The 72,089-nt window shown below is 41.7% G+C and overlaps 1 protein-coding gene across 2 annotated transcripts; it reads right to left on the bottom strand.

Moving 5' to 3' along the window:
• Positions 1-35,723: 35,723 nt before the first annotated feature.
• On the bottom strand, positions 35,724-60,236 carry LOC142151164 (uncharacterized). 2 transcript variants are annotated; one of them, XM_075206522.1, is made up of 4 exons: positions 60,158-60,236; positions 46,529-46,640; positions 38,499-38,578; positions 35,724-38,168 (listed from the first exon to the last, which is right to left on the bottom strand). In XM_075206522.1, exon 4 carries the CDS (start codon positions 37,966-37,968, stop codon positions 36,763-36,765), a length of 1,206 nt encoding a protein of 401 aa, XP_075062623.1. In that variant the 5' UTR covers positions 37,969-38,168; positions 38,499-38,578; positions 46,529-46,640; positions 60,158-60,236; the 3' UTR covers positions 35,724-36,762. The 2 variants fall into 2 exon arrangements, with proteins under 2 accessions (XP_075062623.1, XP_075062624.1); XM_075206523.1 differs by having other exon boundaries at positions 46,529-46,609.
• Positions 60,237-72,089: the final 11,853 nt, after the last annotated feature.

Genomic DNA, 72,089 nt, shown 5'->3' with positions numbered 1-72,089 from the left:
GCTACTGTTGGTGGTTTCCATTTTCTCTTCAGATCTCTGACAATGATACCATCTACAAAGTCAAAACCCATGAAGAGGGCCTTTCTGCTCTTAAGAAACTAGGAGTGCCTCTAACTCCCCCCAACTCTACGAATGATGCCTCTTCTTCTACTCAGAAAGCTCCCTCACCTTCCTGGACTCAAGCCTAAACTTCAAAGTGGGCCCAATGTCAGCCGATCCATGTTGTAATGCATATATGTTTTCTCTTGTTATTTGCTATTCCTGGTACTTCAATTTTTCTCAATACCTCCACAAATGCGGCTGAAAAAGACTTGGGGATAGATTTACTAAGCTGCGGGTTTGAAAAAGTGGGGATGTTGCCTATAGCAACCAATCAGATTCTAGCTTTCATTTATTTAGTACCTTCTACAAAAAGATAGCTAGAATCTGATTGGTTGCTATAGGCAACATCCCCTCTTTTTCAAACCCGCAGCTTAGTAAATCTAGCCCTTGGTCTTACACAAGAATTTCCTTCTGAGCTGTTTCATCTACAAAGTAACTAATGATGGTTTATATAACTTTTTTTATTGTATATTTACAATAGATTATGTAAAAAGTTATTCTCATCCAGTTCTTCTGTTTTCACCCTGACATGGGCCCACCATTTGGTTCTTCTATTCAAATGTTCAAATGTTCCATTGTTTAAATGTTAACACATTGTTCACTTTTAACAATTTACTTGGTTAGAAGGGATAAACAGAAAGTTATTTGTTTGACTAGTTTAAATAGAATTATAGGTGTCCTGTTGTCCACTGTTAGCATTCTACACGGTAAGATATGACTATCAGGAAATACGCTTTTACCCTTTGTGAAGAAAACCTTCACTTGTTGTCGCAAATTTATTATATAGTGTTTTATCTGCCCGATGCTGAGATGGCCTCCCAATATGTTTATGTATTAGTGTTTATCTAATTGCCACATCTATATTTTTTACCACTCCTTCATTTTCTCGATACTTACACAAAAATCTCGCAAATTTGTTTTCTTTTCTTCCCCAGTAAGCCCCCCCCAGCTCAATATCTCTCACATATTCATTTATGTGTTCTCACTTCCTCCTCTTTGGCTTTCAGTCACAGCCCCCACTACCCCCTTGACACACAGGATGTGTCCTAATATCTACAACAGACTGGTGGTTGTTCATTCGACTGCTGGTCCCAACCCGACTTTCCACCTTCTCCCCCCTCGCTGCGCTCCTCAAGAGTATCTTGTCAATTAAATTCCCTGAGTAAATTGCATGACTTGTACGACACATGGCGAGTTTTGAATTCATCAGCACGAGTTTATACACATTTTTCAGTCCCACACAACATTCATACTTCCATAGACATGATCCTCACTGACAGATCCACCAGTCCCCTGTTCCGCTCCTCGGATGTAATCCCTATTACTTAGACAGATCATTTAGCGGTCTCACTTTACTTTGACTTTTGTCCTTCTGTTCACCCCTGCCGATTTTGCCGTCTACATAATGACCTCCTTTCCAAAAAAGAAAATAAAAACAAAAAGTCATGCAGGCGATCGTGGAATTCAGGGAATTTAACTCCTCTACAGAGATTCCACACTCTATAACATGGGAGGCTTATAAGGCTACATACAATTCGAGGCTTGCTGATTAGTATGTCTTCATCCCCGAAAAAAGTTCAATTATCTCGTTTACACGACCTTGAAGCCGAGATAACTTCTCTCACTGTGAATCATCAATGTCGCCCTAAACGTAAAACCTATCTACAAATCTTGGCTCTCAAATGTCAACTACATCAAATTTTATCAACTACAGTTACCAACACTCTAAAATGGCTACGCCAAAGATATTATGAAAAAGGAAACAAGACCGAATCTTCATCATCACCATATATTTATATAGCACCACTAATTCCACAGAGCTGTACTGAGAACTCATTCACATCAGTCCCTGTCCCATTGGGGCTTAGAGTTTATATTCCCTAACACACATGCACACACAGACAGACACACAGACTATGTTCAATTTGTTAGCAGCCAATTAACCTACCAGTATGTTTTTGGAGTGTGGGAGGAAACCAGAGCACCCGGAGGAAACCCATGCAAACACAAGGAGAACATGCAAACTCCACACAGATAAGGCCATGGTCGGGAATTGAACTCATGACCCCAGTGATGTAAGGCAGGAGTGCTAACTACTTAGCCACTGTGCTGCCCAAATCTCTTTTAGCTCATATCCTGCGCTCCAAGAGAACCAATAATAGATTTATCTATATTCAAGATGCTTCAGCTAACAAGCTATACGATCCGCAAAAGATTGCCAATCTTTTTCAAGAATTTTATTCAAAACTGAATGACTTACAGACAGATAACCCCCCTCCTAAGGATCTCAGATCTAGAATTACATTTTTTTTGAATCTTGTAATCTCCCCGTGTTGAGTGATGCACAATTAACCTCTCTAAATCAAGTGATAATGCCCAAGGAACTTAAACTTACTATCAAATCCCTCAGAAACATGTCTGCCCCAGGCCCTGATGGTTCCATAGCTGCATATTATAAAAAGATGCTTCCTGTCCTTTCTCTCTATGCTATTAGATCTTTTTAATTCTATTCTACTCAGAAGGAAGTTTGATGGAGCCACCACCAGAGCAAACATAGTTGCAATCCCAAAAGAGGGAAAAGACCAGAGTCAATGTGCAAGCTGCTGTCCAATTTCTTTATTAAATGTCGATGTAGAACTTTTTGCAAAAATTTTAGCTAACCGATTTACTCGTGTGATTTCCTTCCTGGTCCACCGAGACCAAGTGGGTTTCATCACTAACACGATAAAAGTCATCAACTTAATCCATGCTTCTAATAAATGTAAGACCCCTGTCCTGGTGGTGGCTCTTGAAGCAGAGAAAATTCTTGACCGCATCTCGTGGCCCTTTATGCGATAAGTTCTTAATGCAGCCAATATTCAGGGCCCTTTCCATAATGGATTGCATCATTATATCACAATCCCTCAGCAGTAGTTCTGGCTAATGGATCTGCCTCTCCGGCCTTTACAATTCGTAATGGTACTAGACAAGGATGTCCTCCTTCTCCCCTCCTCTTCGCATTAATGATGAAACCGCTTGCCGCTAGAATTTGACTTAATCATAACATTTCTGGAATTTCAACTGGCTCAATAATGTATCATACCACTCCCTTTTCTTCCTATTTTGGCACATGGGATCAAGAGGGAATGTGATATTGAAAGTGTGCTGGGTTGCATATTTCCTAGTACCTATATTTCTGCAAGTAGAGGGCACCTTGATTAGAGTATCATTAATGACTCTTGGCTTGGGGTCTAATATGTATAGTCTTTTCATGAGTACATACTCCCCTGGTATCTCAGTACTGTTGGTACACATCATCATCAAATCCCCTATTCCCATCCACGCCCTTCCTATAGGTACTGTATTATTATTGGAGCCATTTACACACTTGAGGGCTTCTATCCAGGCTTGGGTATACCCTTTTAATTTGATAAATGGTTCAGTGCAGCATATGATGGGAGTACTATTAGTCATGGTCATAGTATCATTTTCCCCTGGTGCCCAAAAATGATGGGGTTCATTCCTCCCTGCTGTTTCTACAAACCCATGGCCACCAGTAAATGTAAAGTTTAACTTACAACAGGGATATGGAATCATTCTTCTACTACTTCCTGTTCCTACATCTACCATCACACATTCTTCTTGATTACTTGATTTATTCCATATCATACCTGCACATTTGGTCAAGTCTACCTTCTTAACTTTATTTCCTGGCGTATACATCTGTATATACATTAGCTGTACTGTTACTAGTGCTATGCACATTATCACACAAAAAGGATTCATGGTGCTTCAATTTTCACTGTCAGCTTTTTGCAGTGAGATGCGTGGACCCAGGTGTCTCGTCCTCCTTACTTAACAGAAGTGGGAGTAGTCAAGACCACTTGATATGGACCATCAAATCTGGGTTCCAAAGTTTTCCTCATGTGCTTTTTTAGGTAGACCCAATCTCCTGGTTGCAAGGCATGTGTTCCTGTATCGTTATTTGGATCTGGAATGGAGGAGAAAACTTGAGAGTGCACATTAGTCATTATCTTTGTAAGCTGTATTAAATAATCAGTTAGATCTGCATGATTATGTTGCAATTGCTGAGGAAAATAACACCCTGTCTTGGGGGCTCCCCCAAACAATATTTCATAAGGGGACAACTTATGCTTCTTTCCTGGTGTTGTTCTAACTGAATATAGAGCTAAAGGTAGACAATCTACCCAGGTTTTTCCTGTTTCTGCAATCATTTTCTGAATTTTTAACTTTATGTGCCATTCAATCTTTCCACTTTTCCACTTGTCTGAGGCCTATACGGGGTATGAAAGGATTGCTGTATCCCCATATCCTTCATTATATTTTGCATTACTTCCCCCGTAAAATGCGATCCTCGGTCTGATTCTATTGTTTCAGGTATTCCATACCTGCAAATTACCTCACTTATCAGTTTCTTGGCAGTGCTTTTAGCTGTTGCCTTAGCCACTGCCCAGGCCTCTGGCCAATTTGAGAATAGATCTGTACACACAAGGACATACTCATATGTTCCTACCCTAGGTAGCTGTATATAGTCAATCTGCAATCTCTGAAATGGGTACAATGGCTTTGGTGTGTTCTTCTGTGGTGCTTTCACTACCTGACCTGGATTGTATTTTCCGCATATCACACAGGCTGCTGCATATGCCGTAGCAGCTGCATTGAAGTTTTTGGGCTTATTTTCACTCCTACGCTATTATTAACCTCAATAACATTCAATAACAAGCATTTCCACTAATTTACAGTGTATTCTGACCACCTCACAATATAGTTATTAGTCCAAAACGTTGCAACGAGGTATCTTTCTGGACTGCGTAGTGGAGTGGTCCCCACAATATAATAAGAAAACCATCAACTTGTATGATTCGCACCAATAAATGTATCTTAACTGCGTAGAGGAGTAGTCACCACAATATAAATTAAAAACCCTGAACTTGTATGAATCGCACCAATAAATGTATCTGGACTGCGTAGAGGAGTGGTCCCCACAATATAATAAGAAAACCATCAACTTGTATGATTCGCACCAATAAATGTATCTGGACTGCGTAGAGGAGTGGTCACCACAATATAATTTAAAAACCCTGAACTTGTATGATTCGCACCAATAAATGTATCTGGACTGCGTAGAGGAGTGGTCACCACAATATAATAAGAAAACCATCAACTGGTCTAAATCGCACCGAACAATGTACCTGGACTGCGTAGAGGAGTGGTCACCACAATATAATAAGAAAACCATCAACTTGTATGATTCGCACCAATAAATGTATCTGGACTGCGTAGAGGAGTGGTCACCACAATATAATTTAAAAACCCTGAACTTGTATGATTCGCACCAATAAATGTATCTGGACTGCGTAGAGGAGTGGTCACCACAATATAATAAGAAAACCATCAACTGGTCTAAATCGCACTGAATAATGTACCTGGACTGCGTAGAGGAGTGGTCACCACAATATAATAAGAAAACCATCAACTTGTATGATTCACACCAATAAATGTATCTGGACTGCGTAGAGGAGTGGTCACCACAATATAATTTAAAAACCCTGAACTTGTATGATTCGCACCAATAAATGTACCTGGACTGCGTAGAGGAGTGGTCACCACAATATAAATTAAAAACCCTGAACTTGTATGAATCGCACCAATAAATGTATCTGGACTGCGTAGAGGAGTGGTCCCCACAATATAATAAGAAAACCATCAACTTGTATGATTCACACCAATAAATGTATCTGGACTGCGTAGAGGAGTGGTCACCACAATATAATTTAAAAACCCTGAACTTATATGATTCGCACCAATAAATGTATCTGGACTGCGTAGAGGAGTGGTCACCACAATATAATAAGAAAACCATCAACTGGTCTAAATCGCACCGAATAATGTACCTGGACTGCGTAGAGGAGTGGTCACCACAATATAATAAGAAAACCATCAACTTGTATGATTCACACCAATAAATGTATCTGGACTGCGTAGAGGAGTGGTCACCACAATATAATTTAAAAACCCTGAACTTGTATGATTCGCACCAATAAATGTACCTGGACTGCGTAGAGGAGTGGTCACCACAATATAAATTAAAAACCCTGAACTTGTATGAATCGCACCAATAAATGTATCTGGACTGCGTAGAGGAGTGGTCCCCACAATATAATAAGAAAACCATCAACTTGTATGATTCACACCAATAAATGTATCTGGACTGCGTAGAGGAGTGGTCACCACAATATAATTTAAAAACCCTGAACTTATATGATTCGCACCAATAAATGTATCTGGACTGCGTAGAGGAGTGGTCACCACAATATAATAAGAAAACCATCAACTGGTCTAAATCGCACCGAATAATGTACCTGGACTGCGTAGAGGAGTGGTCACCACAATATAATAAGAAAACCATCAACTTGTATGATTCACACCAATAAATGTATCTGGACTGCGTAGAGGAGTGGTCACCACAATATAATTTAAAAACCCTGAACTTGTATGATTCGCACCAATAAATGTACCTGGACTGCGTAGAGGAGTGGTCACCACAATATAAATTAAAAACCCTGAACTTGTATGAATCGCACCAATAAATGTATCTGGACTGCGTAGAGGAGTAGTCCCCACAATATAATAAGAAAACCCTGAACTGGTCTTAATCGCACCAATAAATGTATCTGGACTGCGTAGAGGAGTGGTCACCACAATATAATTTAAAAACCCTGAACTTGTATGATTCGCACCAATAAATGTATCTGGACTGCGTAGAGGAGTGGTCACCACAATATAATAAGAAAACCATCAACTGGTCTGAATTGCACCGAATAATGTACCTGGACTGCGTAGAGGAGTGGTCACCACAATATAATAAGAAAACCATCAACTTGTATGATTCGCACCAATAAATGTATCTGGACTGCGTAGAGGAGTGGTCACCACAATATAATTTAAAAACCCTGAACTTGTATGATTCGCACCAATAAATGTATCTGGACTGCGTAGAGGAGTGGTCACCCCAATATAATAAGAAAACCATCAACTGGTCTGAATCGCACCGAATAATGTACCTGGACTGCGTAGAGGAGTGGTCACCACAATATAAATTTAAAACCCTGAACTTGTATGAATCGAACTAATAAATGTATCTGGACTGCGTAGAAGAGTGGTCCCCACAATATAATAAGAAAACCATCAACTTGTATGATTCGCACCAATAAATGTATCTGGACTGCGTAGAGGAGTGGTCACCACAATATAAATTAAAAACCCTAAACTTGTATGATTCGCACCAATAAATGTATCTGGACTGCGTAGAGGAGTGGTCACCACAATATAATAAGAAAACCATCAACTTGTATGATTCGCACCAATAAATGTATCTGGACTGCGTAGAGGAGTGGTCACCACAATATAATTTAAAAACCCTGAACTTGTATGATTCGCACCAATAAATGTATCTGGACTGCGTAGAGGAGTGGTCACCACAATATAATAAGAAAACCATCAACTGGTCTAAATCGCACTGAATAATGTACCTGGACTGCGTAGAGGAGTGGTCACCACAATATAATAAGAAAACCATCAACTTGTATGATTCACACCAATAAATGTATCTGGACTGCGTAGAGGAGTGGTCACCACAATATAATTTAAAAACCCTGAACTTGTATGATTCGCACCAATAAATGTACCTGGACTGCGTAGAGGAGTGGTCACCACAATATAAATTAAAAACCCTGAACTTGTATGAATCGCACCAATAAATGTATCTGGACTGCGTAGAGGAGTTGTCCCCACAATATAATAAGAAAACCATCAACTTGTATGATTCACACCAATAAATGTATCTGGACTGCGTAGAGGAGTGGTCACCACAATATAATTTAAAAACCCTGAACTTATATGATTCGCACCAATAAATGTATCTGGACTGCGTAGAGGAGTGGTCACCACAATATAATAAGAAATCCATCAACTGGTCTAAATCGCACCGAATAATGTACCTGGACTGCGTAGAGGAGTGGTCACCACAATATAATAAGAAAACCATCAACTTGTATGATTCACACCAATAAATGTATCTGGACTGCGTAGAGGAGTGGTCACCACAATATAATTTAAAAACCCTGAACTTGTATGATTCGCACCAATAAATGTACCTGGACTGCGTAGAGGAGTGGTCACCACAATATAAATTAAAAACCCTGAACTTGTATGAATCGCACCAATAAATGTATCTGGACTGCGTAGAGGAGTAGTCCCCACAATATAATAAGAAAACCCTGAACTGGTCTTAATCGCACCAATAAATGTATCTGGACTGCGTAGAGGAGTGGTCACCACAATATAATTTAAAAACCCTGAACTTGTATGATTCGCACCAATAAATGTATCTGGACTGCGTAGAGGAGTGGTCACCACAATATAATAAGAAAACCATCAACTGGTCTGAATTGCACCGAATAATGTACCTGGACTGCGTAGAGGAGTGGTCACCACAATATAATAAGAAAACCATCAACTTGTATGATTCGCACCAATAAATGTATCTGGACTGCGTAGAGGAGTGGTCACCACAATATAATTTAAAAACCCTGAACTTGTATGATTCGCACCAATAAATGTATCTGGACTGCGTAGAGGAGTGGTCACCCCAATATAATAAGAAAACCATCAACTGGTCTGAATCGCACCGAATAATGTACCTGGACTGCGTAGAGGAGTGGTCACCACAATATAAATTTAAAACCCTGAACTTGTATGAATCGAACTAATAAATGTATCTGGACTGCGTAGAAGAGTGGTCCCCACAATATAATAAGAAAACCATCAACTTGTATGATTCGCACCAATAAATGTATCTGGACTGCGTAGAGGAGTGGTCACCACAATATAAATTAAAAACCCTAAACTTGTATGATTCGCACCAATAAATGTATCTGGACTGCGTAGAGGAGTGGTCACCACAATATAATAAGAAAACCATCAACTTGTATGATTCGCACCAATAAATGTATCTGGACTGCGTAGAGGAGTGGTCACCACAATATAATTTAAAAACCCTGAACTTGTATGATTCGCACCAATAAATGTATCTGGACTGCGTAGAGGAGTGGTCACCACAATATAATAAGAAAACCATCAACTGGTCTAAATCGCACTGAATAATGTACCTGGACTGCGTAGAGGAGTGGTCACCACAATATAATAAGAAAACCATCAACTTGTATGATTCACACCAATAAATGTATCTGGACTGCGTAGAGGAGTGGTCACCACAATATAATTTAAAAACCCTGAACTTGTATGATTCGCACCAATAAATGTACCTGGACTGCGTAGAGGAGTGGTCACCACAATATAAATTAAAAACCCTGAACTTGTATGAATCGCACCAATAAATGTATCTGGACTGCGTAGAGGAGTGGTCCCCACAATATAATAAGAAAACCATCAACTTGTATGATTCACACCAATAAATGTATCTGGACTGCGTAGAGGAGTGGTCACCACAATATAATTTAAAAACCCTGAACTTGTATGATTCGCACCAATAAATGTATCTGGACTGCGTAGAGGAGTGGTCACCACAATATAATAAGAAAACCATCAACTGGTCTAAATCGCACCGAATAATGTACCTGGACTGCGTAGAGGAGTGGTCACCACAATATAATAAGAAAACCATCAACTTGTATGATTCACACCAATAAATGTATCTGGACTGCGTAGAGGAGTGGTCACCACAATATAATTTAAAAACCCTGAACTTGTATGATTCGCACCAATAAATGTACCTGGACTGCGTAGAGGAGTGGTCACCACAATATAAATTAAAAACCCTGAACTTGTATGAATCGCACCAATAAATGTATCTGGACTGCGTAGAGGAGTAGTCCCCACAATATAATAAGAAAACCCTGAACTGGTCTTAATCGCACCAATAAATGTATCTGGACTGCGTAGAGGAGTGGTCACCACAATATAATTTAAAAACCCTGAACTTGTATGATTCGCACCAATAAATGTATCTGGACTGCGTAGAGGAGTGGTCACCACAATATAATAAGAAAACCATCAACTGGTCTGAATTGCACCGAATAATGTACCTGGACTGCGTAGAGGAGTGGTCACCACAATATAATAAGAAAACCATCAACTTGTATGATTCGCACCAATAAATGTATCTGGACTGCGTAGAGGAGTGGTCACCACAATATAATTTAAAAACCCTGAACTTGTATGATTCGCACCAATAAATGTATCTGGACTGCGTAGAGGAGTGGTCACCCCAATATAATAAGAAAACCATCAACTGGTCTGAATCGCACCGAATAATGTACCTGGACTGCGTAGAGGAGTGGTCACCACAATATAAATTTAAAACCCTGAACTTGTATGAATCGAACTAATAAATGTATCTGGACTGCGTAGAAGAGTGGTCCCCACAATATAATAAGAAAACCATCAACTTGTATGATTCGCACCAATAAATGTATCTGGACTGCGTAGAGGAGTGGTCACCACAATATAAATTAAAAACCCTAAACTTGTATGATTCGCACCAATAAATGTATCTGGACTGCGTAGAGGAGTGGTCACCACAATATAAATTAAAAACCCTGAACTTGTATGATTCGCACCAATAAATGTATTTGGACTGCGTAGAGGAGTGGTCACCACAATATAATATGAAAACCATCAACTGGTCTGAATCGCACCGAACAATGTACCTGGACTGCGTAGAGGAGTGGTCACCATAATATAATTAATAAAAAACCCTCCACGGTTCTTAATTCCCCCCAAAAAAATTCTGGACTGCGTAGTGGGGTGGACCCGGTACCCAATTTGATCTCGGGGCCACAATATAATAAATAAACCCTCAACTGCTCAGAATTCCACCAAACAAGTATCTGGACTGCGTAGTGGGGTGGCCCCGGTACTAAATTTGGTACCGGGGCCACAATACCTCCTCCAAGTTCCAAGTGTAGTGTTTATAACATTAAAAACAATTCATCTCTCCCTGTACAAACTAAACAGGCTCTACTTAGGAAAGATGTCGTCCTCATCCTCAACCTCTGATTCCTCTCCCCCTACAGTGTGTACTTCCTCCTCCTCACACATTATCATTTCGTCCCCGCTGGACTCCACAACCACAGGTCCCTCTGTACTATCTGGAGGGCAGTGCTGTACTTCATTGAGGAATTGATTATTCATTTTTATAAACATCATTTTTTCAACAATGTGAGGAAGCAACCTCCTTCGCCGCTCACTGACCAGGTTCCCCGCTGCACTAAAAACTCTTTCCGAGTACACACTGGAGGGGGGAAAACTCAGGTAAAATAGAGCCAGTTTGTACAGGGGCTTCCAAACTGCCTTTTTTTCCTGCCAGTAACAATATGGACTGTCTGACATGTCTATTTGGATGGTGTCAGCAAAATAATCCTCCACCATTTTTTCAATTATGACAGCATCCAATGCAGCGACAGTAGACATGTCTGCAATGGTTGGCAGGTCCTTCAGTCCGGACCAGATGTTATCAGCATCCCCGCCAGCGGCTCTTTTAGGAAAACTGAGCTTTTTCCTCGCAGCCATAGATGTGGAAGAAAATGAGGGTGGAGCTGTTGGCATGTCACGGTCCTCTTCAGAGGACAATCTCCTGACCAGAACGTCTTTGCACCGCTGTAGACTTGTGTCCGCTGGAAACAGAGACACAACATACGCTTTAAACCGAGGATCGAGCACGGTGGCCAGAATGTATTCCTCTGACTTTAAAAGAGTGACCACCCTCGGATCCTGGCAAAGCGTACGAAGGGCTTCATCCACAAGAGCTACATGCTTTGTTGGATCGCAATGGTTTACCAGCTCCTCCCTTACTTTCTCCAGCTGCTTCTGCAACAGCCTGATCAGGGGAATGACCTGACTCAAGCTGGCAGTGTCGGAACTGACTTCTCGTGTGGCAAGTTCAAACGGCTGGAGAACCTTGCACAACACGGAAATCTGTCTCCACTGCGCTTGACTGAGGCGTATCCCCACTCCTTTGCCTATGTCGTAGGTGGCTGTGTAGGCCTGAATGGCTGCTCCTCCATCCTCTGCAGCAAATAGAGGGTGGAGTTCCAGCGCGTCACAACCTCTTGTTTGAGGTGATGGCAGGGCAGGTTCATGCTTTTTTGATGTGCCTCTAGTCTGCGGTAGGCACTGGCTAAATGCCGAAAGTGTCCAGCAATTTTGCGCGCCACCGCAAGCATCTCCTGCACACCCCTGTCACTCTTGAGGTAATGCTGCACCACCAAATTAATGGTGTGGGCAAAACATGGGACGTGCTGGAAATTGCTCATATTTAATGCCCGCACAATGTTACTGGCATTGTCTGACACCACAAATCCCCATAAGAGTCTGAGTGGGGTAAGCCACTGGGAGATAATTTCCCTCAGTTTCTCTAATATGTTGTCAGCGTTGTGCCTCTTATTAAAGCCTGTAATACACAATGTTGCCTGCCTTTGCACGAGCAGCCATTTTGTAGATGCTGCTACTGATGCAGCTGTTTCTGTTGCTGCGGAAGGGGATGCATCTACCCAGTGGGCTGTCACAGTCATATAGTCCTTCGTTTGCCCAGAACCACTTGTCCATATGTCCGTGGTTAAGTGGACAGTGGGTACAACCGCATTTTTTAGAGCGCTGAGGACACTTGATCGTACTTCTCTGTACATTTTTGGTATCGACTGCCTAGTGAAGTGGAATTACGACGGGATTTGGTACCGGGGACACAATACCTCCATCAACCCTCTAAATCCCACTCCACTGATGGCGGACACCGGGCGCACGTCTAACACCAACATTGCAGTTACAGCTGCAGTTATACGCTTTGCAATAGGGTGACTACTATCGTATTTTGTGGTCATGGCAAACGACTGTTGGACGGTCAATTGTTTTGTGAAAGACTTAGCGGTCTTACGACTTCCCTTCTAGGAAGATGACCGACTAACAGCAGCAACAGCAGCAGTGGCAGTAGTAGGCGTACCGCTGCAGGATTCCTCGGATGAATTCCGTATTGGAGAGGACTCAGTCTGGCTGCTGACTTGGGCTGCAGGACTGAATCTGATGGAGATCGTGGAAGAAGTTGACGAGGAGGGTGTTGCTGGTGTGTATCCAACTGGACCACGGGATTTAGGTGTCCCTGTACCGATGACGGTCCTAGCCCCAGTTCCTGAACTAACCACTGAACTATGAAGGTTATTCAGGTGACGTATAAGGGAGGATGTCCCTAGGTGGGCAAGATCCTTACCCCTGCTTATTTGAGCTTTACATAAGCTACATATGGCCATACATTGGTTGTCCGGATTTGGATAAAAATAACTCCAGACCGAAGAGGTGCATTTTTTGGTCTTCTGACCAGGCATGCTTTTTCATCCCATGGACATCAGCTGTTTCCCCCCCTGGTGCCTCATTTTCAATAACCACATCACCATCCTCATCATCAAGTTCCTCCACAGCGCCAGCTACATCATCAATAGCCTCCTCCCGAGCCACCTCTTCCCGTACAGTGATGGGAAGGTCAGGCTTGACAACCACCAACACCCTTGGACTCGTCTTGGGGATTTGTGATAATTTCTCTTTAGAAGGCAGAGTTGTTTGCTGTTTTGTTCCTGACAGCATAACTCTCTTCAATTTTTTGTAGGGGGGGGAGGAGGAGGAGGGCTAAGATCCTTGGGTGAAGCTGGACCACTAGGTATGAACATGGGCCAGGGCCTAAGCCGTCCCTTGCCACTACGTGTCGTAAATGGCATATTGCCAACTTTACGTTTCTCCTCAGATGATTTTAAGTTTCTCTTTTTGCTATTTTTAGAGAACTTGGACTTTTTGGATTTTACATGCCCTGTACTAGGAGATTTGGCATCGGGCTTGGAAGACGACGTTGATGGCATTTCATCGTCTATGTCATGACTAGTGGCAGCAGCTTCAGCATTAGGAGGAAGTGGGTCTTGATCTTTCCCTACTTTATCCTCCAAATTTTTGCTCTCCATTATATGTAGCACAAGATACTGCTGAATGTGTGAACTTGGTAATACTGCAGTACCAATGGGCTTATACTGCAGGATTGGTTTGGCAAATTTTGTTGTAATTAAAAAAAAAATTCATTATTTTTTTGTATTTTTTTTATAACTTTTTTTTAATTTTTTAAACACTTGGGAATATTGGGGAAATAACTATGCCCTTAGAAGCACAGAGCACAGGACACAGGACCACTGGACTGAACAGGACACAGCACACAGGACCCAGCAGCACCACTGAACTCAAAATTGACAGAGCACAGCACACAGCACCACTGGACTAATAGTGCAGAATGTGTGAACTTTGTAATATTGCAGCAGTACCACTGGACTTTTACTGCTGAATGTGTGAACTTGGTAATATTGCAGTACCAATGGGCTTATACTGCAGGATTGGTTTGGCAAATTTTGTTGTAATTAAAAAAAAAATTAATTAGTTTTTTGTATATTTTTTTTATTAACTTTTTTTTAATTTATTAAACACTTGGGAATATTGGGGAAATAACTATGCCCTTAGAAGCACAGAGCACAGGACACAGGACCACTGGACTGAACAGGACACAGCACACAGGACCCAGCAGCACCACTGAACTCAAAATTGACAGAGCACAGCACACAGCACCACTGGACTGATACTGCAGAACACAGCACAGCACAGCACAGAACTAAACAGCACAGCACGAGATCTACCAGGACAGAGGACCACCTAACACACCCTCCCTTTACCCTGATCAATGCCCGAGTGAAGATGGCGGCGACTAGCGGGGAATTTATAGGATCCGAGTATCGCGAGATCCGACAGCGGGATTATGACTCAGAGCCTCGGTTTCAATTTTTCATTTGGCGCCAATATCTGTCTCGGATCCGACTCGGATCGGCAACGTTCGGGTGGGCTCAGATTCAGGAAATCCGAGTGCATTCATCTCTAACAGAAACATAGCAAAAAACTAAAAAAAATATGCACAATGTGTAATTTGTCTTTTCTTTTTCCTAATTCATTTTGTACAACCAATACAAAAAGTATTATATCTGGCGCAAAAGAGAATATATGAAAAAATAAGACTGCAGCTAAAAATAGTCCAGTGCAATTCTCAAGTTCCAATAGACAAAAAGAATGACCCTCTGAATTTAAAAGGCTTTCTCGAATTTCTACCAGCACAAATACTATTAACTCTAAATCCTTCAGTGGTTAATTTAAATATTATTGTACACCTTTCTTCAACAACAGACATATAAAGCAATATGTCAAAATATAACAAATACAAACAATGAATCTTATCAGAACCAGAAGGGTGAGTATTCTTGAACCTTCACATCAAACTGATGAATCTTAGGAGACACAGAAATAACAATGACCTTTTTAGAGCAGAATAAAACTTCTACCCACCGCGGTTTTGTCGTTCCTAGTTCTGCCTCTCCCCGACTCCTTCACAGTTTTTCAGGAAGATTTTCGAAGCTCACTGTGGCCTCTAAGTATGTTAAAGGCAATAGACCTTTTGCCACCAGTAAAATCCATTCTAATTCAGGTGTACGGTGTACACTGGAGAATTGATCTGAGACTCACACTGTTGTCTAGATTAATCAGTTCTGTTTTACTGAAACTGGTATACTAATATTTATACATAAAACATGGCATACCCTCTTATGGTTACATACTATAATAATAAACAAAATCCTTTAAATTGTAGCTATGACCTGCAACCAATTGAACAAAGACATCTGTAAATCTTTCTCACTTAGAGCAGGACAGACAGCTTATCTTGCTTATCTTTACTGAAAGTGAGTTATATCCAAATTTTTGAAGCATAACCGCTCATCCTTTAAATCTGTTAATCTAATTGGAATTTCTTTACCTACAAAGGTCTGTAGTTAGTCATTTTTAACTAATTGACTTCTACATTATCTATGAAAGCTATATATTGCTTTTATTATTATTATTATTATTAATATTTATTTATAAGGCGCTACAAGGCATCCGCAGCGCCGTACAGAGACAAACAAAATCACAATACAATGGGAGACAGCACAGTACAGTAAACACAGCAACTCAGTACGCTCAATGCACAGCTAGAGAGGGCGGGGAAGGGGGAGGGAGGATCCGAAAATGACGGGGCCCAAGAAGGGGGGCGTGGAAGACAGGGAGACCCCCAGGGGGGAGGAGGGAGCGAAAGTGGATGTGGGGTGGAGGACCTTTGAGGAGGAGGGCTAAGTAGCTGGAGAGCAGAGTTAGAAGTGGTGGAAACAGGAGGAGAGATGGCCCTGCTCAGAGGAGCGTACAATCTAAGGGGAGGGGTGGACAGACAGAGAGACGCAGGGGAGAGAGGGAGAGTAGGGGGACAGATGCAGAAGATAAGGTAGGAAGTTAAGTGGGAGACAGAAAGGCTTTAAGAAAAAGGTGGGTTTTTAGGGCCTGTTTGAAGCTGGATAGATTAGGGGAAGTTCTGATGGAGGGAGGGAGCTTGTTCCAGTGGAGGGGGGCAGCGCGGGCGAAGTCTTGGATACGCGCGTGGGAGGAGGTTATAAGGGGGGAAGAGAGGCGACGGTCAGAGGCAGAACGGAGAGGGCGGGATGGAGCATGAATAGAGAGGAGGGTGGAGATGTAGGGCGCAGTGGAGTTGGCGAGGGCCTTGTAGGTGAGTGTGAGGAGCTTAAAGAGGATTCTGAAGGGGAATGGGAGCCAGTGAAGGGCTAGGTAGAGGGGGGAGACAAAAGAGGAGCGGCGAGAGAGGAAAATAAGCCTAGCTGCAGCGTTAAGGACGGATCGAAGGGGATCGAGATGAGAGTGGGGGAGGCCAGTGAGGAGGAGGTTGCAGTAGTCCAGGCGGGAGATGATCAGAGAGTGGATAAGGCATTTGGTGGCATCTTGGGAGAGGAAGGGCCGGATGCGAGCGATGTTGCGCAGCTGGAAGCGGCAGGATTTAGCAAGAGAGAGGATGTGGGGGCCAAAGGAGAGAGAGGAGTCGAGGATGACACCAAGGCAGCGAAGTTGGGGGACAGGGGAGATAGAGGTGTTGTCGACAGTGATGGAGAGGTCAGAAGGGGATGGGGTATGAGAGGGAGGAAAAACTATGAGCTCAGTTTTGGCAAGGTTAAGTTTGAGGAATCGAGAGGACATCCAGGAGGAGATGGCAGAGAGGCAGGCGGACACCCTAGAGAGGAGGGAGGGAGAGAGATTAGGAGAGGAGAGGTATAGTTGAGTGTCGTCAGCGTAAAGGTGGTAGCTGAAGCCGAAGGAGCTGATGAGTTCACCCAGGGAGGAGGTGTATAGAGAGAAGAGTAAGGGTCCCAGAACAGAGCCCTGAGGGACCCCGACTGGAAGGGTGGATGGGGGGGAGAGAGACCCAGAGGTGGTGACAGAGAAGGAACGGTGAGTAAGGTAAGAGGTGAACCAGGACAGGACTGGGCCAGAGAGGCCGAAAGACTGGAGGGTGTGAAGGAGGAGGGGGTGGTCAACGGTGTCAAAGGCTACAGAGAGGTCAAGGAGGATGAGAAGGGAGAAGTGGCCCCTGGCTTTTGCAGAGAGGAGGTCATTGGTGACTTTAGCCAGGGCAGTTTCAGTGGAGTGGAGGGGGCGGAAACCAGACTGGAGAGGATCAAGGAGGGAGTATTCAGAAAGGTAGGAAGTGAGACGGCTGCAGACGAGCCTCTCAAGAATTTTGGAGGCAAATGGGAGAAGAGATATGGGGCGATAGTTCGAGAGAGAAGTGGAATTTTTTAATTGCTTAATTAAAAATATCATAATTTCCTTTACAGGGGGTAGTTGTCCTGACGTCCCTTCTAATGGGTGACTATGTGGGTCTGATGGTGCACTTGGGGGTGGCTGAGTAGGAGACAAGTTTACAGCTGTATGTCCCTGGATGTCTTCTAACATCTCCTCCTTTACCATTTGTTCTTGTTCTATTTGTCTACATGCCCTTACCCATGCTGATACTTGGTGTTCTTTATTATTCCTAGTAATCCATATACTATATTCTTTCTGAACATCTGGCAATCCCGCCTTCCTAAAGATGATATAGATTTCTCTAACAGCCACAATACTTTCTCTTTCCTTAACTAGATCCGCAGGAGTGTATGATGTCTGTACCATCATACCTTTACTGCCCTGGGCCCCCATTACTGCAGTTATGGGAATACCGGCCCCTAGTGTGCCTGAGAAGTGACTGTTATTCTAATTTTATACACCTTTACAATTAAATCCTGTTATGGATTGCTTGATCAACTTGGGTACATACTTTACTGATATTTTATTAATTAATGGACATGTAGGTGGCCTTATCCTTCTAAAAAATGATATATTAGCCACCATCCCAATCCTATTTGGGTTTTTAGATAGTCTGGACAAACATGACTTCCAACTATTGCTCTATATATCGTTGGATTAAAAATTCCCTCCTTATGCTTACCATATGTTACTGAACAATCAGTGTCAGTTCATATCACCGCTATCAATTTACTAGTTTGTATTGTCAATGCCTTTTGAATTATAACAACACATTTACAGTCTGGACAACTAAGATTATTTTCTGACATTTATACTCCCCACAGCATGTCTCTGATTCCCTCAGCTCCCTTTGATGTTTTTATGAAACAATATATTAATACTAGTACAATTATTACTATTAAAATAATTCCACTAATACACTCAGCTATTTTTTCTGAAGGTGTCATCTAATCTTTTTTAAGAAATTAGATAAAAGACAGTAGACAGTAGACAGTCCTATCCTCCGACATCAGGCGCCTCTTAGCAGAGGTACCAACAAGGAAATGCGGAAGACCCTTACCAGAATCAGTGAGCAACCTTTCTGCACTTTTACCGTGTTACTCGGTTGTTACTTTTTTAAACCTCTAAGAGAGCTGAGGACCCTTGTAGACTGACAGCTGGCCCAGTGGTCGCACGTTACACAAAACAAGGTCAAGCCTCAGTTGCATATGCAAGGTACAGTCTTTGATCAGATCAGTCTTTTCAAGGTTATGTTGTCCCCTTATACATCTCTTATCAGTACAATATCACTCAATCTTTACAGGAGCGAAGGATTCTTATAATGACCTCTCAAACCCAAGGACAATCATCTACACAAAACAAGGCAAGGTCTCAGCAACAAGTATAGAGGAATGCTTTTGATTATCGAGGTCAATTAATACGTTATGTATTTGCATCCTTTTATATATATCCTGTATCGACACAAACACATACATTCACTTATCTATTTTTCACAAAAAAACAAATATATCAGGAAAACAGGTTATTCAGTAATTTGTTCAAATACCCGTTATATCATCCCCTACTGAACCACACATTATATCTTACAGGAAGAGCAGATGGAGTAGGGAGTTGCAAATGCACCACACTTAACTACTCACCGCACGGATTTGTCTGCTGTTCCTGAAGATTGAGGAGGTCTCTGGTGAGTCCTGGGCTGGTATGTTGAGTATCCCAGACGAAGTCCCCAGAAAATGTCGGGGTACCGAGGCTTGGTGCCCCTACTATCAATCTCTGATAACCTGATTACCTATGTGGTATTTTGCCGTCGACAGCAAAGTGGAGAAATGATACACAAACAAGGTGTTGCAGTTTCAAAATCAGCTCTTAGGGTCTATGCAAGCTGATCCTTTATTTATACATAGAGTACAGCATTAACTGGTTAACGACAATGACATATAAGGAAATCTCTTTAGCTCAGCAAATATACATATAAGGCCACATCCTCTGTTCAGCATTACATGCTTTTCCTGCCAGCTGTTTCCTTCAGTCTGGCGTCCTGCTACTGTCTGTTCCATAGGAAGCATTTGTTTTTTTTCTTCAAAGCGTAGTCCTGTATAGTTTTTAAGGCATTTCACATATATTTGTACATCTTAATAACTATCAATTATTTTATACCCTCACAAAAGAAAGGAAAAAATAATAATCCTGCCTCATGCATAAAATCTGCAGCTTCAACCACAGCGCTGTCATCAGCGCTAACATTAAGTAAACGGTTTCACACATTATACATACATAAACCAATTAATTGTTTATGGACATCACAAAATTCAAATCAGCGGTATTTATCACAATTTCCAGTGCCAACACTACTCAATTTCAGCACCCCGTCCAGTGCCAACATTAAATATAGCGCCAATAACTGCGCTAATCCAGCACCATTTCAAGTGCCAATTACTGCTCAATTTCAGCACCCCTTCCAGTGCCAACATTACACTTCAAATCTATGTTGCAAGGCCCTCCTACAACATAGGTTAACAAAAAATATTTCCTACACTATTCTTACATTCCCTATTATTTGATACTAGCTACAGCGCAGCTTCTCTGCGCCATAACAAAACTCATTGTTACCTGTAATCCGTGTTACTTCTCACGAATCCTCATTGTTGCCTCTAGAAAGATCCTCTTCTTTTAGGACGTCTTTCTCCTTGCTGCAGGACTTTACCAAAGGACTGCCGCACTATCTCGGAAAGTGAAAATGCGTTTCCAACTGCCCAATTTCAAGCCAAATTCCTCACATTATGACTTAAAGAAACAATAAAACAACAAGTATCCAAGAAATTATAATTTTTAAAAAATTTCTGTTATAGACTTGTGTGTTAGTGATTTGTATGAATATCTCCCTGCCTACTGAGTGGAAATGCTGTTCTCAATCGTATAACGATTGGTAAATTCGTCTTGCAGATCTGGTTGCACCCAGGCAGAATAGCTAATAATGGTTTTACCGAGTAAACATTGGCCATGAACCGCTCATAATTTAAGTGTCGCCAAAGCCGTACCCACTAAACAACTGTCAAAGGCGTGTTTCTACAGAATTTACATATTGGAGTACCTCTATGGATTAACTTGTATACTTAATCTACAAGTGACAAGCAACTTGAACTATCCATATAACATAAAATATTGTATCAACCCAAAGTAACTTTCAGCTTATAATACAATTTGCGCCTTTTTCCGCTATTTTCGTCACGTCGAATAATACGCACCTGTGACATCTCCGATGTACTTTAGAGGCATCTTTCTACACAATCTTCAAAACAATCACCTCCTACCACTACAATACAGGACAGGGTGTCCCAGCTTTCACGCTTATGCGTTCCTGCTAAGAATCTGTGAGCGCTACTCCCGCGATTCTTTTGTTTGACAGGGTTCTATAATACCCAGATATCACACACCCCTTGACAAAAACTGCCAAGTACCCAAGAGTAACCATCATAATCTAGATTTGCTGTAATTAATTATTTATCTTCCAGGCCTCAAGTAAAACAATGCTATCTGTCCAAACCTCTTTCCAGAGAAAGCGTACACTAATAACACATAAGTATCACCTCCTTTGTGTACCTATGCTATTCGTCCCCGCCCCTCTATGAATTAGATTAACAATATAACAATTTTCACTACTATTTCCTAGTATATTACAATTAAAACAGTCAGGGCTCTGGCTCGCCATTGTTAAAGGACCCGTATTTACGCCATAATTGCGCACGCTATCTTCTTCTATTTCTGGATACGCTCGTTATCTTACCATATGCATTTACGCTTTCCCACATATGACACGTCTACTTCAAACCTTTAAACCTGATTTACTGTATCACACAAATTTATATATATAATATCTCCTATATCAAGACATTATAAATTCATAACCACAACGCAGATATATATGAATGAAATAGAATCTTTACTTGTACAATAATGTAATATAATTTCGATAACCTAATCTTATACAAGGTACATATAATAGATGGCATTCTGTGTATAGGTACAATAACTTATTAATTTCTTGTTAATTATGCATACGTATGTGCATGTGTCTGTGTGTATGTATCTCAGACCATAATAAAACTTCTTACAATGTAGTCACCATCCAAAATGGCTGACTTGCCATGCTTTGTTACAAACTCATGTTGGCTCACAAGGCCTCACTTACTAGCAATGTAATGTCAGGACAGACCCATAACTCATTACAACCAGTATTAGCCAGTCCACCACAAATAGCTCTCTATTCAGCAGTTATCACACAATGTCTACTAACATTTCTTGTCTAACAGGAGGGGAGATCTCTACAAAACTTCCCAGCAACATCCAAAGAAGTCTTTTCATCTTATCACATATCTGTTTAACTAGTAGCAATTACACACATAGGGGGAAGGGGATGAGAGCACACACCCGCCAGACAAGTTACCAAATACAGTCAGTATTAAAATCAACAACCAGAACTTCAATATATATTTATACAGTATGCATCTTTATCTAGTAGATATTCACAGAGAAGCCACACTATTGCTACATCAAATGCAATACTATTCAAGTATGAAGTCTATTGTATTGATACAATCAAACTCATTACTAATTTCAAACCCTTAAACGGCATCACTTCTTTAGCAAACTAACATTTAATACAATGACAACATCTAATTCTATAACTATCCCATGCAACTTCACTTTCTATGCTTACAGTGTTACCCTAAACAAAACCCTTCTTAACAGCTACACCACATGGTCTGTGACTCTATAACAAAGCTTACAACACAGCCTATTGTAGCTCCTATAGTCTATAGATCACTAACAATGCACAGAGTACATTTTACTCATATTTACAATGTCAGCAGAGCCCCATTAAAGGGCTCATATATACTTTACTATTTTTCAGTCCAAACAGGGAGAGAATCCTTGGTGTGTGTCTACGTAATCAGTCTGATCCCAAAAAAGGCAGTTTTGTCTTCAGAAGGTAATTACAAAACTTCTGTGGGATGGGCTGATGTATCTGATTGGAAGCCAATTCTTTTGATATGTAAATGTACCGAGCCTCACAGTTCACTTCAGACAAAAGCTATGTACTTTTGTATAGAGACAATAGTTATTTAAGGAAGGAAAACTATATATATATAATATTCAATTATATATATCTTCTTCACTATCCAATAACGATTGGCGAATCTCGATTTGTGGTTCCAACGCACAAATATTTATTCTCAAAAAGTAGCAGAATAATTCAAAAGAAATAATAAGAACAGACGTTACTTATGGCAGGCGCTCTGGATCCAGTGGACAGTCATTCAGGTCTGAAGTCTGTGGTCAAGATGACTGTCCACTAGATGAAAAGCTCCTGCTTATATGCAGACAGAAATACAGTAAAACAATGCAGGTGGTGTGGCTTGCTTCTATTGGTCCATGTTTCAGGAAGGTCCAGGAGGTAGCAGATCATAGGCTAGTTAAAACTAAAGAATCCAAAGGTGGGGGCCATCTCTCCAGGGGATGTGCTCCGATCTTCCCGCCAAGACTCCAGTTTCAACTAGTCCATTAGCAATTTATAGTCAGTATTACATTAAAGGTTTATTTCCTAACATCAATAACTAGAGTATGCAATGTGTGATCTCTTTGGGGGATTAAAATGATACCAGACATGACACATTTCTTTTAACCTGTACCATATATTTTACTAGTATGCATATAACTTATAATATTACACATAAACACTACTATATTTCGACATAAATAACTATGTGTGTCAACTACAATTAATGTGTACTAATTACAAATGTGAGTGTTCGTGCAAATGTATATAAAAGTGTAAAAACTGTTTATTGCCACGTGTTGCGGCTGGATACGCCCTTCCACGCCGTAGCGTGCTCTACGCATCTTTTCAGACAAAGACAATCAAGTTTGCTCGATATTAATTGAAATGACTTTATCCAATTTGCTGACTTCGACACCAGGTGTAGATTATTTGAGGGCTATGTCATTTGGGTTCAGAGATCAGTACATTAAGGGGAAAATTTATGTAGGAACTTAGTTTTAGTCCATAAAGTAGCATCTCTTATCGCCGCTGATCTCACCGATAAGGGATGTATTTTTTTATACTAATCATACCGGGACATCCCCTCTGGTAAGATGCTTTCCCAGCGAAGACAATTCCAATGAGAAAGCAAAAGTTTTCTCATTCTGTCCCCTGCTGACCTAACTGAGCATACGTCAATAACTTGACAAGGGGAGGGATGAGAACCCTCTACCGATCGCCTTTGCAGTACCCATAGAATTCAGCTGCTGATGCCATCTGTAGATAAGCTTTTTGGAGCTTGATAAATTGACTCCAGTTTGCAGTCCTCATAGAAAATGATAGGACACTGAGCGTTAATTTGGTTAAAGCTGGAGATATCAAAGAACACCTATGTTAAAATAGCGATGCTGAAACAGCCATTTCTGCATAAGTTAAGGAATATATATATCCTTGATCAATAGGCCTCATGGATGTCAACTGTAAATTAATTTAGAGTGAGCAAAAATGCATCTCATTGCAAGGAAGATTATCCTTAATTTAACCAATGCTTCTAACATAACATTAAGCAAGGCTGTTCTTCATCAACATTTCAGTCTATAGTTTTAAAAAGAGCCCTGTTAATAGCAAGGAAACTTTAAAGTCAGAGATCAAGTAATTATTAATGTGTAATGATATATACTTACATTTTTTTTCTCCCTGATGTCTTTGCCAAGAGGTCAATCAACCCCCTAGTCTGCACAATGAAAGAGCATGCCCTCTACTGGCTGAGTGGAGTAGTGCTTACTCAGTAATATTGCAAATACATAATGCATTTGTCGGCTTTGTTTTCAATTGTCTGTATATGCGAGGGGGCATCATAAAGCCTGATGCACACATGTTTTTGCTGTTTTATACAACCTTAGACAATTTAGCCTTAGGAGCCTAAGGTAATTCGATCGGTATCATATGAACATTCTTTTTTTTAAATCCCAGGCCTGCAGCTCTTATATCACCACGTTGGACAACCGTGAATCAGTGTGGATATGCTCTTACCCTGAGTTACCAGCAGGTGGCACTGTTTATTACATTATGTTGTAACATCTCCTTACGCATGGAATTTACATAACCATAAATGAGATGTAATAGCAGTTTACAGCCTTAAAGAGGAAATAATACTCTATGGATTCCTAGGTTGTCCCTAAACTTTTTCATGCATTATTCTGTACAGATAATTTTTTTTCTATGCATGTTTGCATTTAGGAAGCTGACATAGTTTGAAGTTTGCTCTGAAAAGCAATTTTTTTTCCATTAAATGTTATCCATTGCAGCAGTGCCCCGAGTGGTATGTTTTCTTGTTGCTATTGCAGTTATTTAACTCAATTTGTTGGGATTATTGTCGTAAAAGTTAATTCATAAAACCACATTTACTCATTATAACATTTGTCAATTCATTATCTAGCTTCCCTTTAGGGATCTTTGCTTCTCATATGTTTTAGGTTTTGAGGTGCTACCATCCAGCTAAAATATACATAAATAAAAAAGAGAACAAAAAGATGGATCTAATTGTGGTGCACTATGTGGTTTATGTATTACATATATTTTTCTTATACATTGAACCACAACATTGATTAAAACATAACTTTTATTGTTTAATAAACTATTGTTTTCTGGAAAAGCATCGAAATATAAACTGAAAAAGTGCAATAAAGTGATTTAAAAATCACTTTATTGTGTATGGTTATTTATCTATTAATTATATAGAAGGTGGTGTTTATGGATTCATGTACCTACTTTCTACACTAGAATACCTGGTTGGTCTCTAGGCAAAAGAGAGAAGAAAGCTTACCAAAGAAACGCACGTTTGCTTTAGTGCTGTGTATGTTAATAACTATTTAAATTTAACATGATTTAATTTAGAGGAATACCTTTATGATAGCTACCTAATCTATCACTGTGCAATTCCAAGCTACATTCTGAAAGGTAGTTAGCAATTCACCTGTCACTGCAATCAACTTATTTGGCTGAATTTTATAACCAGCCTACATACTCATATATTGGGGACGGAGTGCTAGATACCAAGAATAGCAATTGTTTGATGGAAAGGGACATTTTTAATCCACTAGGGACAATATAGATAAAACAGAGATTTTGCCACTAACAAATTACCATAAAAATAAGTGACACTCTAAAATGTATATGGAAATAGCTATCTTGAGTTTTTATTGGAGTACTATAGCTTTATAAAATATTAAGAAACAAACCAGGTATTCTATTGTAGAAAGTGGGGAAAGTTGGGACATAAATCCATAATTACTGCCTTCTATATAATTAATAGATAAATAACTATACACAGGACTTTTGAAATCACTTTATTGCACTTTTTCACTTTATATTTCAATGCTTTTGTTTTAGAATTCAATATTTTATTCAACAATAAAAGTTATGTTTTAATCAATTTTGTGGTTTAATGTATAAGGAAAATATATGTAATACATAAATCACATAGTGCACTACAAATAGATCCAGCACTTTATTCTCTTTTTGAGTTATTTAATTAAATGAGAAAAATCCTATGAACATGTATATAATCATATATGTGTGTTCCAGTTACAAGAAAAACTACCAAATCAGTTTGTGATTTGGTATATGATCTTATTTCCAAACAAATAGTGCCCCTCTTACAGCGTATATATATATATATATATATATATATATATATATATATATATATATATATATAAAATATGAGAAGAAAAAGAGCTCTCTGGAGGTCATTTATGAAGTGTAAATTGCAATATTACTGTTCGTACCAGTACCAGTAATGCTCATTAAGTTTCCAGCAATACCAGTAAAATTCCAGCAGTACCAGTAATGGCAGAAATATTCCAGGAGTACCAGTAATGCTCAATAAAATGTCAGCAGTACCAGTAAAGTGCTGGCAGTATTAGTATTGCTCAGTAAGATTTCAGGAGTAACACTAATGCTCAGTAGAATTACAGCAGTACCAGTAATACTCTGTAGCCAGCAGTGCCTGTAATGTTCAGTAAGATTCCAGGAGTACCAATAAAGCTCAATACAGTTTAAAAACAGAAATTTGATGAACAAAATGCATGGGGTGCCCCCCTAATTATATTAACCCTAGTGCTGCCAGCCTAGTGCTGTTTGCAGCAAAATCAGGGGAGAAAAAGAATGGGATCAGCCTGATTTCAAGAAAACCAGCACTAGGCAAGCCAACCAGGGCTGGTGGCACTATAGCAGCGGTACCTGCAGCATGTGGTCCCCCTGGCATAATAGCAAAACAACCCCAGGCTGTTCAGAAGAAGGCTGAATTCCCCAGGGAGTGTGGTCCACAAAAAAATGTGCGGACTTCCTCTAAGAATACCCAGCCCAGTGCTGAAAGCACTATGGCTCTTCCCACAACCCTCGGTGGTGGGTGTGGAGTAATAAAATGTGTAAAAATAGTGTAAACATCATTTTTGTTTATGGAATTATAAGTCCCAAGCAGTCTTGGCTACCAATAATGTTCTGCTCATGCTGGTGCCTGACACCCAGGGCCCGCTGAGCCATGTAGTCCCACAAAGTAATGTTTAAATAAATCACACCCCTCATTGTCACCACATTAAAAAAAAAACTAAAAAAAATCCTAACTAAAACGTCAATAAATCACACATCTCATTCTAACCACATATTTTTATTAAAAATAATAAATCCCCATATACTTACCATCTGATGTCTTCATCTGCAATGGATCCAATCTTGCAAACATTTAATCCAGATTGCTTGGAAACCATATTCAAAAACAAAATAATCTACAGGTCCTGTAGTTGGTCAAAAAAAATCCCATCCAAGGTCCTGGAGTTGTCCATAAAGCAGCCCAAAAAATATCCCAAAAATTGTTGAAAATAATCTTCTTTTCATCCTTATTGTAGCCAAAATAATATATAGGATCCTCCTTGGCAAAACAATAAACCAATAAACAGGACAACTCTAAACTATGACCTTCTATGGAAGATGTCCCTCCGCAGAATGTAATATGAACAGACAGGAGGTCTATTTATAGACCTAGGGCGTTTCCCTGTGCACAGGGAAAACAGGGGAAAGTAATGTTCTAATTTATTCTCAATTTGGAGATAAAACAATAATTTCTCGGGCTGATTTCACATCTGTGTTTTGGATTCAGCATTTTGTTTATCAGCAAATAGCAGCAAATATCTGCTGAAAATTTGTCTTACTAAAATCTATGGGATCTGTCATTTGCTGACAGCTATTTACAAAGATTCATACACTCATGATCACTAAATAATATCAGCTGAATTTCAGCCAAACTGATATGAATGTAAATTGCACTAGGCTGCCAGACACACACTGTAAACGTGAAGTACCAAAACAGTCATATTGTATGCAGATGAAAATGCTCAGAAAGGCTCCTTAAAATGCTTCTAAAATGTTTCTGCTCATACAAATGCGCTTCTGTGCCGAAGTGAAACACGGAGGTTCAAAATGTGTAAATTGTAGAGCAAAGTACCCAATCTACACCAACTGGGGTGAAAGACCTACTGTCGGAGTTGAAGGAAAATAAGAAGTCCTTTTGCAGAGCTAAAATGATCAAACACCATTATGCATAGCTAAGAACATCCCTAAAAACATTCCTTCTCCAACCCTTTATTTAATTTCAAAAGTCTTATTTTGCAAAATGAAATCTAATTTGAAATAAAATGTTTGGGTAAGTAGCTGTGCACTTTGCCAACTAGCTACCCTAAGTAATATTTCTTACTTCGATCTTAAGTAACGCTTGCTCACTTCCATTATTTAGCAACCTATCATCATCATCCTGTTACCTTTATTTTATTTTTGATATATTTATTCATTCAGCATGTCTGATCTTTGTATTTTGCTCATCATGTATTATGTTGTGTCATGGATCACTGTTTTTTGTATGTCATGTACGACGCTGCAAACCCTTTGTGGCTCCTTATAAATAAAATATAATAACAACAACAACAACAACAACAAAAACAACAACAACAATAATAATAAAAAAAATAATAATAATAATAAAATATGGAAAGAATGCTAGTTTAACAGTGTCCAAAGCATTTTGATAGGTGTGGTAGATTGATAGGAGAGGTAGATTGCATTGTAGATTGCATTATATGTTAGGGAAATCATTAGAGGTACAAGGTTTATGCAAGTGATCTATGAGAAAGTTTTTGGATATTTTGTGCCAGGGCTGATATCGGAGTTGATATGGAGTATGAAGAGTACCTGGACCCACCTTATCAAGGGCTATTGCTAGGATTTGGTTAAAGAGAGGTTCTGCCATATCAGGGGAGGAGAATGTAAATATTGGGGAGACAAGGTAATGGACAGAAGTGGAAAACTGTTGAGAATTATTAGAGTTAAGATTTCTGCTGGTATGAGGAGACGTTGACAGCAGATATGTTAAAGTGCTGGGGCAGAGCTTGTAACTGATAAGAGAATGTTAAGGAAATCAGAAACTGAGCTTAGTGTACAGAAAACAAGATCAAGACAGTGGCCATAGCGACGAGTAGAGGATTCAAACAAGTGGGAGAAGCAGAGGGAAGAAGTTAGGGAGAGTCATTGGGAAGCAGAATTGGGATGTTTAAATCACCCATGATGATGGTGGAGATGTCGGAAGATAAGTAGTGAGGGAGCCGTGGAGAGAAATGTCTAAGTAATTGTTGGTGTGGTCCAGGGGGAGGATAGATCACAGCAACACACATAGAGAATGGATTAAAAATCCAAATAGCATGTACTTCAACAGATGTGAACGTGAGTGATGGGAAATGTGGTAGAATTGTGAATGTGCAATGTGGGGAGAGATGTTGTCCAACCCCACCTTCTTGTCTGCCTCTAGGGCTGGGGGTGTGTGTAGGTGAAATGGAGACCACTGTGTGACAGGGCTGCAGGTGTGGCATTGTCTGTTTGCGTGAGCCATGTTTCTGTTATTGCTAGAACTTTGAGGTTGTTCGAGAGGAAGAGTAAAGTTTGTTACAAACAGAGCGTGCATTCCAAAGAGCACATTTAAAGGACTTTGGAAGAGATGGAAGACATGTGATATGTTTGAGTTTTGATGGGTTTCAGTAGTGTTCTGATATATGTGTATGGGAGAAGTGAAGGGGACCTGAATTAGGGGATATATCACCAGCTAATAGAAGCAGAGAGTGAGAGAAAGATAGGAAAGATGATTGTAAGAAGTGTGATCTTTTATTTTATAGTGAGTGACAGGGCGAGGATGTTACTGTTAGTGAATATAAATAGGAAAAAGTTCCTGGATTAAATGTATCAAGCTGCGACTTTCCGTCAGGTATAAAAAGTGGAGATGTTGACTATAGCACCCAATCAGATTCTATTTATCCTTTATTTAAATTCTGCAAAATGAAAGCTAGAATCTGATAGGTTGCTATAGGCAACATCTGCACTTTTCAAAATCACCAGAAACTGATGCATTTTCCCCTTTGAGTGTTAAACTGAGGTGAGTGGAGTAATGAAGTAGCAATGTGGACAAATATAAAGCCATGAAAGAAGAGTACGAAAAACAAGTTGCTAAACATTGGGATTTAAGAAAAAAGAGCAAGAAAGGTAAATAAAAAAGAAATACCTAGTTGTAATGTCCACTGCAGTTAGAGAGGAAGTGCAGAGTCAGGTTGTAGGAGATGTATCTTATTCCTGGCACTTTGAGGCTACATAAAGATTAAAATGTTGTGTATTGTGGTTTTATTATGTTTTTAATGGTAATATTATGCAGTACTTTTATTATTATGCAATAAAAAAATAAATATGAAGTTTATATGCCCTTAAATTTAATATTTTGTTCTACATTTCCTCAATAAAATAATGTTCTCACGTCATTTTACCATGTGCTTCAGTATTTATCTCATAAACAAGACAAACGATTGCTAAGTATAAAAAAAATACAGAATAGATGATAAAATATGCGATATAGAATATAAAGGATCTGAGTTAGAGTTCAATCACCTTGACCTAAAATAATAATAAAATGTAAAGAGGGCTAAACTCCAACACTAAGGGGTATATTTACTAAACTGCGGATTTGAAAAGTGGAGATGCTGCCTATAGCAACCTATCAGATTCTAGTTATCATTTATTTAGTACATTCTACAAAATGACAACTAGAATCTGATTGGTTGCTATAGGCAACATCTCCACTTTTTCAAAAACACAGTTTAGTAAATATACCCCTAAATATAATTTAAGAAAATCTTAGCAAAAAAAATAAAAAATAAGCCAAGGACCATCCGATATATCAAATAAGGGTTTAAAGAAAGAGAGAATATAAAATGTATATTTAGACAGCGATGGCTTCTTGTATATATTCTTCATATCACCTATTTTATGTAATGTAGAGATGTGCGCAGACCCTTGTGTTTGGTTTGGTTATAAAACCTTTGTCGTGTTGTGGTTTTTGGTTTGGCCAAAAATCATCTTTGTTTTGGTTTTGGATGTAGATTTAATTAAAAATTGTGAAAAAAAGGTAAAATCATGCGATTTTTAGCAATTTTTGTTCCTACATTTCATCTACAGTCATTCACAATCTATTTTATAATGATCTCTTCATAACTGTCAAAATTTTAACCAATTTTTGCCAAAGGCTGCAGCGAGCTGGCTGGTTAAAGTTAATGACAGCAAATACATGGCTGTTTAATAAAAGAGACAGTCTTTATGAAACAAAGTTGCACAGTAATGTGCATAATGTAGGCACATGTGGTCACCGAATGCCAAAAATCCCACACATTTTATGGGCAACAAACAGCATCTCTTTCACTGACCTTTTTTAAGATATTCTGAACCCCCAAGTTTATAGTGTGTGCAAAGTATGATACATGTTGAAATTCATCCAGTAGAAATGCACATACAATGTTCGCCCCTTAATCGACAATGAGGAGAGTCTTATCGGAGTGAGTCATTTTGCAATGACATTCCTGAGTTTTTCCTATAGGATGACGTTGAGTTTTTCCAATAGGATGACATTGATTTTTTAGTGAAACCAACGATACAATGAAGAGCTTGCTTGAAATTGGTGCTAGCACTACTTTGCTGAAAAAATTAGGAAGATGATGATAACCAACCAAGTTTTGTGTACACAATCCTTATGAAACATAGTTGCATAACACTGGCTGATAGGATCGTCATTTTAGACAAGTAGATAGATGAAGGTGAGTTGCTCCCAGAATAAATAATTTTAAAATGTTTTCATTTTGTACCAAACCTACATATAAAATATTTCCTTAAAAATATAAAATATAAAACTTATTTAAACGGAATACCTACAAATTACAAAACTCTGTGAAATTGTGGATATTGCGGATCCGAGATGTCAGTGGTTTCATCAAGAGAGCAAAAAGGAGAGGAGACAAAAGGCAGCCTAGTTTGGTGCCATTCTCAATAGGGAGAGGAACCAAAGTGGTACTGTAAGCAAGGAAGGATGACAGCACAAGGGTTATGGCACAATGCAGCAACTTTGCATAAGAATTGACCTTGAAAGGCCTTTTGCTTAATAATACCTCTCATAAAGGGCCAGGAAACCCTATCAAAGGCCTTTTCAGCATCTAGGGACACCACCAGAGTGAGGGTAAAATGTCTGTTAGCTGTAGAAATCAAGTCTATTGCCCACCTTGTGATATCAGTGGCCTGAACGCCTGGGATAGAGCCCACTTGATCGAGATGGGGATCAGGCTGGCTCTGCGGCAGAGACTAGAGGAGATATGTGTTACGATCTTGATGCCTTAGTCAGTATTAGCACAGGCTTACCTAGGGCGCGGAGTCTAACGGTCTTCCGGTCTTCACCATGAACCAACGCAAGGTAGTGTGGGCTTAGCTGCCGAAGAAGCGCAGGTCGCGGCCCCCAGATTAGCCTACTGACGTAAGGGAGAAAGTTCTAAGTGATGGCAGGCAGACAAGAAAATAGACAATGCGGTGCAAGTACAGGCACTAACCGTGAATTCCAGGCGTAGTAGGTCTGGAACAGTAACCGGTAGATGCACGGAGGCAATGGTGCGTGGCAGGATCCAGAGAATAGTCGGTAACACAGCCGGGTCGGTACACAGAAGGTATCAGGTATACGGTGCCAGAGGGAGATCCAGAGAATAGTCGGTAACACAGCCGGGTCGGTACACAGAAGGTATCAGGTATACGGTGCCAGAGGGAGATCCAGAGAATAGTCGATAACACAGCCGGGTCGGTACACAGAAGGTATCAGGTATACGGTGCCAGACGGAGATCCAGAGAATAGTCGGTCACAGCCAGGTAGGTACACAGGAGTAGGAGGAATAGAGGGGTAAACAGGGAGCAGGATCACAGGAGTCAGGACACAGGAACTGTAGCCAGGAACAGGAAACACATTGCTCTGACACAGGCAGCGTGTCAGAGCAGGGAAGATATAGTAGTTTGAATTCCCCGCCCAGGAGTCACATGATCAGCAGCAGAGAGAAGCAGGAAGTGCGGCAGCGCTAACAGAAGCAGCGCTGAAGATATGGACACCGCTGTCAGCTCCCGCTGACAGCGCAGCGGAACGGGGACAAGGTAAGTTCCTAACAATATGTACCCTGATGGCTTTAATATAAGACCAGTAATGTGTCATTTTTATGGCATGTTCACAAAGGCATTAATTTCTTTATATCATGATGTGGTTACCTTCTGTATAACTCCAAATATTCAATGTTTTAAGCACACAACATAAAAACCATGTGGGTTATGTGAAAGTCAAATAATTGGATGAAGTAAACCAAATTAATCAATATTGTTTAACCATGCAATTGCGATTAGTATGCCACATGTTATGAAGCAATCGCACGGATTAATAACACACACATTTACATTCGCACTTACACTTGTTAAATAATACACATTTATTAAGGTTCCAATCCACAGTTATTTATTAGTAAAATGTATTAGATATTATTTTTACTTGCTAAATCTATAGTAAAGGTATCTAAGGCTCAGGATATAGGAAATGTATCATGTTTAGTGTCATTTTGATCTGCACATTACCATCAGGTATCTAATACTTTCTGCGAAGCGATCGCTTCCTGCAATCGCTAGTTATTGAAGATAAAGTATTTATGCTCAAAATAACATTATGTTTGGAATGCAAATAGGTTGGTAAAAACTGAATTAGGTCAGTTCTCTTAGGCACAACATGTGCTCGGCTGTTGGAGTGAGCTGGCCACACCTTATCAGAGGAATGCTTAGAACTGACCTATGATTTGCATTATACTGGACTGACCTGAACCCTGAACCAATGAAGACCTCTCTAAGAGCTAGATTTACTAAGTTGCGGGTTTGAAAAAGTGGGGATGTTGCCTATAGCAACCAATCAGATTCTAGCAGTCATTTTGTAGAAGGTACTAAATAAATGAAAGCTAGAATCTGATTGGTTGCTATAGGCAACATCCCCACTTTTTCAAACCCGCAGCTCAGTAAATCTAGCCCTAAGTGTTGTCTGTGTACATAGTGACATCACCAGTGTTTTTTTGCAAACTGAAGCTGCATATAAGCAAGCTTCCCTGGGCCATTTGCTCTTTACCTTCCTGACTGAGGCCCAAGTGAAGCGCTTGCAAAAATTTTATGTATTCGGGATTTAATACTTTTCTGCTTTATTGTAATATCTTTTATGCGTTATGATGGCATTCTGTAAATCATGTTATATTTTGCAATTAAATATCTTTGTGCGGTGAAACCACAATAATCGCATTAGACAATGTTTATTGGTAAGTGACAAAATGACATTAACTGTTCTTCATCAGGGACTGGCTGGCAAATTTTAGCCTAGAGGAGTGAGAATCTGCTCAACAGCTTATTAGGGGATAGGCCCAGGGGGACATATACCCCCCTGACCTCCAGCCCAGTCAACCCCTGTTCTGTTAAGATGTACCCTTTTTCCATCCACAGCTGCAAGGCCACCATCTCCTTGGCTGGTTATAAGGTTTGTGGGAATGAGCTTTTAACAAGGAGCCAGGAATAGCCACTGAACAGATTTCATTTTGTATTGAGAAGCCTATCAAAGGCATTTTCAGCATCTAGAGCCGCCACCAGAGCAGGGGAAGACTGTTTGTTAGCTGTCATGGGCTGATTGGCAAAATTTTGCCTGGGGCGTAACTGTGCTCAGCAGCCTATAAGGTATCTGGCATGGGGGGCGCATGCCCCCTCTACCCCCAAGTCCAGCCAGCCAGTCCTTGTTCTTCATAAGAGCTCACTATTCATAATGTATTCTTATTCGATTAACTACCTCACAGCCAACATCTCCTTGGCTTGGTCAATTTTCAGTTGGTATGAGGAAGTCACCAAGCAGCCAGAAATACCAAGTGAATGGAACACAAGGATGTCTCTTTGGAATCATGAATTGCATTAGGGGAGTCAGTTTGAATAGCAAAATTGAATTCTGGACTATGTCCAGAATGAGGAGAATGATGATGAAAGAGTTGACAATGAAGATTGCATGGGGACAATGAAGATTGATAGCTGATGTTCCTCTGGAGGACAGGAGACAAGTACAGACAGCAGCTTGCAGGGAATACTATGTATCTGTCCTACTCAGCAATCACTGATTGGCAGTAAGACCCTGTGTTTATATTTCAGTACAGGTAAAACAGACATAACTGATACATTTGTTGTATATAATAATGATAACTGGTCTTTACAGTGTTTTTAATATTGGTTATCATATCGTCAGTATAGCATGACCCCTTAAATATCACCTCTGGTTCCATCTTCTAAAAAATAGAAGAGTTTATTTATTTTTTATTACTAAACAAATATATTAGTTCTACACCCAAAAACAGAATCTCCACAGTTATCAACATCAGTTTTTATTCAACATCAACTGTTATAAAAACAGCTGCCAGTAACATACATGGTAATTACAGATATTGTGTGGTCCTTCAGTCTACAGACAGGTCAGTGCTGATTTGGATCACTATCAAATATAAAATAAATACTTATGCAGGACCTTTGCATACTTCTTTAAAAACATGGTGTGAAGAACACAGATGTGCTGTAACCCATAGCAAACAGGTGTCAACTATTAACAGCCTGGTGTTATCAAAAAATTATGATGATCTGATTGGTTGTCATCAGATAGAGCATCCAGGGTTTTACTTGCACCATTTACTAGATAACCCTCTCTAAGTACATAGTTCTCATGACAGAGGGAGGTAAGACAGCAATAGATCAGTATGAGGGAAATAATAAGGAGATATAAGAGACCAATAGGACCACATGTAGTATCAAACAGGGCAGTGTGCAGTGTTCCTGTAGAAATGTTCTCTACTCATCGTTCTGCTGGTTGTAGTAGGAATCCCAGTACTGAGAAGAGATGCTGATCCGCTCTACTGGACAGAAAGCTCTTTCTTCTACTAGTCCCAACACCTGTACAAGATGAACAGCTGTATATTACAGAGCTCAGCAAGGGCTGCCACATGGTCATTGTCTGTCTGTATACTGCAGCTTTAGTTAATAACATGGAGACCATCCCAGGAGAAAATACCCCAAGTACCCATTCCAGACAGCTCTAGTCTACTGACATATAACATGGCTTTGATGTTATATGAAACACGCTACAGCGAGAAAATAAAAATCATGTGTCCCATGTATGGATATTATGGTGATATAATAAAATAACTTGCTTATGATATATATGCTACATTCAGATCCTCTAAGTAACTCTCTAATGTGAATCCTGTTTTCATTTTATTATATAACTTGCTACATTCAGAGTATTAAAATATTTTTTCTCCTGTGTGAATCCTCTAAGTAACTCTCTTAGAGGATAAGACAGCAACAGATGTTCAACGATATAATTCTGGATAAAACACTTGCTACATTAAGAACATTTAAATGGTTTCTCTCGTGTGAATCCTCTGATGTCTATTACGATGGGACATGTCACTAAAACACTTGCTACAGTTAGAGCATTTAAATGGTTTCTCTCCTGTGTGAATCCTCTGATGTGTATAAAGGCTTGACTTGCTAGCAAAACAATTGCTACATTCTGAGCACTTAAATGGTTTCTCTCCTGTGTGAGTTCTCTGATGTCTAATAAGATCTGACGTGGTGGTAAAACAACTACTACATTCCGAGCATTTAAATGGTTTCTCTCCTGTGTGCATCCTCTGATGTTTATTAAGATCTGCCTTGGTAGAAAAACAATTGCTACATTCCGAGCATTTAAATGGTTTCTGTCCTGTGTGAATTCTCTGATGTCTGTTAAAAACTGACTTGTCACTAAAACACTTGCTACATTCAGAGCATTTAAATGGTTTCTGTCCAGTGTGAATCCTCTGATGTGTTTTAAGATTTGCAATATCTGTAAAGCACTTACTACATTCAGAGCATTTAAATGGTTTCTCTCCTGTGTGCATCCTCTGATGTGCAACAAGTTGTGACTTCTGGGTAAAACACTTGCTACATTCCGAGCATTTAAACGGTTTCTCTCCTGTGTGAATCTTCTGATGTATTACAAGATATGACATGTAGCTAAAACACTTGCTACATTCAGAGCATTTAAATGGTTTCTGTCCTGTGTGAATCTTCTGATGTGTTAAAAGACTTGAAATATGTGTAAAACACTTACAACATTCAGAGCATTTAAATGGTTTCTCTCCTGTGTGCATCCTCTGATGTGCAACAAGTTGTGACTTTTGGGTAAAACACTTGCTACATTCAGAGCATTTAAATGGTTTCTCTCCTGTGTGCATCCTCTGATGTGTAACAAGTTTTGAATTCTGGGTAAAACACTTGCTACATTCAGAGCATTTAAATGGTTTCTCTCCTGTGTGAATACTCTGATGTGTATTAAGATGTGACTTGTTGGTAAAACACTTGCTACATTCCGAGCACTTAAATGGTTTCTCTCCTGTGTGAATTCTCTGATGTGTATTAAGATCTGACTTGTTGGTAAAACACTTGCTACATTCAGAGCATTTAAATGGCTTCTCTCCTGTGTGAATCTTCTGATGTTTGATCATTTGTGATTTAAATGTAAAACATTTGTCACATTCAGAGCACAGATGAGGTTTCTCTCCTGTGAGATTCATCATGTGTTTGATGTGTAACTACTCAGTTGTAGAAGGTTTCTCCTATACATAAAGTGAAATTTGCTAGTGGGACTCCTCTATATTTTTAGAATCATCATCATGTGTAGTATATATGACTTGTAGATGAGGTTATTTTTGAACACGCAGATGTTTAGAGAACAAGGTCCTTCCTGAGAAATTTTCCGTTTTGAGTGGGAATTCACCTGTAAGAAAAAAGTATATTAATATTTAAAAGCCTAAGGATTACTCTAATCAGTCTATTTTAACTGAAGTCATTTTATATTGTGTAAGGAACACGAAAATATTTTATACACAAATATGACCCAGTCATTGACCATTGGTTTCATTTTTGAGTATGTTGCCACTTTGCCGTGTCCCCATTGCCAGTCAAATGGGTAGTACAAAGACCTCTATCCTCCTGCTGCAGATACCAATAATTACTAAGATAATGCACATGGCCTATAATTGATTCTGTAAATATTTGTATAATCATCACATGATAACCTCAAAACGCACCAATCATATGCACTTACCAAACATGGGTAACACATGCCACCAATCCTGTCATATCTGTGGCCAGTCGATGCACCAGGATGCCAGACTTTTCTCTGCACTAATCATAATAATGGGGATAATTAGAACATCTTCCAAACATTCTGCTCAGTTCTATTACAATATCTACAACAGAATATCTACAATATTTGTGTATGTCTCAATATCTTCTAATGCAAAATATATGTGGGGACTATCTTTTGTGTTACAAAGCTGCTCAGACCTTGCAAAGACTGTATGTGTGTATTCCAGTAAACACAGGGCCTGATCAACCACTAGGCTGATCAGGCTGCAGCCTGGGGAGCTGGGTCCCGGGCAGGGGCTGTGCTGTCGGTATTTATTTATTTTTTTATTTTATTCATCCACTTTTTTTCATTTATTTTTTTCGGGATGGGGAGGGGGGGGGGTCGCCGCAACACTCAGGGGGGTGGAGGTCATGACGATCAAGGGCATTGGTGGTCAGTGGTCAGCAAAAGCAGCCACTCGCTAGGCTGCCTGTTGCTTTATGGGCACCCACAATACTGTGCAGCAGACAGGAAGCAGGAAGTCTTCACTTCCTGTCTGCTGATCTGAGGAGCGAGGAGCGACGCTGGCCAGCACAACTACAGGTAAGTGAGGGAGGAACTGCCATGCAACTCTATAGGGAGGGAGAGGGCGAGGGACTGCCATGCAAATCTATAGGGAGGGAGAGGGGGGGAACTGGCATGCAAATCTGTGACAGGATGGAGACCGTCTATGCCACCCTGTCTGTTGTTGCTGGGAACCGGCTGGGCTTACTTTGCCACCGTTCCCTTTCGTTATCCCAAATGCACCCTCTTGCCGCAGTAGGAGGGGCTTACAAAGGCTGCCACCACTGGACTCCTTACCAGCATCCAGTACCGGGTTTCTTCTGGGTAAATGACGCTGCTAGCGTATCTCATTGCTGGTGTACCTGGCTGGTAACTCCGGACCTCCGGAAATGTATTTATTAAAATAAAAATGTATTTTTATGTGTGCGCTGCAGTGCGGGGGAGCCATACCCAGCAACGTGGGGGAAAGGTGAAGGATCCAGGGCTGCTCCTGCATCCCCCGTTGGACCGTTATAAGGCAAGTGCATTTTATTAATTATATATTTACACTTCACATTTTTCCATATTTCATACATTTTACACATAACACTTTATAAATATTCACATTAGACTGCATAGTTACTGTTTGTTTTCTCTACCGACGCTGCAGCACCTATACACTTATATTTTTACATTTATACATTCCCTGGTGCCTAGCATCGGGGTTTAACCCTCCATTTGCCACGGTGCTGGGTATGGCTTCCCCGCACTGCAGCGCACACAGGCTCCTCCCACTGCAGCAGGAGTGGCGTATTTGAAATAACGAAAGGGGGCGGTGGCAAAGTAAGCTCAGCCGTTTCCCAGCAACAACAGACAGGGTGGCATAGGCGGTCTATCCTGTCACAGTATGTATGTGTTAGGAACTCTTCCAGCCGGCACAACACAACCCGGAGTCTACTCTGCCAGTCAGGTGTTCACTGGAGCCCCTGATGGTGGGGACAGACTGGGCTGCAGACTGACAGAGGGTCGTGAAGTGTGTACCGGCTGGGGAGAACCCAGGCAAGAAGAGTCAGGTCCACGCAGAGGTCAAAGGCCGGCAGCAGGTATCAGTATCGATGAACAAGCTGAGGTCAGAGGTCACAGGCAAAGAAGTGGAATGGTTAAACGAGCCAAGGATCAGGGTCACAGGAAACACAAGTGAAGTCGAATACAAAGCCAAGGGTCAAACACAGGAAGTCAAAACGTAGATAACAGGATACAGGAACTGGAACAAGCAGGTCAGCAGACTGGAGCACAGAAGCTATAACCGGCAATGAGGCAGCAGACCTCATTGCCTTAAATACAGACACAGACCAATCAGCAGGTTACACTCCTGCAGGTTAATTTCCTAGTATCCAGCAGAGCCAATCAAGGCTTGCCTCTGACCTACACAGTTGCAGGCTAATGCCTGTTAATGCTAATGAAATCAGCCCACCGGCTGCCTGCTATGCGCATGCGCCCGGCTACCAGCACCGCCGGGACGCAGCGCTTGTGTGGTAGCGTCTGGCCGTTGCCTTGGCGACGGCCGGGCAGAGGGTGGAAATGACGTCCCGGTCGTCAAGGTGACGGCCGGGACGCCAGAGGGAGCCAGAAGCGAGCCGCGGCGGCTGTGAGTACCGCCGCGGTTCGTGACAGTATGTATATATGTTCTAGCAGGCAGTGGTGGGGTTCAGTGTGTATGTATATAAGTGCTGGCAGGCAGTGGTGGGGTGCAGTATGTATGTATGTATGATCTGGCAGGCAGCGTTGGGGTGCAGTATGTATGTATGTATGATCTGGTAGGCAGCGGTGGGGTACAGTATATATGTATGTATGATCTGGCAGGCAGCGGTGGGGCACAGTATTTATGATCTGGCAGGCAGCAGTGGGGTGCAGTATGTATGTATGTATGATCTGGCAGGCAGCGGCGGGGCACAGTATGTATGTATGTATGATTTGGCAGGCACCGGTGGGGTGCAGTATGTATGTATGTATGTATGTATGTATGTATGTATGTATGATCTGGCAGGCAGCAGTGGGGTGAAGTATATATGTATGTATGATCTGGCAGGCAGCGGTGGGGCACAATATGTACAGGGGCAAACGCAGGATTTTTAAGGGGGGGTTTCCAAATAGTTGAATTTTGAACAAAGCAAAAATACAACTTAAAAAATAAAGCACCACAATAAGATAATAGCATTGATAACACACATTAAAACTAACAATGAAACCGTACATCAAAATAGCATTGATAACACACATTAAAACTAGCAATGATACTCCACATTAAAACTAACAATGAAACCGCACATCAAAATAGCATTGATAACACACATTAAAACTAGCAATGATACTCCACATTAAAACTAACACTGATACCGCACATCAAAATAGCATCGATAACACACTTTAAAACTAGCAATTATACTCCACATTAAAATTAACACTGATACCGCACATCAAAATAGCATTGATAACACACATTAAAACTAGCAATGATACTCCACATTAAGGGGCATATTCAATTGTTAGCGAGTTCGCAGAAATACTCGCGCTCCAAAAATATTACCGTTAATACGGTAATTTACTCGCTGGATTTCAGCTCGCAGCTCAGGGAGCCGCGAGCTGAAATTCAGCGAGATATTACCATAGTAACGGTAATATTTTTGGAGCGCGAGTATTTCAGCGAACTCGCTAACAATTGAATATGCCTCTAAAACTAACACTGATACCGCACATCAAAATAGCATAACACACATTAAAAATAACATTGCTAATGTACATGAAAAAAACGAACAAAAAAAATAAATAAAAAACATTTATAACATGACACAAGTTTGGACTATATATATATATATATATATATATATATATATATATATATATATATATATATATATTTATTTATTTATTTATAGATTTGTAATTGGGTTACAGGATGAAATCAGATACTGGCCACAATCAATCTGATGTAGTTTTTTTTATTAATGGACCAAAGACTCCATTTCTGGGGAGCCTGCAGGGTATGCAGAGCTGTGTTATTGTATATAGATATTGTATTATAGGATTAAAAAAGTAGAGGAATCCTCTACTTTTTTAATCCTATAATACAATATTTATATACAATAACACAGCTCTGCATACCCTGCAGGCTGCCCAGAAATGGAGTCTTTGGTCTTTTAATAAAACAATACATCATATTGATTGTGGCCAGTATTATAAAATCTTTTATTATTTATCAATGGAGATTGCTTGAAATATCAAGCCCTACCGTGCCCCAGGGAAGCAAGGATGGGTGATGCTGGGTATTCAAGGGAGGAGCTGCTGCGCTCGCGCATGCGCAGCAGCTCCTTCTCATGAACGTGAGTAATACAGCAGCCACGGCGCTGTGACAGAAGCGTCGCGGCGGGGCTGTAATAGAAAAAATGTTTTGCATGTTTAAAAACATGCTTTTGCCAGCTGCGATCCGCGGAGGGGGGGGGGTGTTTCTGGAGACTCAGAAACCCCCCCTGCGTGCGACCCTGATGTATGTAAGTATGATCTGGCAGGCAGCAGTGGGGTGCAGTATGTATGTATTATCTGGCAGGCAGCGGTGGGGTGCAGTATGTATGTATGTATGATCTGGCAGGCAGCGGTGGGGTGCAGTATGTATGTATGATCTGGCAGGCAGCAGTGGGCTGCAGTATATATGTATGTATGATCTGGAAGGCAGCGGTGGGGCACAGTATGTATGTATGTATGATCTGGCAGGCAGCAGTGGGGTGCAGTATGTATGTATGTATTATCTGGCAGGCAGCGGTTGGGTGCAGTATGTATGTATGTATAACTTGGCAGGCACCGGTGGGATGCAGTATGTATGTATATATGTATGTATGTATGTATGATCTGGCAGGCAGCAGTGGGGTGCAGTATATATATGTATGATGTGGTAGGGAATGGTGGGGTGCAGTATGTATGTATGTGTGATCTGGCAGGCAGCGGTGGGTTGCAGTATATATGTATGTATGATCTGGCAGGCAGGCAGTGGGGTGCAGTATATATGTATGTATGATCTGACAGGCAGCGGTGGGGTGCAGTATGTATAAAACAAAATATATATTGTCAACCACAGGCGCAATGACCGTATCAAATAGAAATAATTCATTCAAATATAGTCCAGAATTATTATCAAGTATCTATACATGCTTATTTATGGTTGATATATAGATTTATTACATCATGCTTTGTTTTGATGTTGTAGAATACTATGTATCATTGTTAAGGACCAAAAGCATTTTACATATGATTAGTTGGACGATACTTAAATGGACTAATACTGCCGGGTGCATAAATACCTTGAAAAAGACTCCAGTGGGCAGGTCGAAACGCGTCAGTGATTACTGGCATTGGAAGCAAAGGGACACCGCAGCAGTCAAATCAATTTCTTCAGTGAGAAAATCCTGGGCCGTTCCATCTGTTTTAACGCTAAACTGTCTATGAGGCTCTGGTAGGAGTATACTTGCGTCTATATTAAGGATTCTTTTAGATGTTATTAAGAAATATAGAGTGGTTTTTTATGTATTTTTTAATAAAGTGTCAAAAATCTTTTAGAAGGTATCACCCGAAAAGTATTTCCATGTGTCTTTTACATGTACCAAACGTGGAACTAATCATCAGGATTGTATGTAAAAGATCGCTACAGATTGGAAATTTTCATGTAAGCATGATTTTATAAGGGTCTTGTTTTCCCTTGACGATCAAAGATCGCACGTGGTGGTAATTATAACATTCTATATTCACTTTAAAACAAACGAGGTCTTGTAGCATTTGCTGGGTGTTTTAACCCTTTCAATGCCAGTCCATTACATTGTATTCTCTCTTCTTTCTTTTATGACATGTGAAAAAACTTTGTTGCTGATGAAATAGGAGAATTTGTCCATATTGAGAAAGAGACTTTTTACTATCCCCATCATGGATCATTAAGTATGAAAAGATCATAGACTACACCTCTACTTTTTTTGTTTGGAAAAGATACTTGATAATAATTCTGGACTATATTTGAAGGAATTATCTCTATTTGTTACGGTCATTGCGCCTGTGGTTGACAACATATATTTTGTTTTGTATTGTCTTTGAGTGAGATGTCACTTAAATTGTCATACTGTGGCTGCATTTCATAGGAAGCGCTAATTAAAGGAGGAAAGTCTTGGGTGCAGTATGTATGTATGTATGTATGTATGTATGTATGTATGTATGTATGTATGATCTCGCAGGCAGTGGTGGGGTGCAGTATGTATGTATGTATGTATGTATGTATGATCTTGCAGGCAGTGGTGGGGTGCAGTATGTATGTATGATCTAACAGGCAGTGGTGGGGTACAGTATGTATGTATGTATGTATGTATGTATGATCTGGCAAGCAGTGGTGGGGTGCAGTATATATGTATGATCTGGCAGGCAGTGGTAGGGTGCAGTATATATGTATGATCTGGCAGGCAGTGGTGGGGTCCAGTATGTATGTATGTATGATCTGGCAGGCAGTGGGGGGGTGCAGTATATATGTATGATCTGGCAGGCAGTGGTGGGGTGCAGTATATATGTATGATCTGGCAGGCAGTGGTGGGGTGCAGTATATATGTATGATCTGGCAGGCAGTGGTGGGGTGCAGTATATATGTATGATCTGGCAGGCAGTGGTGGGGTCCAGTATATATGTATGATCTGGCAGGCAGTGGTGGGGTGCAGTATGTATGTATGTATGTATGTATGTATGTATGTATGATCTGGCAGGCAGTGGTGGGGTGCAGTATATATGCATGATCTGGCAGGCAGTGGTGGGGTGCAATAGATATGTATGATCTGGCAGGCAGTGGTTATTAATTATTTTATTATTATTATTAATTTTTATTTATAGGGCGCCACCAGGTGTCCTTAGCGCTGTACAGGAACAAACTAAATTACAATACGTGGTGAGACAGCACAGTGCAGTAAACAATAAGCACAGTAACTCCGTGAGCTCAAAGCACAGCTAAAGGGGCGGAGGAGAGGAGAGGGGAAGGTCCGCCAATGACGAAGTCCGAGAGGGAGGGCACGGATGACAGGGGAGAGGAGTTAGCGAGAAGGGGGGGGGGAAGAGGGTCCTCGAGGAGGAGGGCTAGGTAGCTGGAGAGCAGAGTTAAAAGTGGTGAAGACAGGAGGAGAGATGGTCCTGCTCAAAGGAGCGTACAATCTAAGGGGTGGGGTAGACAGACAAAGACATGGGGGAGAGAGGGAGAAAAGGAGGAATGGAGGATAAGGATAAGGGAAGGGGAAAGAGTGGAAAAGGCAGAAAGGTAGGAAGTTAAGTGCCAGACTGGAAGGCTTTAAGAAAAAGGTGGGTTTTTAAAGCCCGTTTGAAACTGGACAGATTAGGGGAAGTTCTGATGGATGGAGGGAGCTTGTTCCAGTGGAGGGGGGCAGTGCAGGCGAAGTGCTGGGGTGCAGTATGTATGTATGTATGTATGTATGTATGTATGTATGATCTGGCAGTCAGTGGTGGGCTGCAGTATCTGTTTATGTATGCTCTGGCAGGCAGTGGTGGGTGCGGTATGTATGTAGGACCTGGCAGGCAGTGGTGAGGTGCAGTATGTATGTATGATCTGACAGGCAGTGGTGGGCTGCAGTATCTATTTATGTATGCTCTGGCAGGCAGTGGTGGGTGCGGAATGTATGTAGGACCTGGCAGGCAGTGGTGAGGTGCAGTATGTATGTATGTATGATCTGACAGGCAGTGGTGGGGTGCAGTATGTATGTATGATCTGGCAAACAGTGGTGGGGTGCAGTATGTATGACATGGAAGGCAGTGGTGGGGTGCAGTATGTATATGATCTGGCAGGCAGTGGTGGTTTGCAGTATGTATGTATGTATGATCTGGCAGACAGTGATGGGGTGCAGTATGTATGCATGATATGGCAGGCAGTGGTGCAGTATGTATGTATGATCTGGCAGGTAGTGATGAGGTGCAGTATGTATGTATGATCTGGCAGGCAGTGGTGGGGTGCAGTATGTATGTATGATCTGGCAGGCAGTGGCAGGGTGCAGTACGTATGTATGATCTGGCAGGCAGTGGTGCAGTATATATGTATGATCTGGCAGGCAGTGGTAGGTTGCAGTATGTATGTATGTATGTATGATCTGGTAGGCAGTGGTGGGGTGCAGTATGTATGTATAATGTGGCAGCCAGTGGCAGGGTGCAGTATGTATGTATGATCTGGCAGGCAGTGGTGAGGTGCAGTATGTATGTATGTATGTATGTATGTATGATCTGGCAGGCAGTGGTGGGGTGCATTATGTATGTATGATCTGGCAGGCAGTGGTGGGGTGCAGTATATATGTATGATCTGGCAGGCAGTGGTTAGGTGCAGTATGTATGTACCAGCATCAGTGATGCACTGTATATATGTATTTAACTCCTATTTGTACATTTACCTGAGTCAGACAGTTGCTCCTTGGAGTTTAGCAGTTTCCACACTGGCAGTGGTGCAGGCACAGAATTGCTGTATGTCCAGCCTGGAGGAAATAGACGAAGATCAAAGAACAGCTGGGAAAAGAGAGGAACACACATCCCGTTAATCAGGACCACCCCAATGACCATGCTTTACACACACACGTACCCCATACTTACCTACTTTCTTCAGCTCCCTTCCGGGAGCCAGGCAGTGGAGGGGGCGTAGAGGGGCGGGGTGGCCGAAATCACGTCATTTCGGGGCTAAACACTGCGATTCAATAGGAATCGCAACGTTTGGGATCTAATTCTGCCCACTTCATTAGGTAGTGCCCCAGAAGTGGGCAGAATTCGGGAGATTGCCACACTCGCCCGGAAGTCCAGGAGACTCTCACAAAATGCGGGAGTCTCCCGTACATTCCGGGAGAGTTGGCAAGTATGACGTACCCTCTGTCCACATGCTTTACACACACACGTACCCTCTGTCCACATGCTTGACACACACACGTACCCTCTGTCCACATGCTTTACACACACACGTACCCTCTGTCCACATGCTTTACACACACACGTACCCTCTGTCCACATGCTTTACACACACACGTACCCTCTGTCCACATGCTTAACACACACACGTACCCTCTGTCCACATGCTTTATACACAAACGTACCCTCTGTCCACATGCTTTACACACAAACGTACCCTCTGTCCACATGCTTTACACACACACATCAACCCTCTGTCCACATGCTTTACACACACAAACGTACCCTCTGTCCACATGCTTTACACACAAACGTACCCTCTGTCCACATGCTTTACACACACACATCAACCCTCTCTCTACATGCTTTACACACACATCTACCCTCTATCCACATGCTTTACATACACACACATACACACGTGCTCTCTGTCCCCATGCTTTACACACACACACACACACACACACACACACACACACACACATACACACATACCCATTGTCTACATGATTTACACACACACACATTTGTTCCTTCTATCCAAATGCTTTACACACACACATACCATCTGTCCACATGCTTTACACACACACACGTACCCTCTGTCCACATGCTTACAGACACACGTACCCTCTGTCCACATGCCTACACACACACACAAAGCCTCTGTCCACATACTTACACACACACGTACCCACTGTCCACATGTATACACATGCGTACCCTCTGTCCACATGATTTACACACAAACATATGTGCCCTCTGTCCACAAGCTTTACACACACACACACGTACCCCATACTTGCCACACATTTGTTCCTTCTATCCACATGCTTTACACACACACGTACCCTCTGTCCACATGCTTAACACACACACATACCCTCTGTCCACATGCTTTACACACAAACGTACCCTCTGTCCACATGCTTTACACACAAACGTACCCTCTGTCCACATGCTTTACACACACACACATCAACCCTCTCTCTACATGCTTTACACACACATCTACCCTCTATCCACATGCTTTACATACACACACATACACACGTGCTCTCTGTCCCCATGCTTTACACACACACACACACACACACATACACACATACCCACTGTCTACATGATTTACACACACACACATTTGTTCCTTCTATCCACATGCTTTACACACACACATACCATCTGTCCACATGCTTTACACACACACGTACCCTCTGTCCACATGCCTACAGACACACGTACCCTCTGTCCACATGCCTACACACACACAAAGCCTCTGTCCACATACTTACACACACACGTACCCTCTGTCCACATGTATACACATGCGTACCCTCTGTCCACATGATTTACACACAAACATATGTGCCCTCTGTCCACAAGCTTTACACACACACACGTACCCCATACTTGACACACATTTGTTCCTTGTATCCACATGCTTTACACACACGCATACCATCTGTCCACAAGCTTTACACACACACGTACCCTCTGTCCACATGCTTACACACACACGTACCCTTTGTCCACATGCTTTACACACACACAAACCCTCTGTCCACATGATTACACACACACGTAACCTCGGTCCACATGCTTTACACACACATCTACCCTCTGTCCACATGCTTTACATACACACACATAAACACGTGCTCTCTGTCCCCATGCTTTACACACACAAACACACACACACACATGTACCCACTGTCTACATGATTTACAGACACATACATATGTTACTTCCATCCAAACACATACACATGTATCCTCTGTCCTCATGCTTTACACACACACACACACACACACACACACACACACACACACGTGCCCTCTGCCCGCATGCTTTACACACACACACACACACACACACACATGTTCCCCTTTGTCCACATGCTTTACACACACACGTACCCTCTGTCCACATGCTTTACACACACACGTACCCTCGGTCCACTTGCTTTACACACACGTACCCTCGGTCCACTTGCTTTACACACACACGTACCCTCTGTCCACATGCTTTACACACACACATCTACCCTCTGTCCACATGCTTTACACACACACATCTACCCTCTGTCCACATGCTTTACACACACACATCTACCCTCTGTCCACATGCTTTACATACACACATATCCACAAGTGCTCTCTGTCCCCATGCTTTACACACACACACACGTACCCACTGTCTACATGATTTACACACATACACACACATTTGTTTCTTCTATCCACATGCTTTACACACACACACACGTACCATTTGTCCACATGCTTTACACACACACGTACCCTCTGTCCACATGCTTACACACACACTAACACACACGTACCCTCTTTCAACATGCTTTACACACAGCGTACCCTCTGTCCTCATGCTTTGCACACACATTCACTCTGTCCACATGCTTTACACACACATGTACCCTCTGTCCACATGCTTTACACACACACGTAACCTCTGTCCAGATGCATTACACACACATGTACCCTCTGTCCACATGCTTTACACACACACACACACACACACACTTAACTTCTGTCTACATGCTTTACACAAACACGTACCCTCTGTCCACATGCATTACACACACACGTATCCTCTGTCCACATTCTTTACACACACACGTACCCTCATTCCACATGCTTTACACACACACACGTACCCTCTGTCCACATGCTTTACATACACACACACAAATGCTCCCTGTCCACATGCTTTACACACACACACACACACATGCTCCCTGTCCACATGCTTTACACACACACACACACACTGTCCACATGATTTACACACACACACACACACACACACACACACACACACACATGTTTCCTCTATCCACATGCTTTACACACACACGTACCTTCTTTCCACATGCTTTACACAGAAACATACCCTCTGTTCACATGCTTACACACACACGTACCCTCTGCCCACATGCTTACACACACACGTACCCTCTGTCAACATGCTTACACACACACGTACCCTCTGTCCACATGCTTTACACACACACCTACCCTCTGTCCTCATGCTTTACACACACATCTACCCTCTGTCCACATGCTTTACATTCACACACACACACACACACACACACACACACACACACACACACGAGCTCTCTATCCACATGCTTTACACACACACACGTACCATCTGTCCACATGCTTTACACACACGTACCCTCTGTTCACATGCTTACACACACACGCACCCTCTGTTCACATGCTTACACACACACGTACCCTCTGTTCACATGCTTACACACACAAGTACCCTCTGTCCACATGCTTACACACACACGTACCCTCTGTCTATATGCTTTACAAACACACGTACCCTCTGTCCTCATTCTTTACATACACACGTACCCTCTGTCCTCATGCTTTACACACACATGTACCCTTTGTCCTCATGCTTTACACACACACACATACCCTCTGTCCAAATGATTTACACACACACATATGTGCCCTCTGTCCACATGCTTTACACACACACACACACATACCCTCTATCCACATGTTTTACACACACACATGTACCCTCTGTCTACATGGCTTACACACACATACATACACGCAGGTACCCTCTCTGTTCACATGCTACACACACACACACATCTACCCTCTGTCCACATGCTTTACATACACACATATCCACAAGTGCTCTCTGTCCCCATGCTTTACACACACACACACACACGTACCCACTGTCTACATGATTTACTCACACACACACACATTTGTTCCTTCTATCCACATGCTTTACACACACACACACATACCATCTGTCCACATGCTTTACACACACATGTACCCTCTGTCCACATGCTTACAGACACACTAACACACACGTACCCTCTGTCAACATGCTTTACACACAGCGTACCCTCTGTCCTCATGCTTTACACACACATTCACTCTGTCCACATGCTTTACACACACACATACCCTCTGTCCACATGCTTTACACACACACACACACGTAACCTCTGTCCACATGCTTTACACACACATGTACACTCTGTCCACATGCTTTACACACACACACACACGTAACTTCTGTCCACATGCTTTACACAAACACGTACCCTCTGTCCACATGCATTACACACACACGTACCCTCTGTCCATATTCTTTACACACACACGTACCCTCATTCCACATGCTTTACACACACACACGTACCCTCTGTCCACATGCTTTACATACACACACACAAATGCTCCCTGTCCACATGCTTTACACACACACACACACATGCTCCCTGTCCACATGCTTTACACACACACACACACACACACACACACACACACACACACACTGTCCACATGATTTACACACACACACACACACACACACACATATGTTTCCTCTATCCACATGCTTTACACACACACGTACCTTCTTTCCACATGCTTTACACAGAAACATACCCTCTGTTCACATGCTTACACACACACGTACCCTCTGCCCACATGCTTACACACACACGTACCCTCTGTCAACATGCTTATACACACACGTACCCTCTGTCCACATGCTTTACACACACACCTACCCTCTGTCCTCATGCTTTACACACACATCTACCCTCTGTCCACATGCTTTACATTCACACACACACACACACACACACACACACACACACACACACACACGAGCTCTCTATCCACATGCTTTACACACACACACGTACCATCTGTCCACATGCTTTACACACACACGTACCCTCTGTTCACATGCTTACACACACACGCACCCTCTGTTCACATGCTTACACACACACGTACCCTCTGTTCACATGCTTACACACACACGTACCCTCTGTTCACATGCTTACACACACAAGTACCCTCTGTCCACATGCTTACACACACACGTACCCTCTGTCTATATGCTTTACAAACACACGTACCCTCTGTCCTCATTCTTTACATACACACGTACCCTCTGTCCTCATGCTTTACACACACATGTACCCTTTGTCCTCATGCTTTACACACACACATATGTGCCCTCTGTCCACATGCTTTACACACACACACACACACACACACACACACACATACCCTCTATCCACATGTTTTACACACACACATGTACCCTCTGTCTACATGGCTTACACACACATACATACACGCAGGTACCCTCTCTGTTCACATGCTACACACACACACACATCTACCCTCTGTCCACATGCTTTACATACACACATATCCACAAGTGCTCTCTGTCCCCATGCTTTACACACACACACACACACGTACCCACTGTCTACATGATTTACTCACACACACACACACATTTGTTCCTTCTATCCACATGCTTTACACACACACACACATACCATCTGTCCACATGCTTTACACACACATGTACCCTCTGTCCACATGCTTACAGACACACTAACACACACGTACCCTCTGTCAACATGCTTTACACACAGCGTACCCTCTGTCCTCATGCTTTACACACACATTCACTCTGTCCACATGCTTTACACACACACATACCCTCTGTCCACATGCTTTACACACACACACACACACACACACGTAACCTCTGTCCACATGCTTTACACACACATGTACACTCTGTCCACATGCTTTACACACACACACACGTAACTTCTGTCCACATGCTTTACACAAACACGTACCCTCTGTCCACATGCATTACACACACACGTACCCTCTGTCCATATTCTTTACACACACACGTACCCTCATTCCACATGCTTTACACACACACGTACCCTCTGTCCACATGCTTTACATACACACACACAAATGCTCCCTGTCCACATGCTTTACACACACACACACACATACCCACTGTCCACATGATTTACACACACACACACACACACACACACACACACATGTTCCCTCTATCCACATGCTTTACACACACGTACCTTCTGTCCACATGCTTTACACACAAACGTACCCTCTGTTCACATGCTTTACACACACATCTACCCTCTGTCCACATGCTTTACATTCACACACACACACGTGCTCTCTATCCACATGCTTTACACACACACACACACACGTACCATCTGTCCACATGCTTTACACACACGTACCCTCTGTTCACATGCTTACACACACACGTACCCTCTGTTCACATGCTTACACACACACGTACCCTCTGTCCACATGCTTACACACACACGTACCCTCTGTTCACATGCTTACACACACACACGTACCCTCTGTTCACATGCTTACACACACACGTACCCTCTGTCCACATGCTTACACACACATGTACGCTCTGTCCATATGCTTTACACACACACGTACGCTCTGTCCATATGCTTTACACACACACATACCCTCTGTCCACATGTTTTACACACACACACACACACACACACATGTACCCTCTATCCACATGTTTTACACACACACACACACACACACACACACACACACACACACACACATGTACCCTCTGTCTACATGGTTTACACACACATACATACACGTACGTACCCTCTCTGTTCACATGTTATACACACATATGTACCCTCTGGCCACATGGTTTACACACACACACACACATACACGCACGTACGTACCCTCTCTGTCCACATGCTTTACACAAACACGTACACTCTGTCCACATGCTTTACACATACACATACCCTCTGTCCACATGCTTTACACACAACGTACCTTCTGTCCACATGCTTCACACACACACACACACACACACACACGTACCCTCTGTCCACATGCTTTACACACACACATACACTCTGTCCACATGCTTTACACACACACACACGTACCCTCTGTCCACATGCTTTACACACACACACGTAACCTCTGTCCACATGCATTACGCACACATCTACCCTCTGTCCACATGTTTTATACACACACACATACACACGTGCTCTCTGTCCCCATGCTTTACACACACAAACACGTACCCACTGTCCACATTATTTACAGACACACACATATGTTCCTTCCATCCAAACATATACACATGTATCCTCTGTCCTCATGCTTTACACAAACACACACACTCACACACACACACACACGTGCCCTCTGCCCGCATGCTTTACACACACACACACACACACATACCCTCTGTCCACATGCTTTACACTCACACACGTATCCTCCGTCCACATGCTTTACACACACATATGTACCCTTTGTCCTCATGCTTTACACACACACATACCCTCTGTCCACATGATTTACAAACACACACATATGTGCCCTCCGTCCACATGCTTTACACACACACACACACACACACACACACACACACACACACACACACGTACCCTCTATCCACATGATTTACACACACATATGTACCCTCTGTCAGGCCCGGCGCTCCCATTAGGCAACGTTAGGCAGTTGCCTAGGGCGCCGAGCTCTGGAGGGCGGCACTGAAAAGGGGGACCCAGTGATAATTAAATAAATGCTCTCGCCCGCCCGCCCGCCCGCTCGCTCGCCCGCCCGCGCGCTCGATCGCTATAATGCGGTGCTGTACTGTAGCAGCACCGCATTTTAAAATTTACCCGGCGCCTGGCAGCGTCGTGACGTCACGACGCACGACGCTGCCAGTGTAGAGGAGACAGAGAAAGAAGACAGAAGCGAGAAAGAAGACAGAAGCGAGGAAGAAGAGAAAGGAAGGAAAATGAAGAAGTTAAGGTGAGTACAGGAAAGAGGAGGCTACAGATAACAGGAGGGGACGGGGGACGGATGCTATACATAGGGCGGAGAATGGAAGCTACAGAAAGAGGGGAATGGAAGCTACAGTAAGGAGGGAGAATGGAGGCTATACAAAGGGGGGAGAATGGAGGCTATACAAAGGGGGAGAATGGAGGCTATACAAAGGGGGGAGAATGGAGGCTATACAAAGGGGGGAGAATGGAGGCCATACAAAGGGGGAGAATGGAGGCTATACAAAGGGGGGAGAATGGAGGCTATACAAAGGGGGATAATGGAGGCTATACAAAGGGGGGGAAATGGAGGCTACAGAAAGAGGGAAGAATGGATGCTACAGAAAATTGGGGGGGGAGGAGGAGGCTGGAGAAAATAGGGAGACGGGGGATTACACTTAGAAATGTCCTTGAGTTAGAGACTCTGGGGTCTTTATACTAAAATAGTGTCGTGACAAAATGCAGCGATGCATAATGAAGCACAGCTTTAATTCACCTTGCTGGGGCTACTGTAGGATAGTTCAGGAACCATTTATGTTTATTAGTATTTGCCCTCTATTTGGCTCTCCTTTGTTGCCCTCTATTAGTATAATTAATTTTACATCTGCAGAATACATTAACAAATGCAAATAAAATAGAACGGTCTAGATTATCTGTCATTTAGATTACCTTTCTCTATTTATTTGCATGTGTTAGTATATTTAATATATCATCTACAGAATACATTAATAGACAGCAACAGAGGAGAGCCAAGTAGTGGCCAAATACTAAAAAAAAAGCCAAGTAGTGGGCAGGGGGGCATGTGAGTAAAGCTGGTGTTATGTGGCTGGCATATGTGACACAAGCTGATGGGCAAGGGGTGACATCTGTGAGAACAGCTAGTGGGCAGATGGGCATGTGTGAGTGAAGTTGGTGGGCAGAGGGGTACATGTCAGTGTGTAACAGGTGAGTGATGTCATGTTTTCTTTTCTTTCATTTGTTTTGTTCTGAAGTCTAGCATTTGGAGCCCCCCCTCTAGATATCCTGTGTTTGCTCCTGGGCATCAGTGAAGCCTGGACAGCATTCTGCATCAGACATCAGTGCTGCATCAGACATCTGGACTGCATTGTAGCCAGCCAAGAGGAGGTAAGAGTTATTATTTTTAAGTGTGTTAGTGGCTGGGAAATTAGAATTTATTTTATTTGGGGGGGGGGGAGGGGGGGCGGCAATCTTAAGCTTTGCCTAGGGTGCCGGGCAACCTTGCACCGGCCCTGCCCTCTGTCCACATGGTTTACACACACACACACATACACGCACGTACGTTCCCTCTCTGTTCACATGTTATACACACATATGTACCCTCTGGCCACATGGTTTACACACACACACATACACGCACGTACGTACCCTCTCTGTTCACATACTTTAAACACACATGTATCCTCTGTCCACATGCTTTACACAAACACGTACACTCTGTCCACATGCTTTACACACACACATACCCTCTGTCCACATGCTTTACACACAACGTACCTTCTGTCCACATGCTCTACACACACACATGTACCCTCCGTCCACATGCTTTAAACACACATGTACCCTCTGTCAACATGCTTTACATGCACACGCGCAACCTCTTGTTCACATTCTTTACACACACACACAAACACGTACCCTCTGTCCGAATTCTTTACACACACACGCAAATACCCTTTTCCCACATGCTTTACACACACACACACACACACACACACGCTTACCCTTTTGTTCACATTCTTTACACACACACACACACTCGTACCCTCTGTCCGCATGGTTTACACACACATGTACCCTCTGTCCACATGCTTTACACACACACGTACCCTGTGTCCACATGATTTACACACACACACACACACGTACCCTCTGTCCACATGCTTTACACACACACACACATGTACCCTCTGTCCACATGCTTTACACACACACACATGTACCCTCTGTCCGCATGCTTTACACACACACACGTACCCTGTGTCCACATGTTTAACATATGTACCCTGTTCACATGGTTTACACACACACACACAAACACACATATACACACACACATACGTACCCTCTCTGTTCACATGCTATACACACATATGTACCCTCTGTCCACATGCTTCACACACACACACACACACACACACACGTACCCTCTGTTCACATGCTTTACACACACACAAACACACACACGTACCCTCTATCAGCATGCTTTACACACACATGTACCCTCTGTTCACATACTTTACACACACATGTACCCTCTGTCCATATGTGTAAGGGTAAAATGTTATGATTATTGATTTAATATCTATCATATATTAAGCTTTAGAAACTAATATATTATTCTATAACCTTAAGATAAATTAGCAGATATTATGTTCAGTTTTGGGGGTCTATTTATGACCCTTCGTTTTTTTCTGTAGAAACTTTTCAATCCTCATCGCATAGATGCGGATTGAAATGTTTCTCATATGTATTAAAAATCAACACAGGAACAGCCGTTCCGAAAAAACGGCTGCTCCTGTGAAGTCTTACACTTACCTAACACTGGATTCTTCTCTTTTCCTCCCTCTGCGGTGCCGATCGTCTCTCTTTCAATCCCTGTGCGCATGCGCCGACCGGTAAACTCGGACATGCGCACAGAGATCCGTGTCTGCAGGAACCTGAAGCATGTGATGGAGGGATCATGTGATCCCTCCACACATGCGCTTTGCAGCTCTGCTCGTCGGAGCAGCGCTGTTTTCAGTGTAATGTTTCACTTATGTTAATGTACGCCAGCTTCAGATGGCGCCAGCTTCAGATGGCGTACATTAACAAGTAAAAAAAGAGAAATACTTCACTTGCCAGTCTTTAATACATAGCGTTACTGAGCACTCCCCATATATTGTTATGGGGAGTGCTCAGAAAAACGCTAATGGGTGCAAAGCAGCAGATATCTCCGATATCTGCTGCTATGCTACATTAATACATAAGGATTTTAACGGTAAAGCCCCAAAAACAACGTTTTCGGGGCTTTTTAAGGGGGAAAAACTTTAATAAATAGACCCCTTGAAGACGAATTATTCAAGGTTGTGAAACTACATAGCAGGATATTCCCATGAACAGAAACAGACCAAGGACACGCAGCAAAGTGAGACATTCTTTACAGATAAAACCCAAGGTCACAAAGCTGGGGCAGCACAAGTATATTGGCAGAGCACCTGGAAAGTGATAACGCAGAAAGAAGAAAGAATTGTTTGAACTTTATTGGAAAACTGCAATATATATAATTGTTGATTGACTTACTTTCATAATATACTGTCTTATAAATGGTTGTTCAGCATCTAATCCCCTGGACTTATATGTATAAATATAGACGCTGAAGCGGTCAAATATTAGAATAGAATAAAAGTTGCTCAGAATTATATCATACAGGTGTTGAGTATTTTTCTGCCCACATGTACCCTCTGTCTGCATGCTTTACACACACACACACACGTACCCTCTGTCTGCATGCTTTACACACACACATGTACCCTCTATCCACATGCTTTACACAAACATGTACTCTCTGTCTGCATGCTTTACACACACACATGTACCCTCTGTCTGCATGCTTTACACACACACACACATGTGCCCTCTGTCCACATGCTTTACACACACACATGTACCCTCTGTCTGCATGCTTTGCACACACACAAACACACACACGCCCCCCTCTGTCCACATGCTTTACATGCACGTGCGCGGGCACACACACGTCCCCTTCTGTCCACATGCTTTACACGCATGTGCGCACACACACATCCCCCTCTGTCCACATGATTTGCATGCGCACGTCCCCCTCTGTCCACATGCTTTGCACGCGCGCACACACACACACGTCTCCCTCTGTCCACATTTTTTGCACGCGAGTGCGCACACACACGCCCCCTCTGTCCACAAGATTTGCATGCGCACGTCCCCCTTTGTCCACATGCTTTGCGCGCGCGCGCGCACACACACACACACACACACACACACACACACACGTCTCCCTCTGTCCACATGCTTTACACAAACATGTACTCTATGTCTGCATGCTTTACACACACACACACATGTACCCTCTGTCTGCATGCTTTACACACACACACATGTACCCTCTATCCACATGCTTTACACAAACATGTACTCTATGTCTGCATGCTTTACACACACACATGTACCCTCTGTCTGCATGCTTTACACACACACATGTACCCTCTGTCTGCATGCTTTACACACACACACATGTACCCTCTGTCTGCATGCTTTACACACACACAAACACACACACGCCCCCCTCTGTCCACATGCTTTACATGCACGTGTGCGCGCACACACACGTCCCCTTCTGTCCACATGCTTTACACGCATGCGCGCACACACACATCCCCCTCTGTCCACATGCTTTACACATATACACACACGTCCCCCTCTGTCCACAAGCATGGCATGCGCCCCTCTGTCCACATGCTTTGCACGCGCGCGCACACACACACACACCTCCCTCTGTCCACATTTTTTGCACGCGAGTGCGCACACACACGCCCCCTCTGTCCACAAGATTTGCATGCGCACGTCCCCCTTTGTCCACATGCTTTGCGCGCGTGCACACACACACACACGTCTCCCTCTGTCCACATGCTTTACACGCACGCGCACACACTCCCCCTCTGTCCACATGCTTTATACGCACACACACACACACACATCCCCATCTCTCCACATGCTTTGCACGCACACACACGTCGCCCTCTGTCCACATGCTTTGCGCGCACACACACGTCGCCCTCTGTCCACATGCTTTGCGCGCACACACACGTCCCCCCCCCCGTCAACATGCTTTGCATGCACACACGTCGCCCTTTGTCCACATGCTTTGCACGCACACACGTCGCCCTCTGTCCACATGCTTTGCATGCACACACACATACGTACCCTCTGTCCACATGCTTAACACGCACGCTCATTCACATCCCCCTCTGTCCACTTGCTTCAGACGCACGCGCGCTCACACACGCCCCCCTCTGTCTACATGCTTTATATACCCATGTTCCCTATTCCCGGTGGCAACCAGATTCACAGATGTAAATGGTTATGAAAGTCAAACACAGGTAATATTTATAATCATAAGTAAATCCATTGTCTATTTGGCACATTGCAACAACTTATCTTCCTGACATGTGCAGTAAGCAATGACAACACCCTAAAGAAGTATGTAAAGGTCACCTGGCAGTCTGCCCATGTACACGTGATCAAACGTACACAGAAACCACTAATGTCAGTAACACAATAATACTGAGGACAGCATTGTGCTACCTCTATTACACCCCCCTGCCCAGCAGCTGTACTCACACGTCCCCATCACATCCCCCTTCTTACCTATTATCTGCCAGCTGCCTCCTGCACTGGTAGCGGCTAAATCCCCTTCAGCTTAGGTACCTTCCCACGTCACTCTGACATCACAGGGTCATGTGACCACAATGGTCACATGCTACACAGTGAAGGCAGGCTGATGGAACTGTTTTTTCATGTAACACACAAATATAAACTTTAAATTTCAGTGTACAAATAAGCAATCAAGTATTTGTGTGTTACATGAAAAAACAGTCAATATTTAACTTATGTGCAAAACAGATTTGCACCCCTTGCATTGTAACATTGTTTTGTCCAGGAGACTGAAATAAGAAGTTTATCAAGTTAAGATACTTAATGAATCAGGCCCTACATCTTTATTCAGTCCAGGTAATTTTAAGTTAGGTGTGTGTCTGATTCTAAATTTGCAGTGCACAAATGTGGTGCACTCTAATTTTCATTGCACGCTGTGCCCTCCACAATAAGTGCTGAGAGACAAAAGCTGTGGCATTGAAAGAAAGACAATTATGCAAATAAAGAAATAAGAATAAAGATCGGGTTTTATTAATTACTTCCTGAAGTACCTGCCATTGCCTGGGTTTAAATCTTCAAGCTATTAAGTAATCAATGAGTTGAATGTAACTGTCAACCTTTTCAAAATAATTAGAATCTTAGCAGGTCTTCCAACACACCCATTAGGTGGCTGCCCAGTGTCATTTTTGTTTTTATATTAAATGTCATTGAAATCCATTTAGTGGAAAGACCAGGACAGGCTCCCGGGTCAAAGTTCTGCCCAGCGTACACCAACGGGAGGTTCTACTGGGACCCTAACCTCCCTAAAACCTGGCCAGGATCCAACTGGACCATCTCTCATTGGTTTCATCCCAATCGGTGCAGGTGTGTCTGAATGCATAACTGGACAGACAAGCAGCCCAATGATTTATATATATATATATATATATATATATATATATTTATATATATATATATATATATATATATATATATATATATAAGATTTTACTGTGATAGGGCATCCTCAGAATCCTTCCTCCTCTTGTCTGCCTTACTTACATTGTTCACCATTTTGCGCTCTTGTTATGATTGCCATACCTACTCTCAGTGCCCTTCTTGAGTATGGTTCCAGTACATGGACAGGAGCCAATGACTGGGGAGTAACCAGACCCATTGTGGCTAATAATGCCACATAAGTACCCCTTGATTAAAATATACACCATAGGTATATCCAAGTACTTTTTAACTAAAAATGTTAACACTAAAATCTGAACATATCTTGGAGGGTGGGGGGAGGGGGGCAGGGAATCGTGTCATTTTGGTACCGCCCCCAACTATACATTTATGCAGCCGCGTTAATATGACCCAGGTGGCAAGTTTTACATTATGCGGTTTGCTGTGACTCACGTCATGGAGGACCCTGTCCTGACCACTTCACTGGGAAGTGGCAGGATGCGGGAAAACCAACCAGGTACTGCGGAAGATCTATGCAGAATTAGGGAGTGTCCCGGACAATCCGGGAGAGTGGGCAAGTATGATTAAAACATAACCTAAAGCATCCATAATAAAGCATACAAGTATAACAGTCAACACCTGTAAGCAAATCTACATACACCAGACATATAGAATCCTAAGTAACACCAAACAAATGAGCTGACAACTTTAATTGTCTGCTGGTGAAAACAAGTTTTGTGACTAAAGATGGAGAGGGGGCTCTTCATTATATCTAATGCATAGTGATGTGCATTAAGGTTCAAGCATAAAATAATATTTGCAAATAACTTTTCTCATGGGCTGATATCTACACATTATCCTTTACTTTGAGTTGACCTCTCAGTTTGCATTTCTTGCTGTTACTTCCAATTTATGATCCTGTATCTTCAGTTTCTCTATTTCTCACTCTAAAATTATCTTGCTTTAGATCTCTACACATCCATATGGATCATTTATGAGTAACCACAAGAGAAATTAACTCTTAAAAGGTCGTCCAAATATGTACATTTGAGAAATGTGATTTTGCTAAGCTGACGCCATCTTGTTGCCTTATAGCCATTTTGTTCTGTTATAGCTTAAATACAATTAGATGCACCTGTTTTGTAGGAGTAATTCATTAGTTGCAAGGCTATGCTTATAACCTTGGACATACCAGACAGGAGATAAGCCAACCCCCCCCCCACTCCCCTGGAGAGTTCTAGTGTGGATAATGAGAGAATATACTAACATCTGTGTGAAGGGAACTTGAGTGGTTAAAACCTTTTGGGGCATGATTTTTACTATATAGATAGGAACTTGTAAATAATTAAGCAGAGTTTATTGTACACTCAAACCATGCAGTGTATTTAATTCTCTCCAGCTGATGAGCTCATAACTGATAGACTGACACTTACAGGTGAACAATCTGATTTAGATTCGACACATTTTATCTTTAAAAAATAAATGGCAAAATAAATATTATTATTTTTTCAGGTGACCTGGAAACAAATTAAAGACAAAATGCACATTTTATACCATCGATTTTCATGTTATTTAGTACTGATACCATCACCAAAAACAACCTCAGTAATATAAGACAGTACAAGTGTGGCTAAGAGCTGGCTAAATCCTATTTCCCATACAGTCAACATAGACAAACCGAGAGGAGCTGGCCTCAAAGAATGGACCCACCCAACCATTCACAAATGGGAAGCTCTCGGCTTGCCTATAAATAGTTTCCTAGTGCCTAGAAACCCCCCTCCAAGCCTGGGGCACTGTATAATTGAGGTGTCTGGACCCTGCCCCCGCTTCACACGGCTCTGCTTGAAAAGGGAGAGCTGCGTGCACCTAACAATAGTGAACGCAGCATTGCCCATGTATATTATGGGCATAGGAAGAGATGGAGAGCAGCCAAGCACTGTCTAAAATTATAGCTACGCCCCCATTCATGCTGGTCACGCCCACTGGCGGCGTGGTGTGGAAACCCCTCTCTACAAATCCTGCGTTTGCCACTGGTCAATGTACCAGGTACCTACACTGAACATCAATGTGAGCTGGCTAAATCCCCTTCCAATTCATGACCCGGCCAGCAGGGGACCAAAAAGGTACCTTCGGTGAAGGGGATTTAGCTGGCTCACACTGAGTGTGCTATTTCCCATGCAGTGTAGGTACCGGGTACCTGTGGTGAAGGGGATTTAGTCGCAACCCTGCTGCACTGTGCACCATGTGACTGCTGTAACCACGTGACCCGGTGATGTCACACTGACTGTGTACCATGTGACTGCTGTAACCACGTGACCCGGTGATGTCACAGTGACTGTGCACCATGTGACTGCTGTAACCACATGACCCGGTGATATCACAGTGACTGTGCACCATGTGACTGCTGTAACCACGTGACCCGGTGATGTCACAGTGACTGTGTACCATGTGACTGCTGTAACCACGTGACCCAGTGATGTCACAGTGACTGTGCACCATGTGACTATTTTTGGTCTTATGCCAAGGCAGGACAATGGCCTTCTTCTTATCACGTGCAAGAACTGCTTCCAATGGTGCAGGACTTACACAAACAGCATCATTGTCATCAACATCCTCATTAGCGCCATCGTTAGATACACAAATATTCCCTCATCCTGTTTCAAATCCAAAGTGGCATTCTCAATTTGTGTATCCCCGGCTACATTTGGGCTGCTCATCCACACATCTGCAAAAATGCTGAAAGGAGGCTTCTTTATGAGTATAGTATCAGAAAGGTCATGCTTGCACATAGCACTCGTGGATAAACTCTCCTCAGGGACTTGTGTCATTTCTGAATCTGAACATACAGTTTCTTCTACTACCTTATTGGTTTTTTTTCCAGCTTGGCTTTTACACGGAAATGTATTTGGGCACCACTTTTTGAGTCAGAATGGCAAGGTCTTGTATCATCATTATTGACCTTGCAAGAAGATGCCTCACTGACAGTTGCAGAACTAGCACTCATACAGAAAGGCGATGGCTTTATTTCTTTACTGTGTAGAATGGCACATTGGCAATTTTATGTTTTTCTGCAGTTAACTTTACCTTGATTACAGGTGTTTTTTTCTTTACCAAGGTAAAAGCTTTATGTTTTACATTTTTGGTTCCCTTACTTAAAACCACTATGCACTTTAACAAAGGTTTTAACAGATGACGTAGAGGGATTACTATAATCATGACTGGTGCCAACAGCTGCTTGGTGCTCCTGGTGTTCTTTGGACTGATGTGAATCCATATCAATGGCACAGAGCAATAAGACTGGAGACTGGAGAGTGACAAGAACAATGTGAGTGGAGATAATATTTTTTATGAGGCCAATTTGATTTTTAATTTTAATTTTTAAATAGCTCATTATATTTTTGTTTAGACCCTTTTCTTTTCATTGAACATGGTAATTTTTTTTGTATTTTAGCAAGCTAACACCAACTGGCAATTTATGTTTAAATTTAAGTTGTGAACTAATGTTATGGGTTTTTTTTACTTTGCTTTCAATACATAATATTTTTTTGTTATTTTTTTGTAACTATTCAGTGTTTCTTGAGCACATATCAATATATTTAATACCTTTTTACAGTGTCATATTTTTTAAATTTCACATTTTACTTGCTATTTTTTGCCTAGCTTTGTCTTATTTGTTTTGTCTTCCCACCTCTTATTTAATAGATTTATATTAAAAGTCTTTATATATGCCATGGTGTAAAGCTATAGTTAACTTTTTGAACCAAATAAATTCATAATAAAGTGTCATGTATATAATTAAAATGTTTACATTTTACTGTTGATTTCTTAACATTATTGTAATTTACATATTTGTTGTTTGTATAATATTCATATTTCCTCATTTAAGGTATTGCGAGTTCATGACCAGATTCTAGTTCCGACGTGACCAGCTTAATTTTGCACTACCTGCTTTGGAGGTGCAGAGTCTAATGTCACAGATGGTGTTTACCAGTGACCCCTGCATGGGGATATGGGCTAGGCTGCTTCCATGCCGCAGGTCGCAGTCCTCCTAGATGGTATTAGGCGATGTGTAGTGGAGAATCTGGTATTAAGATGGAGGTCATGAACAAGGAAAAGGTATTCCAGTCTGTAGGTGGATGTTAACTTGACTCCAGGATTGATAGACAGGACAGGTGCGGGATCAGGAACAAAATAGTGTTTTGCAACGGAGGTTCAGATACGGCTGGGAGCACTGTAATTGGTACTGGAGAGGACTGGGTACTGCGGCAAGGTGTATACTTAGGCCCAGGGGTGCTGGTAAGCAGAAGTACTCAATCAGAAACAATATAACGTTATGCAGCAAAGTGATTGCCTGTTATTGCCAGAAGGATGAGGTTGTTTGACAGGAAAAGGTCGTGTATGGAGGTATGTTTGTTACAAACAAAGCGTGCATTCCAAAGAGCACATTTAAAGAACTTTGGAAGAGAGGACTTTGGTATCATCTGAACACATCTGATGACGGTACATCGCCTGTCAAAACTCTGAAAGGACCGTCTAAGTCTCATGGTAAATTTGTAAATATTTATGTCTTCATACAATACACCCTAGATAATGTTAAAAATCTCATTCTCTAAAATGTAGTAACATATCACTAAACATGAAAAAAATGTTTTTATGTGCAAATGCCATTTTTAAATAACTTTTTATGTTCGAACTAGTAGTGACTTCCATGCAGCCGTTAACTACCGTTCTCCAAGTCCCGTCTCTCAATTCCTTGATCACTTTGTCACCTTACTTTCTCTCCTCTGACATTTTCTCCCTCATCTTGGGGGACTATATTCTTATACACGATGCCTCTGACCCCGCTGCTGCCAAACTTTCTTCTCCTCCGTCGGTCTCTCTCAATGTACAACCTTCCCATCCCACCCTTGATCTGGTCTTTTTCAACTTCTGTATGGTCTCCAATTTTAAGAATTCACCTTTCCCTCATCCTGACAACCATCTCCTCCCTTCTAGCATATCCTCACACCTCCTACCTTACTTATCCCCTAAAGTTACTCTCACCAGGCATAACCTGGATGCAATTGATCCTACCATTTTCTCCTATTCCCTGGTGTCATTCATCTCCCCATCACCTCCCTTTCCTGCCCCAATCAGGCCTTCTCCTTCTATAATCACACCATTACCACTGTACTTGACTCTGCTGCCATGGCTGTCGCTATTAAACTTTGACGATTCCCTCTTCAACGTTGGCACTCCAAACTTTCCTGCTATCTTCAAAAATGCTCACGTAGCATGGAAACAGCTTTAGAAGAAATCATGCGCTCATGCTGACTTTCTTCATGTTTATTCTCTCCACTTACAGTTCAGTCCTATCACTCTCTAAAGAGTCCTTCTTGAAATCTCTCATTTCCTCCCATTGCTCACACCCCAATGTCTCTTTGCCACCTAGAATTTCTCTCACCTCTATCCTTCCCACTTCTCTTCTTGCTCTTGGCTCCCGACTTTGCTACACACTTCACCTCCAAAATTGAGTCCATACATCAAGAATTCATCTGCCATCAGTCCCTTCTCTCTTTCTCCATCTATAATTACTGACCTATCTTTCTAGCTTTACCTCCAAGCTTCTCGAATGGGTTGTCTGCAACCATCTCATCTTCTTTCTCTAATCTAACTTCCTCCTTGACCTACTCTGATTTGGATATAGCTCCCTCCACCCCATAAAAACTGCCCTCATGTAATTCATGACCTCTCTGCTGACTTCTATACCATTGATCACTCCCTCCTTTTGCAAATTCTCCACTCTATAGGCCTCTGTAAAACTGCCCTCTCGTGGTTTTTCTCTTACTCACCAACCACACCTTTTCAGTTTCCACCTTTCAGTTTCCACCTCCCCACATCTTCCCCAAGGTTCTGTTCTTGGTCCCCTGCTATTCTCTGTCTACTCCTCTCTCCTTGGTGACCTCATCATCTCATTTGGCATCCAGGACCACCTATATGCTGATGACACCCAAATCTATCTTTCTTCACCTGACCACTCCCACTCCTTTATGTCTTGTGTCTCCTGCTGTCTCTCAGTCGTCTCATCTTAGATGTCTAAGCAATTTCTTAAAGTAAATATTTCCAAAACTAAAATAATCATCGTACTTCCCAACAGGGCTCCTTCACCTCCCCCTCTCTCTTTCCATTGATAATACTGCCCTATTTTCTGTCACTCAAGTCTGCTGCCTAACGGCCATTCTTGACTACTCCCTCTCTTTTAAACCTCACAATCAGTCTCTAATTCTGCCGCCTCCAAATCCAGAATATATCCAAGTTTTGGCCCTTTCTCACCATTAACTCTTCATGTGGATTTAGCTTTCTTCTGTTACTTCTGTGTCACCATCTGCCGCTGTACAGACTCCAGCCATCAACTCTGTTAATTCATTGTACCCATCTGTTACTGTTCATAGTCCAGCTAATTACCCCTTTCGAGGATCCAGCTTTCTCCTACCGATTCCTCTGACTTACCTACTGGCCATCTGGGGTGGTTGGTTTGTGTTCTGAGTCTTCCAGTTTCTAGAGCCATCTCTGTGTTTCTGGGTACAGGGTTCCAGTTCCAGGGTTGATGAAGCTTTAGGTTCTGGGGCGGTCTGATCCCTTTGGGGTTGTTCATCCCGAGTTCCTACTTTATGACACAAGACTTCAGTCCTGAGTTGCTCAGGGCCAGTTCCAGGTTTACTCAGTACAGGAGGTAGCTACCCCTGGTATTCCTCTACCTGAGTGCTGAGTCTTTCAGCCTTGGCACGATAATCCTCTTCGTTTCTGGACATTTGGGGGGGTACTGTGTCTCTGGCCGTGGGTTTCGTCCACGGCCATAGACACAGATTGCATCCAGATTCCAATCCACCAGGTCCAGTTTACAGCTGGTTATTCCCTACGAAGTCCAGTCCAGTATTTCTCCTCCTTTCATCTGGCAGTCACAAATAGAGTACACCTACTCTCCATGAGCATTATCTTTATCCGGCCTCCTGGTTTGTCACTTCACCTCTACTACAGCTAGTTCCAAGGGTCCCGAGATGGGTCCCAGAAATCCTATTGCCGTGACAAGGTCACAGTTTTAATTAAAATTGAAATGTAGAAGAATAAAGCAAAATGGGAGTTCAGCTAAACAGACTAATACTAAACCATACAGCAAGAAAATACAGAGTGCTATCGTAGCAACACGTTTAATAATTAATGTTAAAATCAATTAAAAGCAAAAAAATATATATGCATCAAAACAATATATATGCATCAATCAACCATTACTAATATCAATGGAATCTTGGAGCAAATAAATTCTATAAAAGTTATAGGCAAAGTATAAACAGACACTCATAAAACTGATATTGTCCAAGATTAAAATTGGATAAGATGTAAACAAACAATTAACCCGCTGGTATATATCAGAACTCTCCTTAGCTAGGACAAAAAGGATTATGTAGATAATTTCATTAGCATCCGTAAAGATAACGTTGCACATAAATAGTCAGATCCATTAGCATATGGACAAGACCACAGCAGATTGTTCATTTGATGGTAAAAGTAATTGCAAGTACTTATTCTTCCCAGTCCAACAAAGCACTTGTTCAAAGAGATGGTGTAAAGCAGCGGATACACAGTAATGAAGTTTGTTGATATTAGGCATCCATAGTCCCGGGGTTAGATGAGATTAAAGCTCCCGACCCAATTGATAAAAAAATTATTTGTCAGCTCGTTAACTGACGCATTTCTCCGTTTAACACAATGGTTTCATCAGAAGAAATAAATACGAGACTGAAAGAGTTGCTGCTTAAATGACGGGCTAGCGATCACATGATCGATCACATGATCCTGTACGACCAATTAATGAATTATTCCGATTGTACATTGTCTCCCAAATGTGCTGTAAATAAAGTTAGGCTGCACATTGTCATAGCAATAGAGGTAAACAACCTAAAGCACCCAGCCAGTACTAACAGTTTTAAGATTGATCATCATCAGCAACATTTATTTATATAGCGGCAGCAAATTCCGTAGCACTTTACAATTAGGAACAAACATTAATAAGACAATACTGGGTAATACATACAGACAGAAAGGTAAGAGAACCCTGCTCGCAAGCTTACGATTGAGACAAGTTCTTTGATATCATGCACACAGTAATATTAAAAGAGCCGAAAAGAGGAATATTTTGAATGGGAATGCGCCCCTATGATTTTATTGCAATAGTGCAGATCCATATGAATGAAATATTATACAACAACATATCTAACAATAAAATACAAAATACATATTACAAAACAACCAAGGTCCATAAAAATTCTTACTCAGTATAAGAAACTAGAAATATAATAAAATTAAAAAAATAATAAAAAATTTATAAAATTAAAATTAAATTTAAAGTAAAAATAAAAATAAAAATAAATTTCATCAGTAAAGATGTATATAATTAAAGTATCATCCTACAGGGTGTGTGACAAAACATAGAAACTTCTGAGACATACTCAGCTGGATAATAGATTTTCTAGGAATCATCCCTATTGTAGGTCAAGGTCCCGTCAAGCATCGAAAAGATCAGTATCCTGCAAGAGAAATCTGCAAAGTGTTATAAAATCCTGGATCGGAGGAATCACTCCCTCCCCCTTCAGAATTCGTTCTGGGGGGGCAGGCAGCGACTCGCCCGATCCATATGATACAAGTAGGCCCGATAGAATAAATAGGAGACATTATGAGACACGTCCATTTGATGGCACAAATAGACTAAAGACATATAATGGGGAAGAGAATCTAAGATCTAATTTTAATTTGGTTACTGGCTCCCTCTATCCGTTCATACCCTCCTCTTCCTCCCCTTTTTAAGGGGGGGAGGTCATCCCTATACATATGCAAAAAAAGTACAAACAAAAAGTGTGTTTACATCATAAAGAAACATAGAATTAGATGTAAAGGATGTCGAGGAGGGGGTCATCAAATTATATAAAAATATACGTGGACTTTAGATACTAAAGGAATTTATAACCTATCCTCCAAAAATCTTACTCAATCAGAACTAAGACTCCTAAAGAAGGGACTTAAATTTGCACCAGCTTCTAAGCCAAACCTTTTCAATCTATTTGTGGATCTTAACAAATATATTCGTATGTTGAGCAGAAAAAGATACTTTGCTTATAAGTCTTTGAAAAGGTCTAAAGAAGAAGGGATGCTTATTATTCTTGATGATGAGGACGCAGAAACCTTGAGTTGTTTAAGTAGGGAAAATATCGATGGCGGCAATATGTCGATGATTGATTTGTATGATGTGAATAAATCATGTGTAATGAAAAGATTTAAGAATGCATCTAACTTCTTCCCTTTGCAATTTAAGGGTCCCTATATTGAAAGTTTTTATAAGACTACTATGGAGGATTTTAGAAAATTGTGTGAAAAAGTGGCTTCCGAACCACTTAGAGAAAACCTGACCCCTTTTGAGAGAAAAGTACTTAAAGATCTTTCTGCGGATAATGACATCATCATCAAATCGGCAGATAAAGGGGGAGGTATAGTCATTCAGAATAAGATTGACTATCTGTCTGAAGCCATGAGACAGGTTAGCGACACATTTTGACACTAGACTAAATATGGATCTTACCCCAATATTCCAAAGTGAATTAAGAGTCCTATTAGACACGGCTTTAACTGATGGAGTGATCTCCAAAGATACGTTTTGGTTTATTTTTTTTCTCAGGTGTTGGATCCTAGAGTAGCTTGTATCAGATCCAGGTTACACTCAATCTGTTAGTGCTGATAAGATTGTCATCTTATGTGAGAATTTTCAGTCTTCTTTCATTAATAAAAAAATAAATAAATAAAAAAATACAAATCTTACAACAAGCAGATAAAAAGAATTTAAAATAAAACTACCGGCAAAACATATAGATAAATGACATAGCAAGGGCATTGTAAGGACCCAATGAACAGAATTAGAATTAGCAGTCTTCAGTTTTTCCCACATACGTGATAACCTACTTTTTCTTTACCCTTTTAGGTGTCTGCACCTGATCTGGCAAATGGTCTGAACCTTGGAGAGTGGTGCTGATGGGGGAGGGGCAGTGGTTTCTGGTTATAGCTTATTGTCAACAGTATTGACATCTATATAGAGTGAAGACCTTCCCACATGCTAATCCCTGAAGTCAGGGTCAGTGGAAGTGACTTGGACCTTGATAGGACCAGTGAGCAGAGATTTAGGTCTAAGTTTTCTGAATGACTTAATCGAGATGATAGAGCCAGCAGCAGAGTGAAGCCACTGTTTCACAAGACACTGAGAAATGGACTTGTGATACCCTGTCGGCTTAAGCAGAAGTAATTGTACATCCTGCCTATGTCTGTTTTGGAATATTTTGAGTTAACTTAAAAACCCCAATTCTCCACACCTTGTCCCCAATTTCCTATGAGCTATCACGTGGCTGTAGATGCCAGGTGTAGATTAGAGGGACTATGTAGTTTGGGTTCAAAGATTGGTAGATTAAGGGGAACATTTAAGTAGTAACTCAGTATTAGCTCATAAAGTAGCATCTCTTATCGCCGACAATCTCAATGATAAGGGATGCATTTTTTGGATTAGTTTTTAATCCTAATCATGCTGGGACAGCAAAGACAAGGGGAGAGATCTGAAAAGAATCCTCTACCCATTGCATTTGCACTGCCCATAGACTTCACCTAATGACGCCATCTGAAGCGAAGTTTTTTGGAGCTTGGTAAATTGACTCTAGTATGCAGTCCTTATAGAAAATGATTGGGCACTGACCATTAGTTTGGTTAAAGCAGGAGATATCAAATATCGCCTATTTTAAAATAGCCCTAATAATAATATTTGCCTTGAAACAGCCATTTTTGCATGATTTAAAGAATATAAATGCTTGATAAATAGGCCCTATAATATAATTGTCTATGAGTCATGGATGCCAACTGTAAATTAATTTAAAGTCAGCAAAAATGCATCTCATTGCAAGGAAGACTATCCTTAAATTAA

The sequence above is a fragment of the Mixophyes fleayi genome, chromosome 4, assembly GCF_038048845.1.
Source record: "Mixophyes fleayi isolate aMixFle1 chromosome 4, aMixFle1.hap1, whole genome shotgun sequence".
Classification (NCBI taxonomy): Eukaryota; Metazoa; Chordata; class Amphibia; order Anura; family Limnodynastidae; genus Mixophyes; species Mixophyes fleayi.
Note: the sequence above shows the minus strand (reverse complement) of the source record. Positions and strands in the feature narration are given on the sequence as shown.

Excerpts from the sequence above, each read along its gene's own strand:
- LOC142151164 (XM_075206522.1), bottom strand. The coding sequence starts at position 37,968 with ATGATGAATCTCACAGGAGAGAAACCTCATCTGTGCTCTGAATGTGAC.